Source organism: Lolium rigidum, chromosome 3, assembly GCF_022539505.1.
Source record: "Lolium rigidum isolate FL_2022 chromosome 3, APGP_CSIRO_Lrig_0.1, whole genome shotgun sequence".
NCBI classification, from domain to species: Eukaryota; Viridiplantae; Streptophyta; class Magnoliopsida; order Poales; family Poaceae; genus Lolium; species Lolium rigidum.
The window spans coordinates 394,493,818-394,564,138 of NC_061510.1; the positions used below are offsets into that span (position 1 = coordinate 394,493,818).

Here is a 70,321-nt window from a genome sequence, read left to right on the forward strand (position 1 = left end):
TAACATGAGTTTACTTGGTAATTACCTTAGTCATTCCAAAATAATTTGAAATTATAGAGTTACCTCTATAGTTTTTGGAATAAAAGGGAATATAGTAGTTTTCTGGGAAAAATTCTCCGGTTCAAAAGAGATGACTTGGAATAATAGAATCTCATTTTGAAATGTTTGAAAATAAGTTTTTGAACTTATTTGAGATTTTTCCTTGAATTTTAAATACAAGGAAATAATAATTGAAAATTCTAATTGATTATTTAAATTCTGAAAATTCATGATTTTGAATTTGTTTCATAAATTCCATTTCATATTTTATTCTGGTTAAGATTTATTTTTCATTCATAAATCCAATTTTTATTGGATTTTTAGAGTTGTTTATGATTTATTAAAATTTGGTAAAGTTTTGATCTTTTATTAATTAGAAAAAGACCAAAATATCCCTTGGACTCATATTGGGCCCAGCCCAATAGACTAAACCAGGGACGGCCCAAATAGGTCGGCCCCCTTTTGGGTTTGGTGGCGTCGAAGCGGCCCACCACTCTCACTCTCACTCGGCCCTCTTCTCACTCGTCTAACCCTAATCTCTGGCGACCCTGAGGCGATGGCGTCGCCGCCATGGCCGCCGCCCTGCTCCGGCCATCACCAGCCTCCTCGCCGTGGCCGGCCTACCGATCTAGAACCGCCTCGAGCGGATCTATCGATCTGTCCGAGCCGTTTCTCTCCTCTCGTCCTCTCCTGGCGAATCGCCTCGGTCTGGATCTCCTGGAGAATCGCCATGGGCGATCTGGTGATTCTCCGACGAGCTCTCGCCTTCGTCGTCGACGTGTGCGTCTCTGAGACCGACCTGGCGCGGTGCTGCTTGCAGCGCCTGTGCCGTCGTCTCCATGCTGTGTCTTCGTTGTGGTGGTGTTCGTCGGCGTAACGCCGGCGACTTCCACGGCTTTGCGAGTCTGCTATGGCCGCGCGGGCACTCGCCTCGCCATGCCATAGCTTCACGCCTCCGAGCGCGGGTAAGGTCCTCTCGCTCCTCCTCCTTCTCTTTGTGCGCCTCCCTTGCCACTGTTCTTCTTCCTCCTCATGATCTGTTGCTCCTTGGTGGTCTTGTGATCATCTAGAGTCATACTATTGCTGCGCAATCTTACTGTGCTTCGGTTTACTGCAAGCTCATGGTCAGATTACCAGTTGCTGGTACTGGCACATGTCGATTTGCTTGCTATCTATGCTGTGCTTACTTCTCTGTCGCTCCTAGCATGCCTGTACTTGCCATGCTCTACTGTGCTTGCTCAAAAGCTATCTATTCCATGCTATGCTTGGTTATGACTTGCTTATGCTTACTGGACTATCATGCTTGCTTGTCTAGGTGTACTTGTGATGCATCTGTGACACTTGTGTGGGTGCCAGAGTGCCTGTGATATGATTCAGTACTAATTCTGCAACCTAATGATCCATTGGATCATTTCTTGCTTGTTGGCAAAACTCTCTGTGTAGGTTGGCTTGCTATGATTGATCAATTTGATCAATTGTTTGTCAGTGATTGCTTACTGGCTAACACTGTGGTTATATGGTTCACTTATTTGGTGATGCTGATGCTCAAGCATCACTGTGCTGTTGCTTACTTGCTCTAGTGGCTATGAATTAAGTTGTATTGCTTAACAAGATGTCTTGTTGTCATGCTTAGCATGGATCCGTGATAAATTCATGCTTAGATTACTTAATTATGATGAACTGCTTATGCAGTGATGATTTAAATGTCTTGCTTGTATATGAGTTTGCTGTTCATGATTCTTTTACAAGCAATTAAACTCTGAATCCATTTCTGGATAGTGATGTGGTTTATTTGGCTTGCTCTTATTTGGTGCTAAGTGTGATGTGACCTCAGTAGCCTTGCTACTTGACCGGTTGCTCACCTAGTGGTTGGATCTTGTTGGCTACTCAACTTTGCTTGCATATTAGGGAATCATAGTAAGTATGAATGCCAATATGCTTGCTCGTGAAGAAATCTAGGGTTTCGATGGTTATGTGCCTAGGATTTTCCGTGTAGTCTATACTAGCTGCTATTTATTGCAATACATCTACTCGGTGCTATCACGTGCATCAGATCTTGCTTCTGTGCACAAGATCTGTATCTGGATGGTTTCTGTTTTAGTAGCTTTTGACTGGCAGTAATCCTTGGTGAAAACCAAGTGATGATCTACCCATATGAGCATTTGCTCATTCCATGCTTATGCATATGATGGATTAGATCCATTGGATCTCTTCCGAGGAACTAGGTATACCTTGTTCCAGCTCCTAGAAAGTAATGCTTTGTTGATGCGAGACTTGGGTTTGTTCACAGCCCTTCACCTCCAGAGCTTGGATGATCTTCTAGGTCACCATGATCTCTGGTGGCTTGAGGAGTTGTGTGTTGGTTCTGTTCTTGCTCAAGAACGGATGAACTCTGCTTGTTTTTGCTTCACCCTTACCCGGTGATCTTATCCGGTCGATCGGTCACTTGGTTCTAGGGTTTGTGCTCCTTTTATATGATCCCTACTTCTCTCTCTCGCATTGACACACAAGCCTGGCATGCTTGGTGACTATGCTCTTGCATGGCCTTGCTTGTTGCTGCCCAAGCACACTTGAGCCGTGTGCTCTCATATGCTGAAACTTGAGCCCCCTGCAGCTGCTCGGCTTTGGTCTCGCTGCTGATCCTATCTTGTGCTTGTCCCTGGTTTTGGACAAGCACAAGTGTACTCGTGACTTGGTTCTGTCCAAACCGAAGATTGTGTCACTTGCTAACCGTCTAAACTGAATCTTGAGCTAACACTTATATTCTGGCCAGTGTTTGTGATTTGTTTTGCAGAGTTTTGAAGTTGAATATGACCAGAATATGTTCTTCAAGCATTTAGTTTAGGTTTTAGTTATAGGAGCAAATTGTAATCTTCATTTTCATTTCCGTTTATTATTTATCAATTCTTGTATCAAGAATATTGTAAAGACTATGTATTATGTGTTGATGATCAATAAAGCTCAAGTTTTTGTTTATGAGCTTTTGGATTTATGTAATGTTTAAATTCTGAATTACATATTGTATTTATGATTTACTTTGAAATTCAAAGTTGTTTAAATTATGAATTCCATTTATATTGTTCAATGTTTATAGTTTAATGTATTTACACTTGTCAAATGCAAACATTCCCCAAAGTAACAAGTTACAAAAGAGATCATGTCGAAATTTCCCTAACTCACATTGCCTAACCCTAGATGCAAAATGAGAGAGAACCTCGATCCCTCTTAGGTTTAGTTGCAATAAGGCGCGAAAATTTCCCCCGTTTTGCAATGAAATGCACATCCCATTTCTAAATCTACCCTTCGTTGTTCCTATGTTCTGGGTTATTACACATTGGCACCAGCCTAAAACATAAGTGGGGAAATTACCAGGTCCGCCCATCTAAATTGTACTAGTAGGTGCAAGTGGACATTTGAAGTGACAACCATATGGTGCAGCCCACGCTAGTTAGCATTATAGGAATTGATCGTATAGGCTAAGACTAGTCATAATGGGCAATATCATACACTAGTATCATGTACATGATACTAGTTTGTGATACTACCTCTACAATGCATAGTATCATAATATGGTATCATACTTATGTTATATTTAATGTTTTGTAGAATCTCAATGCAAATGTGTGTACATGATGTATTTGTCATGAAGTTTTCTAGGTTTATGTGTCATGATACCGTATCATATTATGATACTACTCTCATCTCTTACCTCATTAATTGATGTGACACATCAGATTTTTGCCAATATGGCATGTATGATACTACTTATGATACTCCCATTGGGGCTAGTCTAAATGGTTAGGCTGAGGAATTGCCTCGAACTACATCTCCCATTCCAAGATCATGTCATTATATCGAGCTGCAATGCACCTATATATGTGGGTGTTTAGTGTGGAAGGGCCACCCTCCACCTTCCATGCCAGCATTAATTCTAAACGTACGTCCTTTGCTGGTCTTAATTTTGTACGAATGCATCAGCTTCCAGCTCATGCCAACATGAATGTGACGGTTCTACGTCTACCTGTCTCGATGGCGTTCGATTCATATACGAATGTGAGTATAGATCACAAGTATTCACAGCAAACGACATCAAAATTTGAAATTTGTTAAGGAGGTTCACTAATGTCGCCTACTTCTGACGCATGCATACGGGTGACTCTCCCACAAAAACATAGTACTCCGTACAACATGTTTCCATCAGGCCAATAGATGCTGCTGACCACATCTTCAGTAGGTGCCGAACTGTCCTCTACTGATCTTATGCCTAGTCTATAACTTTTTGTCTAATCTATTTTAGTCATTCGGTAGTGGCTTTATATATTAGAGGTGTGTTTACAAGTGTTCGACTCGAACACGTTAATATACTACGCAATATTAAGTCTAACTGTAGCATAAGTCGTACACATATTTAATACATATCTCAACAAACTTCACCTTGCCAATGTGTCCTTCACCATATGTCCATTCTGAAGCCGACATGCATGAACGTGAGTATACGTTGGACTTAAACGATTAGTCATGAGCTCTGATACTAATTTCTTGACTTCCTATGACTCGACATGCAACTATTGTTCCTTTCTTACTTCATCACAGTCAATGCTTGCACACAAAAATAATTTCTGCCAACCTCTCGTTTTGTGTTCTCAACTTCCCGTGGTATGCGTTCAATCGCAGCCCATATTGATCATAAAGTTACCATATCCGACAAATCAGACAAGACCACTATATCGTCAACCTGGTAGCCTTATACTTGATCTATGTGAAAGTGAACAACTGCCACATTAGGTATTACATATATAAATTACCTGAAACTCATCATTCTCGCTATCAGTGATTGTGTGTCCAAAGACATGAAGGAACTTCTTCATTTCTCTTGATCATCTCAAGTCAAATTTACGGTTGTCTAATAACAAATTCTCCATGGTCAACTATTGTTCATCTTTTAATCGTGATATACATTCACCAACATGAACCTGTTACTCACCAATATTGCTCAACCTTCACACTTAGTGTAACCAAATCTCTGAAGACCAGTGCCGATCTTGGGGTGCGGTTTCTCTGAGGGGTTACGTGTTGTAACATCTTAGAAAAATACAATAGTAGATTTTGTCTATTTTTTTTTGTTTTGGTGTCATCTTGTCTTTGTGCATTTTTATCCTAAACTATTTTCCCTACAACCCTACTTTATTGCTAATCGTCCTCCTTTTTTATTTCAAACTAAAACCATTTTTTCTAGCACTATTTTTTGAACATATAGTTAGAATAAGCTTTTAAAGATAAATAATAAATAATTGTTTGGAATGAGAGAGATAGATCGAGCCCATGGCCTTTTGGGCCAGCCCGCCACCCGATGAGGCATTTTTGCACTCAGATTTTTGAAGTGAGTTTTAAACATATTTAAAATGTCAAGAAATTCAGACAAATAATGACTCTTGTGCATCTCCATGTCCTATGTGCTCGTAAAGTTGTTTCACGAAAAATATTTTTTCTGTCGTGTGTAAAAAGACAAAAATCGGTGTTAAAAGGAACCCTTCTTGAGACATTTTCTTATCTTTTTTACGCAGGACACAAAAAATATCGGGTTTCCTCGAAATTTGGCGTGCCCACGTGTAGAATATCGAGATGTACTCGCGAAATTGTAGTTCGGAACTTTTTTTAACATTTTATAATATTTTCTCCGGTGACTGAAGCAATGCTCCTAAGATCAAAAGTGAATTTCCGCCCGCCACCACCTTAATTACTTGTCTACCTAGGCCACCCACTATCACCGCAGAAACCCCAAAGCCACCAACCACCGATTCACCATCCCCAGGACTTTTTCCTCTTGCACCGCCACCTCCCTTTGCCAAACGCGATCAATTCCCAAGCGACGCAGTGCATGAGCGTCTGCATCTACCCCCTCGTCATCGAGCAACCTCATGTGCCTCCTCTCTGATGTGGCCACCGCCCCAGGCGCCTGACGTTCCTCTCCTCGATTGTTGTGCATCCCTCGCCACCCTGGTCGCGGCCCTCTCCTCAAAGCATCACTGCTACCGGCATGAAATCCTATCCCATCGGCCCGTTTCGGCCACGGACAAGGCCACCAAAGCGCGTCGTTCCTCATGCGGTGTCGCCGAGCACTCGTGCCCTACTATGCCCCGCCCTGCTGCATGTGTCATCGTCGGCCTCTTTAGGCCTCCCGACGTACGGGTGCTTCTCTGGGCTCGTACGCCATGCTGATGCCCACAAGTATACGGATCTTTGAAATCTTCAATGGGAAGTATTACCCAAATTTATAGTTCGACTCAAGGGGAACACAAGACTACCAATAAGATTTTAGCAATTTAGACGTCACTCTCAACCACATGTATATCAATAAACTCACAAAGCAAGTGGTGATTTTATAGCAGTTGATTCAAAGTGGTAAAAGCAAACAATAAATAAAAGTAGCAAATTTCTAGTTTTCACCGGAAATAGTAGTATGTAACTTTCAATGGCTAAAAGCGTAAGCATGAGGCAACAATGGGGTAATGTATGGATGATATTGATCATATAATATAATCCAACGAAGATAGTATTCATCTCTAATTCAGTTGTGTGTAGGTGTGTGATCCAAATATAGTTATGCGTAGAATTTGCATAACATCTTTTGTCTTGCTTGCCCATTTTACCAGGACCAATTTGGAACTAAAAGCAATTAAGGTCTACCCTTTCGAACAGACCGGAACAAAGCATTAAGATTCATGAAAACACATAATCCTCAAACTATCACATATTCCTTTTATTTTTCCCTATCTGTCACCTTAGGGATTCACATGGTCAACATAATAACAAGTAATACACCTTGCAGATAAATACCAACCTCATATATATGATAAAGCAATATAGGTTTAGTACTCAAATCATGTCACTCGGGCCCTAGTAACAAGCATTAATCATAGCAATGGTGTACCAACACTTATACATGAATATCTTCAAGAAAAACACATCAAATCTCGATACATGTGGAGGATTGCATGACCAATCTCATCCAAAACACATCCACCTCTTAAGCCTATAGAGAACTACTCACTCATGGTGATGGAGAATGAGCCCATGATGGTTGGTGATGATGTCGGTGGCAGTGATGATGAAGAAACCCTCGAAATCCCTCTCTCCGGGGTGGAGAGCAGGATCAATCTGACCCCGAAACGAAGATCGTGGTCTCGGCAGCGCTTTGTTTCACGAAACATCCTATCCTTCCAGGGGTAGGTTTTTAGGGTGTATAAGGCACCACACGAAGGGGGGAGGCGAGACGGCGACCGAGGGCCAAACAGAGCTGGGTGGCGCGCCTTGACAAAAAAAAGACTTTGCTAAGAGCAACATCATATTTAGCAGTTTTCATGCAAGTATGGTGAGATTCCGGAGCAAATCATTGAGCAAAGTGCTTGAAAAAGTAGGTACATTTGAAATGTATCACATGTCGTCGACCGTCGACCACGCACGCATGTCTCAAACATCTACGAGGTAGCATTCCAAGTCATGCATCGGAATGGTGCACAATGGCATGTTAGGTCTGCTCCGGCGGTCTTCACGGGGTCTCCTCTAGGACCCCCGCCTCTCAAGGTGGCACAGAGCTGTGTTCATATGCAGTCCCGGATACATATCCTGGGTCGTGAACCCACACCACTTCATCCCCACTGTTAGTGGCGGAGCTAGGGAACTAGCAGTGGCCAAGTCCCCCCTTTGATATGCTGCATAGATTCGAAATGGATTATGTGGTCTGATGCAGGGAGATTAGCTTGTCCGCTCCTTACGGGAAAATTAGCTACACAGGTTCCCCTTGAGTCTGTATCCTTTCTCTGCCCCTTCCCACTTCAGAACTCCACTTTTCATATCCCAATCAATAAGTTCAAGTATCCCCGAAGCGCTGAGCTTTAATACGGACAACATATCGCTTCCTTCTCCGCTGGAATTAAGGCTTGACTCTCTGCCAGCTTACGTTGTAGCGTCTTCATTAGCTAACTGTAGTCTTTCATCAGAAACCACCTCCACCTTAAAATGATTCCATGTAGATAAGCTAACTCACGCCAATCAACTTCAAGCTCTCGAGGGCGCACCAACATGAGTCCACCCTGCGCCATCACATGCTGAAGCACACAAATCCATGCCCACATGTTTCTACGCTACATAATTCAAACACCATCACGCTCTTAGGTTGTTGTCGTTGATCTCACCATCCTCTTTTGTCTGACCGACCTTCTGTCGATCCGCCAGACTCTACAGACTACTTGCCTTATGCGTTTGACTGACCTAGTCGAACTTGTTTGACTGCAATAATACTTCACCTTACATCGTATCGGCTCAACACTATCGTCTATCACTCGGCGCATTAAAAATACATAATTCATGCATGTCGCATTACAGGCTCATCAAACCTTATGCACACGCGTTGCCGTCCTAAATGAATTATGATGGTGTCTTCGCTTATGTTCTTGGCTTGTTCCTTAGTAAACTCCTTGAGCTTCATCAAAAAATTGTCTCTGTTTCAACAGTCCAACAAGAACTTTTGATGAGCTGCATATCAGAACGTATACTGGCCTCCTATTTTTCTCTTCAACATATCTCACACAGACACAGCACGCTCCAGCTCGCCCGCAGCAACTCGGGCTTGCATAAGCGTGTCGCTGGGCATCGTAGGCGTCCTAGCTGCTGCTAGCCCATGTACTGCTAGTAGTGGGCCTTGTCCCAGCGTACCGAGCCAGCTCAGCCCCGCCTGGGCCTTCACTCTACGGCCCAGACGCCCGCCTGCTAGCGATTCGGCCTACTAGCGCGCACGGTGCTGCTGTTGCTGGACCGCCTGGCCGACGCTCGATCGAACGGATGATCCATGCGTCCTGGCCGGTGGTGGTCGGCACGGGTCCTCCTCCCTGGCGCCCGCGCGCCTCCTATCTCTCCTTTCGCACAGGATCATCACGATGGGCTTTCGATCGGCGGCCGGCCCATAATATTCCCCCGATCGTTTCTTTCGTGTATGGTTCGGTTTTGGGTTGCGCTGGTTCCGTGGTTCGGGTCAGCGTACGGCCGGCAAGCTACTTCTTGGATTCCATCGTTCGTTAGGATTTCTCGTACAGGAGTTCAGGAGAGACCGGTATATAAGCTGGTGGAATTCCCTGTCAGCTTCCGATGTGGGACTAAAAAAGGGCAGTGCTGAAAATCCGCCGGAGGCAAAAGCACCGACGTTGGCCTTGCCTCGCAGACACCGCCATAGGCGGTCGCGGCACCCATGGCCTCCTTCCCGGACAACGGCGGGCGCCGAGGGAGCCGGTGTTACGGGCCTCCGCCGCGGCCTCCATCTCCGGCGACAGCGGGGCGCCGAGGAAGCTGAGCTTACGGGCCTCCGCCGCGGTCTCCATCTCCGGCGACGGCGAGCGCCGGGGAACTAAGGCTTCGGTCTCCGCCATCGCCTTAATCCTCGCGCGGAGGTTAGCCATGGTGGGCGCGCGGGAGGCTGGGCATGGCAGCAGGAGGTTGACCATGGCTGCCGTTGTGTAGTCGAGGAGGAAGAAGAGAAATTGGGGGACGGGACCAGAGGAACGAGTGGCTGAGAACGACGGGGGTGAATAGGTAAGGTTTAGGTGGGGCCCTCCGTAGACGCGTGGGTACGATAGAGATGGACGCGTCAACAGATCGCACGACGCTCCACCCGGAGGCTCCGTCGCTCCCAGCCTCCGGAGGAAAAGAATCGTTTTCCTAAAAATAAGCTAGCGAACGGGCAACGCGTACATACTGACCCGGCCGGCCGTGCTGGCTAAGCAAGTTAATACTTCCTCATCACACTGCCGCTAATTAAGTCACTCCAGCTGCAGCTTGCTCGTTCATATCTGATAGAGATAAACGCATGTACACTTTGCCGAGACACGGAAATACTTGCTAACTAACGTGGATAGCTAGCTAGGCTCATCTGAATGAAATGGAAAAAATACAAAACCGAGTAGGACCGACATAAAACAGAAAAAAATGAAACCACAAGTCTCGATTAAATATTGTTCAACACAAGAATCTCATGGAACAAACATATTTTGTCTGAAAATAAAAAAAATCTAGTCTACTCAGAGGATAAAAATATTGCGTATGAGAAATAAAATATCATCTACTTCAGGGAACAAGAATATTGTTTTTGTGGAACACATCTTTTTTGGTAGGGAACAAAAATATTGCTCGAGGGAACACATCTCCTCTAGTCGGGAACAAAATATATTTGCTTCCATGGAACAAATCTTTTCTACTCGGGAACAATAATATTACGTTCAAGGAACACATCTCGTCTACCTGGGAAACAATAATATTGGGTCCGAAGAACACATCTCGTCTACCCAGGGAACAATAATATTGCGTCTTAGGAACACATCTCCTCTAGTCGGGAACACATCTCGTCTACCTTTTATAAGGAGGAACAAGTTGGGGGTATGTCAGGCACAACCCCATAGATTATGAGGAACAAGAATATTACGTCCGAGAAACACTTATCCTCTAGTCAAGAACAAGAGTATTGCGTTCGAGTAACACATCCCGTCTACCCAGAGAACAATAGCCTACACGGAGGGAAACAATAGCATAGATGAAGGGAACAACTGCCTGAACGGAGTGGAACAACAACCTGGACGGCGGGGAACAACAGGCTGGGCGGATGGGAACATGGGCCTAGACGGTGGGGAACAACAACGTAGACAACATCGAACAAGAGCTTAGATGGAGAGGAACAACAGGACAAAGGGGAGCACTTGGCTAGACGATGGTGAACAATAGCCGGGACAGAGGGGAACAACAACCTAGACGGCGAGGAACAATAACCTAAATGGAGTGGAACAACATCCTGAACAACGAGGAACAACAAGTTGGATGAAGGGGAACAACAACCTAGACGACGAGGAACAATAACCTAAATGGAGCGGAACAACATCCTGAACAACGAGGAACAACAAGTTGGACGAAGGGGAACAACAACCTAGACGGCGAGGAACAATAACCTAAATGGAGCGGAACAACGTCCTGAACAACGAGGAACAACAAGTTGGACGAAGGGGAACAACAACCTAGACGACGAGGAACAATAACCTAAATGGAGCGGAACAACATCCTGAACAACGAGGAACAACAAGTTGGATGAAGGGAAACAACAACCTAGACGACGAGGAACAATAACCTAAATGGAGCGGAACAACATCCTGAACAACGAGGAACAACAAGTTGGACGAAGGGGAACAACAACCTAGACGGCGAGGAACAATAACCTAAATGGAGCGGAACAACGTCCTGAACAACGAGGAACAACAAGTTGGACGAAGGGGAACAACAACCTAGACGGCGAGGAACAATAACCTAAATGGAGCGGAACAACATCCTGAACAACGAGGAACAACAAGTTGGACGAAGGGGAACAACAACCTAGACGGCGAGGAACAATAACCTAAATGGAGCGGAACAACGTCCTGAACAACGAGGAACAACAAGTTGGACGAAGGGGAACAACAACCTAGACGGCGAGGAACAATAACCTAAATGGAGCGGAACAACATCCTGAACAACGAGGAACAACAAGTTGGACGAAGGGGAACAACAACCTGGATCGAGGAGAACAATAACCTAGACGGTGGAAACAACAACCTAGATAGAGGGGAACAACAACGTAAATAGTGAGGAAACAAGAGCCTAGACTGAGGGGAACAACATGACAGAGGGGAACAACAACCTAGACAGTGGGGAACTACGGCTTAGACTGTGAGGAACAACAACCTAAACGGTAGGGAACAACAACCTAAACATAGGGGAACAACAAATGTGAGAAAGAAGCATATATGGAAAAAAATAGAATAGATGAAGGGGAACAACTGCCTAAATAGAGGGGAACTATAACCTTAACGGAGGGGAACAGCGATCTGGATGGACCGGAACAACATCCTATACAGTGGAAAACAAACAGCGTAGATGGTGGGGAACAACAACGCAGACTTTCGGGAACAACAACGTAAACGGTGAGAAAGAAGAGCCTAGGCAGTGGGGAACAACATCCTAAACGAAACGAAATAAAAGTGTAGATACAGAAAAATAACGACCCGAACAACAGGAAAGAAAAAAAAGTAAACCTAATAAAAATCCTACTAAAAAATTAGATATAATAAAAATAAATATGAAAATATGTAATGGAAAAATAAAAGAATGCAAGAAATAAGAAATAAGAAAGCCATACGTGTGAAAAGGAATGTATGAAAAAAGAAGGATACTAGAAAAAAGCATATATGAAAGGAAAAAAGTCCTATCAAAAGATAAATACAAACGGGAAAGAGATGCTCAGCTCACGAGAAAGAGTCAATGCTGAACAAAGAAACATCTAAACGTTAGTAACTACCCCCACCACATGTATGTTTTCCTGGAGGTTTTTACATCTTGCTTCAAATAAATAACACCAGTGCGATGTACTAAACATAACTCCGTAATAGCCCAGCGGTAGTGGCTGCTGTACCAAATTATCCGCCTGGGCTCGATTCCCCGTCTTCCTTTGTTTGCTCGGCTTTTTACCACTTACGCTCCACATATGAGCCGGCCCACGAAGACGCGCCCTTCAGCGAAACGAAGACTCCGCGGCGCGCGCGCGCTAGCGAGTCTTTTCCGGTCGGCACGGGAGGTGCTATACACCGACCGGGTCGGTGCGGATGGGGTGCCGCACACCCCCCGACCCGGCCGTTTTGTAGTGGGCCGCGGCCCATCAGGTAAGTTCTTTTTTGTTTTTCTTATTCTTCTTTTCTTTTCTGTTTATATATTTTCGTTATTTAAAAAGCGGAAATATTTTTGAATCCGTTTATTTTAAAATCCGAAAGGTTTAATTTTTATGACTTTTTTTGAAAAATATTTTTTCAAAAATTAAAAAATTAAAAAACAATTTTCAGAATTTAAACATTTTTCAAATTTGAATATTTTTTGAGATTGAACATTTTTTAAATTTTAATTTTCTTTAAAATTTAAACATTTTTCGAACATCAACATATTTTAAATTTGAACATATTTTGATATGAACATTTTTCAAATACGAAATTTTTTTTCACTTTGAACATTTTTAGATTTGAACATTTTTTAGTTTGAACATTTTTTAGTTTGAACAATTTTAAAGTTTGAACAGTTTTCAAAATTTAACATTTTTTAAAATTGCCCGTTTTATGAATTTGAGAAAAAAGAAAAAGGAAAAAATGAGACAAAAAACAGGAAAAAGAAACAAAAAAGAAAAGAGAAAGAATAAACAGAAAACGGAAAAAAGATGGGAAAAGGCCGAAATGGGCCGGGCCCTATACCCAACCAGGGGTGTGCGGCATGCCGTACACACCGACCTGGTCGGTGTATAGGATTTGCCGGTCGGCACCGCCGCCTACAACCGACTACTGTTTCCGTAGCTTCAACTATCTCATCGACATCATCGACGACATCAGCAGATAAAACTTCTCACAACCGATCAGCTTTAGCCTTCGATCAATTCCACACCCATCCTCTGGATCAATAACCTATCACGCTTGGTACCATTTGTTACTATTTGTTGTGCTTAGAGTTATAGTTGACGACACTACAGTTTGTTAGCAAGGTTTAACAATCTACTTTTTGAGGCATGTTTACCGGATTGAGAACCAACATGTGCTTAGATGGTTAGAAGGGCAATGACACCTCCAATTCATCAGAGTTCAAATCTTAAATTTAACACTTTTGTGCGTCATAAAGGTAGAATATTCTTTAGTGGGAGTAGATGTTTTCGTCGACAGTGACGTGGCTGAGGTTTCATATGGGTGGACGTCTTTGATTGTACTATGTTTTGGAAAAAAAAAGGCACGTTTACCGCACTCCACTCTGCTTAATAATCAACATAGCACTCGACAACAAACTCGTTGAGGCCAACGTACACATCATACCACCGCCACCACGGCCGGTCCAGCCACCTGCCATGGGCGTTCGATCTTTCCCTCGTGGTCTTATGTCTAGTGTACAATATTGTCTAGTCTAATTTATCTATCTCGCGACCGATAACTCCAGAGTCCGCCCGAGCTGGATTGCTCCCTTTATCGCTACCGCATCGAGCCACCAGTTCTCTGACCCTTTTTCGTATCTCCATGTTGTATATTTCTGGTAATGGACTGGCAAAATACAAACACTGGCCCAGCCAACCACCCCATCAGTATGCAAACTAGCCTGAACATACCACAAGGGAAACGGAAACTGATACTGTGGCAACTACCAACGGGTGCGTTAAATGGATGGACCCAGCTGGTACAGGATGGCAGCCACTGATCAGAGAAATTACTTCAGGGATTCAAAAGATCTTCCTCTTCTTGCTAGAGATTGCTCCTGTTCCACTTCACTGGCTGGCTCCTCTACCTTCATCCCCACCTCACCTCAGGGCTAGTGCCTCTGTTGCCTTGCTATCTCGATGAAGAGATGATTTGAAAATTTTAAAATAACCTGACACTCGATTTATTGCTATTTGGTTCACCTAGCACAACCATGTGCAGTACTTCCATTCAGTTCAGCATTTCCGAAAAAGAAGAGTTGAAGTCATATACAATTCCAATCTTCATCGGATTGTGTTAAGAAATAACCAAACAGTACATTAGCTTCTATAAAGTACCCTACAATGTTAGGCATCTAAGAAACAAATGTAACACATTACACATGTTTTTACAAGTCATCTCACGGCTAATTACATTTGTTTACATCACACTACATCACAACAGATTTAATAAAACTTCTGGTTACTCTACAAAGCTTAAAATAGCAATCTCCTAATGACACATGGAAATGCATCCGATTTGATCCACAAATGATCATGTAGAACAAACTCCCATGAACCAATGCGGTCCCTAATTAATCAAATTATTTTGGACACAAGTGTTCTTCCGGTGTCCTGCAAGGCCGCAGTTCGAACATCTAGCTTCTTTCCGCGGTTTCTGAGCACTCGGTGGCCTCAAAGGACACGTCGTGCTTTTGTGCCCTGGCTCTCTACAGATTGTGCAGAAACGAGTCCTCTTGGAAGTTGTCTCATACGGTGGTTTATCTCGGCTATGGGTCGGCCTCCCCCCGCTCCTGTTCTTCGATGGAGCTAACAGGGCTGCATCTAAACTGATAGTAGTGCAACCGTCACCTGTTTCAGTACTCTCAGCATTCTGTAATGCCGGTCCTACAACAGCAGTGCGTGCTTTCTTTGCGTTAATGGCTCGTTCCTAAACAAAATCGGTCCATGATTTGAACCCGTCGGTACAGGTCTGAACTTAATTCTGCTACCGCCAGCCAACGAACTTCATTAAATTTTGTACGATTCCTCTCATGTATTGCAATCTTTACACGATATAACCTGGTAGATGAATCAGGTTATTAATTGCACTAGGATTCATCGTAGCCACTCGAACAACTCCATGATTACGGGTGTGACTCATGGTTACAAGTGTTTGACTCCAACACCCTAACCTACCATATAATTTACGTACCTCTAATTTGGTTATAGCTTGATCTACCGCATGACTGTAAATTGGTTTACTCATTGATCTCTAGCTGGTCTTTGTAATTTAGAGCCGTGACAGTTGGATGAGGTTGAACTGATCTTTCATTTGTGTCTATGATTTCTCTTCTTCGTTATCTTCCCTTAACTCTATACCATTTCTAGTCCCTCTAGTGTACTTAATTTATTTCCTATATAGCTCTTTTCGTTAACTAAGGGCATCTCCAACGGGGCGACCCATCCCGCGCCCGCGCGTCCGGATGGGTCCAGCCGGACAAAAACCCGGCCCAACGCGGGGACGCACCGCAAAAGCGGACGGCCGCGGCGTCCGGAACGACGCAAACCCGGCCCAAATGCGGGCTAGGTTTGCGTGGCCGCGGATGGCACGCGCCGTCCGCTCGCGTCCGCGTGCTCGGTCGCCTCGTCTCCCTTGGGCCCACCTGTCGGTGACCGGGGAGTCTATTAAATGGGGATTGGAGGGGATCCGGCCCTCCACTCCGGTCCCAGCTCCACTCCCGAGCAAAAACCGCCGCCATGGCCCCGAAGCGACGGTTCGCTCCCGGAGCGAACGACGACGAGGCCGGCGGCGATCGGCGTCGGCCGCCGGCGGCTGCGACCATCGTGCGGAAACCGAGGCGGCCTCCACATCGGAGAGGCCGCCCGCCGCGCGCGGCATTGCCGCAACCGCCGCCGCCGCCGCTCGAGCCCAAGCCCGAGTCCTCGGAGGAGGACCCGGACCTCCGCGCCGCCCTCATCGTCTCGGCGGCGGAGGAGGAGGCGAAATGGCCGCAACTCCATGCGGCCATTCGCACCTCCGAAATGGAGGAGGCGGCGCGGCGGGAGGTGGAGGACGCGGAGGGCCGGGAGCTCTACGCCCGGGCCCTCCGGGCGCGACGGGAGGAGGAGGAGGAGACGGCGCGGCGGGAGGAGGCCGGGCGCCGCGCCGCCGAGCCGGCGAGCGCCGCCAGGAGGAGAGGTGCCGCCGCCGGAGGAGTCGGCGCCGGGGAGGCCGAGCGGCGCCGGCCGGCGGAGAGGCGGCGGCGCCTCCGGGCGGCGCGGGTGGCTGCGGACCCCCACTCGCCGTGGGAGGAGGCCCCGTGGTCTCCTCGGCCGGAGTCCCCGGCGCGGTCGAGCCACAACGGTGCCTCGCCGCCCGGGGACCTCGACGACGTCGCCGACGACGCCCACAGGGGCTAGACGGCGCACCGGCGGCCACCGCGCCGCCGACCAAACCCTAGAGGGTTTTTTATTTTCTGTTTATATTTTAGTTTAAATTTAAAAGCCCATATAGGGGCTTCTTTTGTTAGTTTTATTTGCCCAAAATAGGGCTATGTACTAAATTTGCCCAAAATAGGGCATATGTTTAATCAAATATCGTTTAAATTTGCCCTTTTAAATTTGTTTTCGTGTTTCTCCAATTTGCGATGCGTCCGCGCGTTGGGCGCAGCGCGCGACCCAAACGGACACGCGGACGCGGGCCGCTGTCCGCGTGTCCGGGCGGCGACCCAAACGGCCCAAAACGGACGGCCCAGCGCGTCCGTTTGGGTCGCGCGGTTGGAGATGCCCTAAGGCCTAAGATGCAAAATGATCCCACACTTGAAATGATACCATGATTCCGCTCTGCAAAATTCAAATTCACGAGTGTCTAAAAAAATAGGAAAATATTGTGGTGTGTAGAAGATGTGTCTTTAGAATTTCTAGAGCTTTCATAATCATATTCGAAATACATAGAGAGAAACAAAAAAAATTGATATGTAAATAGTGATTTCTACTTTTGTCTAAAAAATATGTTAGATATTTTTTTGTCAGGGTGTATTTCAAATTTAGTTGTGAGAATATTCAGGATTTGTAAACACGCATATTGTGAGCACTCACATATTTTTTGTTCATTTTTTAAACACCTGTAAATTTGAATTTTGAGAAGTAGTATCGTTTAGAGCATGACTTCCGGAGAAGTACCGAACTGGTACGTCTCCACGCAGGCGATCAAGAAGCGACTTGGGTTCCCGGCCGCCTCCTGTCGGCGCCCGTCGATCTGCCCCAATTTTGTAGCCTTCGGGACATGGAGGAGGGGTGGATCTCGGTCTCCGTCGGCGGGAGCACTCCGTTTTTTCGGTTTTAAGGTTAAGTTTTGGTGTGGCGACGCTCAGGTGGCGGTGGCATCATCTTCTCCAATAGATTCTCCCCGGCTTCAGCCCCTTCCCGGCGGCGGCATCAAGAAGCTTGTAGGAGTGGTGTGGTTCTCGATGACTTCTAGCTGGGGTATATGCTGATCTCCATGGAGATTCATCGGCGGTTAATCCTTGTTCTTCATTTCCGGGACGGATGTTGTGTTTTTGACCCGTTCACAATCAACAATGTTAGGCCAACTCAGGGAGGAGCGGCAACGGCGGCACGCAGTCAACACATTCTACAGGTTAAAGTCGAAGGGCATCTCAAAGATTTTATTGTAATTTTTATTTTTTATTAATGTGTTGTTCGATGTTTCTCTTAATGCAAGGATTTTATTCATAAAAAAAAAGAAAGGGTGATGTCTGAATGGGAAACTCTCATTTGCAACTAGTTGCGTCCGCACCCCATTTTTTGTTGTGACACTTATAAGTTTCCAAAAAATGCAAACTAAAATTGTAGACATACATTGGGTTGTGTCTTGGGCATCTGTGAAGTTTCATCCAAAAATATGTCAAAATGTGACCTGTGTAAAAAAGAGAAGACGTACGTAAATAGTGTCACGTACTATTTACATATTATTTGTTCTTTTTGTGTAGGCCACATTTGGACATATTTTTGGATGAAATTTCACAGATGAACAAGATACAATAGAATGTATGTCTAGAATTTTAGTTTGCATTTTTTGGAAACTTGGAAATGTCAGAACAAAAATGGGGTGCGGGCGCAACTCTGAATCTCTAGTGAGTACTTCCAGCCACTGCCGCGTGGGCCCGCCGGCTCGCCGTGCGCTCTCCTGTCTCCGTCGCCGCGAGCTCGGTCGGTCGGAGTCGTGGCTGGCTCGATCCCCACATCCCCGAAGCTGGCGAGAACCCAGTCCCGCTGACAGGTGGGGTCACGCGCGTTAAATAACAGGATTAACGACATTAACTCGCAGGATATAAACGGGCGGAAATCAAATGCCCGCTTAACTACGGAAGCGAGCGTGGTCCGAGTGCGTTGCGTCACCCCTCTCCCTCTCCCCCAAAATCTTCCCCCTCCCCCCCCCCCGCCCCGATTCAGCCAGCGACCTCGTCGTCGTCGTCTCCACCTCCCCGGATTCCTTCTCGCCGAAGCAACCCCTACGCCAATCTTCCACCTAGCCCCGGGATCAGATCCCGTGCGTTCGCTAGCTAGCTCCCACCTGCCGATTTCCGGATCCCCGTTCCCGCGCGGCGCCGTCCGGTGTCCGGGTGGTGCCCCGCCCCGCCGGCCATTGCCGCTCCTCCGCATTGGTCAGTGACGCTTGCGCGCGCGGTGGAGATCTGGGGCGGAACTGCCGCGCTGTGCCGGCAGAGAGGCAGGGCATCGATGGGGCGGCGATGGACCCCGGGGATCTGCGCGGTGGCGCTGATCTGTCTCGCCGCCGCCGCCGCCGCCGCCGCGGGAGACTCCGATCCCGACGAGCTGGAGCGCGCGTGAGTCCCCGGTCCTTGCTCTGCCTCCCCACCTCTGCTATGCTGGTGTCGATTGTGGCGCCTGAGCTGTTCAGGGGTCTCGAACTACGCATTATGACCACTCTTCTGTGCGCCTGCGTCCGCGCGCGTTGATTGGTGGAGCCGTGCATTGTCTGGGTGCTATCATACTGTCCTCACATAATAAGAATTCTACTATCAAGTGCTCAGTTGATTCTCATACCATGCTAATTCTAGCTGCCTTTCCATTTTTCAACCACACCTGTTTTCGTCATGTATTTGTCATGTCATCCATCCATTCAAGGGAGGTTAGTCTTATTAGATACAGAGAGTTAGGTGACCAGTGGAGGAATAATGGGTGGTTGGTACATTGTGACTTCTACGTGGACACGCTTTTCTATGGATGTTTTGTCATTTTAGTAGTGAATACTCGTTGATCGTCGCAGCTGTTGCTAGTTTGGAGCAGCGTCGAAATTTGAGCTTCGGTTGGGCGGTGGCTCGTTTGCTGAAATTGTACTTGATTTAGAGTCGATTGATGAATGTTGCTGCTTCTGTCGTTTACTTTCTGCTGTATTAATTTTGGCAAGTTGACGCGTTATGTCCTGGGATCCAGTAGATTGTCAATCTCTGTTGAATAATGCTGGATTGGCAAGAAGGTCATCCTTTTTTGCTTTTACGCGAATGGCGATTCTTCATAAATGATGACACGCTGGACACCCACGATGTGTGTGATATTGAGTGAGAAGCCACATTGTAGGGTTCAGTGAGATCACTGAAATGAGTGCTTCTTAGTAAATACAACCCTGACGTAGACAACTTCACTTGTCGTTATGCCTGTGAACATTCTGCCCTCATTTATATGCTCCTCAAAGAGTAGAATTTCGTTGAGTTGGCTACCAATTTACTATTAACCGTGTATGCCTATACAGGTATCCAATCGTGGAGCCGGATTATGGCCACACTAAACTCCGTCTGTCACAACAAGGTCTAGAGGCCATTCGAAGGATTGAAAATCCTATAGCTGTTGTTGGTGTAAGTTTGGAAGAGCTGTCACTCTTTGCCAATTTTTTATGCTTTAAATGACACCAAAGCACCATCTTAGTACCTGCCTTTTATTTGACCAACACAGGTCATTGGTCCATATAGATCTGGAAAGTCTTTTCTCCTCAACCAACTTCTCTCCTTATCATGTGATAAAGGTAGATACTGCTTCGCTCCTCTTAGTATTATAAGCCGTTGATTGTATGAAATTCATACCAGGACTAATGAAAAAATGATGAACTTAACCATGCAGGTTTTGGAGTTGGTCATATGCGGGATACTAAAACTAAAGGTGGTGTTTTTTTGTCCAGATCTGTCTCTTTTAGCGGTATTATCAATCTGCTCATCGAAGCTTATAAGTTATGACAATCATGTTCTTCTGTTGCAGGTATTTGGATTTGGGGTACACCTGTTGAGATGGATGTTGATGGCACCAAAGTATCTGTCCTTTATCTTGACACTGAAGGATTTGAGAGTGTTGGGAAATCCAATGTATATGACGATAGGTTTGTGCTTAGATGTGAGCTGTGTGCCTTTTTCGTGTTCACTCTTCTAGTACCGTTAGTCACTATTTTGTTTTTTTTCTTTGGGCAGGATATTTGCTTTGGCGACAGTCTTAAGTTCTGTCCTCATCTATAACCTTCCTGAGACGGTGATCTCTCTCTCTCTCTCTCTCTCTCTCTCTCTCTCTCTCTCTCTCTCTCTCTCTCTCTCTCTCTCTCTCTCTCTCTCTCTCTCGTGTTAATTTTATTTATTGTGGTTTTGAACATTGCAGGTGCGTGAGGCTGATATATCGAGGCTCTCATTTGCTGTTGATATCGCCGAGGAATTCTATGGAAGGTTTGTTTATCTCTTATTTGCAATTTATAATCTTTTCTAACACTGACAGTTCCCCTCAAAACGTTGTTTGCTGCTTGTGGTGAGCAGAGTGAAGGTAATACTCAATTTTCATAATTTGATGCCAGCATACTAGGAATATGTGTAACTATTAACAGAGCTGCTTATTTCTAAATTGCGTCAGGGGGGAGATATTGCTTTTGAGCCAGCAAAGCTTCTTTGGCTTATCCAGAGGGATTTCTTGCGTAAGTTACTTCTCAAATAGTTGTTACTGTTAGCATTATTTATAACATTCATGCTAGTGGCTGAACCTAACTAGTATATGACTTTTGGCTATTGGTCTGCACTGCATTTAATAAACCATGCAAATGTTCTCTGAGTGTACTTTCAATTTTTGAGCAGAAGGAAAATCAGTTCAGCAAATGGTCAATGAAGCCCTCCAGCGGGTGCCTAATGATAGTGGTTAGTTCAAGCAGCCTTGCCAACTATTTATTAGCTTAATGATATTTTACAAAAGAAAGTTCATGCGCACAGTTCAACTCATATGTGTTTTTCGTATCTATTTCTTCAGGGGACAAATATATTGATGAGGTACGGTTATTTATGAGGTATGCACGTTCTTACAAAAAAAGAGATTCAGACTATGATACAGCGTTTTTTCTGATGTGTTTCTAGGTCAATCAAATCAGAGATTCGTTAGCAATTATGGGCAACAACAGCACTGCTTTTAGCTTACCGCAGGTGCATTCATGCTAAGTTCCTTGTTGCACACCCTTCCTTCCACTGATTTTAGCAACTGTTTCTGAAAGGTAGCTTTCGATACCCTACTTTTAACACCTCGCCGACATTGTTATTTGTAGCCTCATTTACAAAGAACAAAATTATGCGAAATGGATGACAAAGAGCTTGACCCGTTATATGTGAAAAGACGAGAGGAATTGAAGCAGGTTGTTGGATCCATCATAAAACCTAAATTTGTACAGGGGAAAACTCTAAATGGAAAGGAATTTGTCTCCTTTCTGGAGCAGGTAAATTACTAGTTAATGCTGATATTGATATAAATCTCACCAATTAGGTTTCAGAGTAATTCCTCTTTTTATGCTTCAGATACTCGAGGCTTTGAACAAAGGAGAGATTCCATCAACGGGGTCTCTTGTTGAAATATTCAACAAGGCCATTCTAGAACGCTGTTTGAATGTATATAAGGAAAAAATGGATGGCTTAGGTCTACCTGTACCAGTAGACAAACTGCAGAAAATTCATGAGGTGGCGAATGATCAAGCCAGAATGCTCTTTAATAAGCAGCACTTTGGTAAGCATCATGCTGGTCAGTCATTCGTCAAGCTTGACGAAGAGATTACAAAGGTTCGTTAGTGGTACTCATGCTGTTCTTGTGTAACGAATATTTAAATGCACGTAGTTCTGAATAGTATACTTGTTTTGATACATTTTAGACCAAAGCACCTTGATATGGACTTTCTGGTATGAACATATTATGAATATGGTCATGGATCTTCACGTGATAAAGTCTCAATTTGAATTTGAACATGTTGTAATGTGAAACCCAGTGGTTTAGTTGAACCTTTACTAGGCATTTTGTATGAAGGTTTTTCATCAGTTCCTGTACCATTTCTTACATCCCTTGTACTAAACTGTCACTCAAGATAATATATTTACATACTTACAGGGTGTACCTTGTAGGTGTACAGAAACTTCCTTCTAGCCAATGAGTATCAATCCTCAAAACTTTGTGAAGCACGTTTCTCAGAATGTGAAGATAAAATGGATCACCTTCAAGTCTTGAAACTTCCTTCCATGGCTAAGTTCAATGCAGGCTTTTTTCACTGCAATCGGACATTTGTAACGGAATGTGTGGGGCCTTCGAAAGAAAGATATGAACTTAGAATGTCAAAGGTCTGTCTCTTATTCAGCACATACTTTCATGAGAAGTCAAAAACTTAGCTAGCTTATATAATGATAGGAGAGGGAATTTCGATTAACATGCTATCCATTTTTTGCATTTGCTCAATAATGGAGGCAACAGCACTATTGCATATTTGTTCATTATTTGTACTAGCTCAAATGTGCACAGAAAAACAGATTTCTTTTCTGCCACACATTCATTGTGAGTATCATATTTCATCTCAACTTGCTACGGTGCTAGAGACTCAGGCATTTCTATATTGTCAGCATTTCCCCTTGTGGAAGGCTAATCTTTGCAACCTTATAGCACCTAATGGTTCCTTCAATGGCCAAAGAATCATGCAAACTAATGAACTAGATGCATAAACAATGAGAGAGGGAGAGGGTGGCTAACAAAGTTAGTCCTGTATAGTTTTGTTTTTCCTTTGTTTTTTCCCCTTTTTCTTGTAGCTCTGCTACACCCTGTTTGCTCCCGTCTTCTCGACGGTTTTCCTCTAATATATTATGACGCATGCTTTGGCATGTGTTCGAGAAAAAAAACAATAAGACATGAGAAACGTCCCAAAATGACGCATGCTTCAGCTTTTTCATCTGTCATATAAACGCTCATACATGTTGAATTATAGTTTTAACATGCCATGCTTCAAAATTTGGGAGCAGTGAGCCCTTCCTGTATATGCAAATTATTCTGTACAGCCATTCCTTATCAATCTGTAGGCTGCTTCCGTCGTTTGAAACTTGTTATGATATTTATCTAACTAAACTCCAATTTAATACTGATCCAGATGCTCCTCAAGTCTCGTGCTCTTTTCATCAAGGAGTACAATAACAAGCTCTTCAATTGGTTGGTGACCTTCTCTCTGGTCATGGTCGTGCTTGGCCGCTTTGTCATCAAATTCCTTCTACTTGAAATTGCTGCTTGGGTGATGTTCATCTTCCTGGAAACATACACAAGAATGTTCTGGTCAGCAGAATCGCTGTACTATAATCCAGCCTGGCACATCATTGTTTCTTCTTGGGAAACCATTGTGTACAGCCCTATTCTCGATTTGGACAGGTAGTCTTTCATCTTCATGTAACTATGTAATAGTGTATGCTACCTCGCCAGTCTGCTTTCTTTTCTGACATGCTACCTTTTGTTTGGGCAGATGGGCAATCCCAATTGCCTTATTGCTATTGTTTTGGCTTTTTTACTGGCGTTGCTTCGGTAGAAGGAAACGGGGCAGTCGCTCTTTGCTCCCACTATACAAGAATTCTCACAAGAACTCCACTCGTGCAAGATCAGACTGATCACTCGTCATTATTTCTGTAAGGGAGGTACAGAATATCACCAAAAAAGATAGAACAGGAGGATAGTTTGAATCTTTTCATCCATGATGTTGGATGGGCTTTCTTTTGCTGACGGTTGCCATGACCCCTGAGCCTGTCTCAAATTCGTTTTGCCTGATGAAGAGATGGGAATTCTGGCGTCGGGTGCGTCACAAGCGTTTGTTGTGTGTTCCACAAGCGTTTGTTGTAACACATGGATACATGAATATATTTATGCACTTTTGTAGGTAGGATGTTCTTACGAGGTACACCTCATTCATTGATTATTGTTCACTTGTGAACAAAGTTCATACATGAATTGTTTTGAGGATAAGCACTCCAGCCAACCTTGCACCTTAGTCCACTAGACTCGAGTTGGCATATCACTGAACATATTGTAATGGACCTTCAATGTTTCAGCCGTTTTGAGCAATGTAATTTCTTGGTTTTGGGCATTTCTCCAAAGTGTATCGTTAATCGTATACTGTCATTTTTCTAAGTTTGAGGTGGTACAAGTGGATCATTACAACTAAGGCCACCCTGCACCTTAGTCTGCTAGACTTTTAACTGCTTATTGAAAAGACACCGAATGTGCATCAACTGGAGCTGTGAAATATGGTGAATGAAACCAGCAATCCAAATTTACTAAATCTGCTGTGTTTTCAGAACATAAGAGACAAGGACGCTAGAGGTAACAGCCAATAAACAAATATAACACAGGACTATCAATGTCCACCAAGATATGTCTGCCCAATAATCATTTCTTGGGGCTTTCTGACCCAATGGAGAAGTCTGCTCCTAAGAGGTCGATCCAGATGAGGCTGGACCGCCACACATCCTCTTCTGGAGGTGTTCCAGACTTGCCACCCGATGCAGCGAGTCAGGCCTGCCCATCTTGCCGGTAGCCAGGGCCCCATTGATGAAATTGTCGTCCTCCTGTGTCGAGGAAGCCATCTCAGGCATGTATCCGTTGTGACCTCCAACTTCACTGTTTGTTGCGAAGTAATTGTTTAGGTCATCTGGGACGGCAGCATCAGAGGTGGCCTCAGACGGCGAGCCGGTGAAGGGCATGCTGAGGGATGACATGTCAGAGGCGGCAGGGAACAAAGCGCTCATGCCTGTCACCCGCTTCACCGAGTCCTCTGCCATCTTCACCTGCGAATTTTTTAATGCATCACCATGGTCAGGTTGACAAGATTAATAACCATGCTCAGAACACAGAGACTGGTGTATTTTGCGGTTTGAGGTGGACATGTCATTTGAAACAAAGCCTAAATGGCCAACCTTGAACTGATGTATAGTTCAAAAGCATATAATATAGGGTTACCTTTGCTCTTAAAGTTTCCACATCTGCCTTCAATACCCTATTGTCAACAGCAGCACCATTGTACTTCTGATTAACATCAGCAAGTCGTCTTATCAGTGAGGAGTTTTCAACTCTTAACTGTGATACCTGTAATAAGCCATCCACAACAAAAACTCATTAGCCAAATATTTCAGAACCCTCTATCAGCCCAGAAACAACAATGCAAATTATCAGACCTGTGCTTCTAGCTCATTCAAGTGAGCTGCCTTTCTGCTTCTCGAACGCCTGGCCGATTCCCGATTGGATTGCTTCCTGGAACCAGTCAAGAAAGCTAGCATAATATCAAAAAAGTGGAGACTCAATAACATCACAACAAAGACCCCAGGCACCAGCAGAACATCAGGAGTTACTATTAAGGATACGTAAAATACTATTACAACAAACCAGGATGCCATGATATATACTTCAATATTTTGATGTTGGTAAAGAGTGAAGAGGCACATGAGGGTGTGCACAAGATCCATATAAATACAATATAACTTGCACGATCATACATATATATCTAACTCTGACATCATTTCCACACAGTGAGGTTATGGTGCACACGCTGTTCATAGGTAGCTCCTATGCACCTTGTCTGCTGTGTATCTGACTGTGATATCATTTTTAGTCAGGTTGTAAGCAGGCCATTTCGAAAGACCAATTCTACTCGAGAACATCAGTACCAGATAGGTTATGTTCAACGAATATGGTAAGCACATAAGCAATGACATATGGCCAAAGATTACTCTGCTGTAGTAATAAGTTAAAAACATGATGATACTGTAGGAAACTGATGGAGCTAATTGCTGGGAAAAAAATCTAATGGCTAGCTTGTGGGGAGAAGGTGTTCATGCATGATGAAACAAATTAATGATGTACATACTCAAAACAAAAATGAGACCAACCCAGGCACTTGCACCTGTTGGCTTTTTTTTATAGAAGAAACTCCGTGAGTGCACAGCGGGAGTACCAGTACTCAAACGCTGGCCGGCAGCTTGCGCTCCCGCAGAGCTAACCAACGGACCGACGGCCCGTTCTCAATGATGATGTGGTAAAAAGGATTACCTCCTCCGTAGTCTTTGATCAGTAGGGGTCGCATTCCCAGTAATCTCATCTTCTTCCATATCATCATCATCCGACTGCTCCCGCGATGAAGAGCTTGCGGCTTGCTTTACAGGAGCATCAACATTTTGTACCAAATGTGGACCCGACCCCCCACTTGCACCACCAACTAGCTTGTTTTGAACTGGAACCACATTACCTGATATGTGCCCAAAAGCCAGACATGTCATGTCAGGAATCATAGCATATACTCTTGGTGTATGTTTCACCACACAACATAGCATGATTCCAAGGAACCAATATTTTCACCACACAACAAGTAATTAAATTGTGAAGTGCGCTCGACAAAAAAAAAACAGGATGATTTCTTTTGAGCACTAAAAACATGATATAAACTGTTCCCTCAATCATACACTCGCTAGCAGGAGACGCAATAAATAGATGTGTTTAATAAGATTCCAAGAAAAAATGTTGTATCTCAATTCTCAAGAGAATATTCCGATGTTTATGAGAGTCAGGGGAAAAAGTGTAATATATCAAAGATCTAAGCATCATCAAGCAAATATTGAATTCGCAGTTGTTGTTCTTAACAAAGTTTCCGAACTAGTTCGAAGATGTGAGCAGAAGATAAGTACCTGGTATGGGATTAATAGCTCCTATATGTGGAACATCTGCATTTGGCAACGAGGTACTAGCCGCAAAACGTTCTGGAGGCATTGCAGCAGAGGCCTGCGGATGAAATCAACATGAGCTAGTATTACAATTGAATACAATTACATTAATACATTAGACAAAAAGTGGAAAAGAAAAATGCAGGTGAAGTTATTATTTTAAAATAAAAAGCGGAATTGCAATGTGATAAAGGCAACAAGAAATAGGGACAAGAATCATCAAATTACTAATAAGCTAATTTCATTGGTTTTAAAAGTGGAAACACACAGACGAGGGGCGACAACTTAAGTTGGCATCACGCAACTAAAGCACACACAGCTATGCTATACGACTGCGTGTTTGCGTTGAACACCCAAACACTTACTCACAGATTCATCGAACTGTGGCAGCATTGAGGCCCCAAATAGTTGCAGCTATTCAGAGACTCAACAAATTCACAAGGCAATCTGTGATCTATACGTACACATTTTCGGGTGCCCCATGGATGGCAGATTTTGTAAGCATGCATCCACACCGATTACCCTACCATCTCACCGCACCGTCGTCGTTCAATGAAGGGCCGTTGCATTGCACAGTCTACAGATCCCTAAAACTGAGCAGGCAATGCAGAGAAGCGCGCGCTGTGCAGATAGATCACAGACGCCATACCCCCCACAAGAGCCCATTCTGAGCTAATCGCCCATGACCGATCTAAAATGCTCAAGCATTCCAAGCAAGCAAGCGGTAGGGTAGCAATGCAATCCACTGAGGTGGGGGACAGCAGCCGGGCCCTAAGAGCTAAGGGTCGTACCCTCCACATGGCGACGGCGGCGAGGTCCTTCTCGAGCTTCTGCTTGAGCATGGCGTTGTACTCGACCGGGTCCACCACCGCGCTGGTCGCGGCCGCCGGCACGGCGGGCTGCTGCTTGACCTCCGCGGGGTCCCCTCCAATCGCGGCCCCGCTGGTGCCCGTCATCGGGCTAGGGTTGTTGTCCCCGGCGGGGCTGTCGAGCACGGCCTCCTCGAGGAACTTCTGGAAGTACCACTCGGAGGGGCAGCGGTTCATGGCGCCCTCTCCGCCGGGATGCGCGCCGGCCGGGCCCCGCGGCGACGGCTGGGCCCAGTACGGGTCGGGGATCTCCTCGACGGAGAAGACGCGCTCCATGCGATGCGAGCGAGGGGAATCCGCCGGCTGCCGCGCCGATCCGGACGCCGGGAGGGGAGGGTCCCGGTGGGTTGGGGATTTGGCGCGGCGGTCGGAGGATCCGAGGGGTTGGTGATCGGGAATGTTTCGGCTGGAGGAGGGCGGAGAGGAGAAGGGAAGTGGCAGGAAGAAGAGAGAGAGAGAGAGAAGAGAATGGGATTGGTGGAAGGTAGAAAATGGTGAGTCAGGCTTTGAGCCAGCCGGCAGCGATGACGAGTCCACGGTTCCGAGCCGGCGCACGCGGCGGAATTACGGCAACGCGGGTTTCGTCTTGATTTTCTTTCCGAACTAGAAGCATGGCTGGCATTAAAATTCCGATATTGCACCCAAGTTCATGGGCTATGGACCTTATTGATGGCTGTGGATTGTCGGAGGAACATACCAGCCTTGTGTTGTGTGGCTGTTGGGCTTCCTGGAAGGAGAGGAATGCTCGGAAACATGGAGAGGGCGGCAGGTCAGTGACTGATTCAGTTCGTTGGGTGATGCAGACCACTATCGATTTGTCTCAGGTTGGGAAAGAGAAGGTGAAGAGAATTCCAAAGAAAAAAGAATGTTGGAAGGCATCCGAGGAAGGGGTTATTAAAATCAATACAGATGCTAGTTTCTTTGATACCACAATGTCTGGGGGCACCGGGTTGGTTGTTCGTGACCACCGGGGCAGCTTAATTAGAGGACAAGCTATCTGGTATGAGCATGGTGCTAATGCTCTTATGATGGAGGCAAGGGCTATCCTTGATGGTGCAAGATTGTCCATGGAGAGAAATTACAGCCGGGTGATCATTGAGAGTGATTCGCAGATAGCTGTCAATTTCTGTAATGGGAATGATATAAATAGATCAGAGTTAATGCCTATTTGTCAAGAGATTAGGGAGATTAGGAGAGCTTTTTCTAGTTTTAGCATTGTTTCAGTTGGGAGGGATGCAAACATGGCTGCCCACTTATGTGCTAAGCAAGCTAGTGTTGATAGGAAGAGATGTCTGTGGATCAACTATAACCCAGGCTTTCTCGTAGATACTCTTACGAGTGACTGTAATCCTATCAGTTAATCAATAAAGCTCTCTGAATTCGCAAAAAAAAAAAAAAAAAAAAGAATATTGCCCCAGTTTCAAAATAAGGCGGTGAGAAAAATAAGGGACTTAACCTATTTTTCTGATATAAATGCATCCATACATTGAATTGCGTCTGGGTACATCTCCTTCTAGATAAAAACCGAGTCACTAATTTAGAAATAAGGTACTTCCTTTGTTCTATAGTTTTTACCACAAATTCAGATATATATATTTAAAAATATATCTGAAGGCGTCTAAATTTGCAACAAAAATTATGGATTAGAAGGGTAGTCATTAATACTACTCCCACTACTTCTATCTGAAAAGATTCGCATATTTATCAAAATGGAAATACAATTTGCACCTACCCGCATGGGTCTGAGTGTTTCCGTCGGTTCCGAAACACACCAACACCCATGTGTGTGTACAAAATCCATTCTCTGGATGTAAAAATATGTTTCTATATACATCCATATTTTAATAAATCTATGACAATTAATTTTGATAGTTTAAGTAATGTATACTTTCTCCGTTAAAATAAGTAGCTCGATTTTATCTATATCTATCTAGACTACATTTTAGTGTTTAGATAAATCCATATCTAGAAAAAGTAGAGTCACATATTTTACGACATAGAGAATATCTTTTTCCTAAGTATTTCTTCAAGTTTTTATTTATGAGTGACTGTCGGAGTATTTAGGAACGAGCACCGATACCCGTCGCAACTTGCACCGTCATTTTCATTTCCAACAATCAATAATTGAATAAGTATACTGAACCATGCGCCACAGCCACAGGAATTTTAGATTAGGATGCATTTTCAGGCGATCTGGGCCAGAAAAAACGGAAACGAAACCTGCGCCTCTAGTTTCGGTCCCGGCGCGCGTACGTATGTCTGCTCCTGTAGGTGAACCGCGACTACAAATCATCAATCATGGCTTCGTGACATGACACGCCCGATCGCAACGTCATCCATGCTTATCAGCCCTTTTTTTTCTACACCATCCATCGACGTGACAAAATGTTCCCTCGCTCTGCTGCTTATTACTAAAGGATAACATATCCTTGTCTTGTCTTGATCTCATCCAAAAAGAGAAAGGCAAACGCCGTTAGGTTCTTTTCGTCGATAAAGACTCTCTGTTTTTTTTTTCCAAAGAGGCCGGATTTGGAAAAGAATCGAGCATGGTCCCATCTCCAATGGTGGACACATGTTCTCTGGATAAATATGTAAGGACATGTAATGTCTTAGACATGGATGAAGGTCTCCAGCGTTCAAGTTACTAATTATAACGAAATATTTGGATGAAAATTTAGTGATTACTATTTCATCCATTGCAAATTAGGTGACACAACTTTCGATATATCTAGACATATTTTAATGTGTCGCATCGCATCTAACAAAATTATGTCACTTAATTTGGAATTGGGGTATACGTACTACTATTTTCACATTCCAATTGTGAATGTCTCAATCTAAGCTCAAACTGAAAATGGATTCACCGGAAGAACTGTTTTTTTCTGCCTAACCATATAGAAGCCGTTTAGTATTGCAATATCTTCTTGTTTGAATATCCAACGAAATAGATCATTCCTATTGCATTTTTTCAACACGTGTTGATAAAATTCACAAACAAAAGTTGCACTTTTGTGCTGATCCAGCTAAACAATTGACTCAAACTCAGGTGTTAAAGCCAATGTTTTCTTCCTCCTCCGGTCTCTTGAACGCCAGAAGGTAGCTTCACATAGCGGGAACGATGCGTATTTGCTTGACTTTTCTAGCCCCAATATACAGGAGGACCATGGTTCTTTTTTTAGGTCGTGTGCATCTCTTTGATGAAGAGATAATCTCCCCTTTCGGAAAAAAATGAGCATCTTTTACCCACGTTTTCTACAGCTCTCGCATGTTTCAAAAGAGAGTATGGAACAAATACGAGTGTACACCTAGAACGTTATCGGTATCTGGTAAAATAGGAAATACTCCCTTCATTAGATATTATATAAGGACTATACGTATCTCTAGGTCGTAAATTTAACTAACCTAATAAAAAAAAATTATAAAATATATATCAGTAGAGAGTTTAGATGTTCTACTTTCTAGTGACATAGTTTTGTATTATAATCATGTTATGTTGATCAAATTAGTAACCTAGAAATTTGCGCCAGCCTTACAATCTCTAGCAGAGGGATACTGCTCTAGCCCAGCCTGACAGCCCTTTTGTCCCTCCTCCAACGGGCAAGAAGAATAATCTGAAGGCAGTGTCATTTTCAGCGCATCCATTGTCCCGCCTCATCCATATAGAAAACGAGATGAATGTTGACTCGGATGACAAAATTCAAGCCAGCCATATAAAGCAACCACGGCCTTATCCTGTTATTCCTTAAAGGATAAGTCCTCACAATAACCCAACATTTTACAATCATTTTCCCTCTAAAAAGGAGAACGAAAAGTGGTCGTGTGCACAGGGACATAGCTAGGAATGAAGTATAGGGGGGGAGGGGGGATCATGAGCATAGGGGGGGGGGGTATCCCCCTTGTCTCCGTCCCTGCGTGTGCAGTTAAGCTCTGAACCATTTCTGAATTTCCTTGTTAATCATTTTGTGATTCCAACACATAAAGATATATATTATTTCAAGCACTAGAATGAAATATGCTAGATGAACTACAGACTCCAAGCCCTTCGACCAGACTACCGCAAGATAAATGATCTGCTTACAATCTAATTGGCTTGTTAATGATGGAACTGCTAGTCTCATGGAATGGCAGCCTTGATGCTCTTGGCGTACTCTTCTATTCTTTTTAGGCCTTCTTCAGGAGAACCGGCTTCACCCAACTGTCTAACAATTGCACTGCCAATGATCACACCATCTGCTCCCCAGCCCGCGATCTGTGTTACAAATAGCAATCACTCTCAAAACTATAAAAAAGACAAACCTAATAACACATGATATGAAAGTTGTGCTGGCCTAATTCACCTGCTTCGCTTGCTCTGGAGTTGATATGCCAAAGCCGACAGCCACGGGTTTGTCTGTAACCTGTAAGCTCAGGAAGAGAAGCTATATTAGCTTCAAGCATTCTTCAAAACAATTTTCTACAGACTGAATTGTAATGCTTCCTCATGTTTACTGTCTACCCACGAGAAGAGGGTTATAGTTTGCAAAACCTGCTTGATCTCCTGAAGAAGATGCTCAACACGCAAGTTTACATTTGAGCGTGCACCTGTAACTCCCACGGCGCTCACCTGCATAACATATGAGCTAGTAACCATACATACAGGTACATTCCAGTGATTTTAAACAAATTTTGGGTACATGTACATCATGGTGGTGAGTATAACAGATGAAATGACCTTTCATTTGTTTAATGTGCCATGATTTAATTGCTTGCAGCTCGCAAACTTCAGTTGTTTCCATTTTAATGCTTTTCTGCTAACACATGCTAGAATTCCTGGGTATCTATAGGAAGCATGAGCTGAAAAATTATACGGTGTCTCATTAAAGTGCAAACACAACATATAGTCAACAACTATTCCATATTACTCAAGATGAATTATTAACTAGGGAATAAAAGTAAAAAATAATGTTCATATATGATGACAAACTTCAAGCAAATAGTAGGTGTCTTCTTGATACTCACAAGGTAAATAAATCCTTCCGAAACTTTTGTGATTTCCTTCATCCTCTCGGTTGGTGTGGTTGGTGTTGTAAGTAGCACCTGTACCCGACAGTGAGAAATATAAATCGATAAGTGACTGAACTCAAGATAACTTTCTTAGTTATAAGTCCACCTTATATCCTCATAACGTTCTGCTGTGACACCATTCTAACTAGGTAGTGCAGGTAAACAAATATTCATGTTTAGCATTGTAATTATAAGGATCTAAAACCAGACTGCCCTGAATTTCTTTTGCTTATCCGTTACTTTGTGCTTTGCTTTTTTTTTCCGAACTGGCTGTAAAACTTAGCGCCATCTCGGTGCTTCCTCCTAGTACAAATGGTGTGCACTTAGATGTGTGTTCGAGGAAAAAAAAACTGCACTGAGTTTCTGAACGTGGCTTGGATTGGTCAAATTCGCCTGACCCAGTGGGGTCATTTGACCTGCTCATATTTCTAATTCAATGGACCAATCTTGTCCAGGCTGTAGATAATTTGATGTAACATAAATTTTAAATGAACATTATTACACGACAAGATGAGAGTGAGGAAAAACCAGCTCTATGTTGTGCATAGTGGCCTCACTCCTTAGTAATGTTGTCTCCTCCAAAGGAAGATCAGGTACGACAAGACCTGTAGATATAACAAGTGCAAATCAACAACCACACAACTACTGAACTACACGTACATTTTTTTTTGTAAATTGAAAGAACATCATCAGTTCATGGAAGAGCATCTGATCAGGTTCAAAATCTATAATCTATGTTTGAAAATAATCAGCTATTTTCACCAATTTTCAATAAATGAGGATTGCAGAGACCATGGGAAAAGGTTGTGTATAGTCATGCAATTTTAAGGAACTGAATTAGAATAGTAAATTCCAACTAGCTAGTCCATCTCTATATCTTATTCATGCACAAGAGAAAGATATCAACGAAGTGGAATGCTCCCCTGACGTTTCTTGTACAGAAAGGAGTTCTGATGTAAATAAAGGATTAAATGAAAAGAGAGATTTCCAGTTCAATGTAGACAGGCTGACTGCAGAAAAACTATTATGCAATAATCGGTCAAGAAATTGTTGCACTTGATGACAAACTGAAGGGAAGTGTCTTGAAATACTTCAAATGGGTCCTCTCTTTTAAAGGGTAAAAAAAACATTTGTTCTTAGTCCGTAAAGATGTCATCCCTATCTAACTTTCTCTTGCCTGTATATTTGCCTTTCTGCTCTGAGTTCCTTCTTCTTTGATTACTAATCAATACTAGTAATTAGAGAACAGAAGCTAAGCTCACATCATGTTCAAGACAAACAGAAATCACAAAATCAAGAAATATCATACATGAATTACTACAAAACATCGTAAGTTCGTATTATTGACTACCATGTAAGAAAATATACCATTTACACCAGCTTGTTTAATATTATTCATGAAGTTCCGCACTCCAAGCTTGAGAATTGGGTTGCAGTATGTGAAGAGAACAATGGGGCAAGACAGTTCCAGTATAACCTCCTTGAGCATCGCTAAGACAGAACTGAGTGTAGTGCCTCCCTTCAGCGCACGGTATGCTGCGGCCTGAAATGTTTGCGAAGCAAAAACACTTGTAACCCATGTCAAATACAAAAGATGAAAAGTATAAATATAGTGGAAATTGTACCTGAATAACCGGACCATCAGCCAATGGATCAGAGTAAGGTACACCAAGTTCAATCACATCTGAGCCGCAGGCATCTAGGATCTTCAACGCTTTCGCTGTGGTTGCCAAATCAGGGTCACCGGCGGTGATGAATGGGATGAACGCGGTCTGGAAAAGTTTATGGTTAGCCAAAACGGGTAAAAATAAACCGTACCACAAAATTATGTGCAATCACACCCTGTTGTTGTGCTACAATTTTCACAACTGAGAGTACATGTAATACCGATATTCCCCAATTCATCAGGGCATTACTTGGAGAACGACTTGGAGTACCATACTCTGGCAAATTAGACAGCTAGACGAACGGATTCTGAACAGTCGCAAGCTTATACAATACACCTCAAGCAGCAATTCTTCCAAAAAAAGGTAAAAACAATACACCTCAAGCAGCATTGCTCCGCCGTCCACCCTCACCCAACACACACAACACGTCAGCAGCCGCACGCATAGCGCACAATAAGGAACCACGGCTTAGCGCCCTCTAAATCATAGCGCGAAGCAAAGGTTAAGGCGTAAGGAGCACGTGCCTTGCCCTGCTCCCGGAGCCTGTAGAAGGTCTCCGCCACGCTGCGCTTGCCATCGGCCATCGGCGCGGCGGCGGAACAACTCCCTGGCGTCGCGCGCCGAGGTCTCCGCCGGTGCAACGAAGAAGCCGACGAGATCGCGGCGGCGCCGGCGGCCGCAACCGAGAGGGAAATGTTGGCAGGGAAAGGCTCAAATGGAATGCCACGTCGGCGTGACACTGCGCCTTGGGCCGTGTCGGAACGCAAATGCGAAGAAAAAGCATTGGGCCTCGTTAGCTTCTGCGAGCCGGGCCGACCCACCACACGATGAGCCCACTCCGTCCGTCCCGGGCAGTTTTAGGCACGGGCTACTAGCGCAACACATAGCAAACCGCGGTGGGCCAGCCCGTTAACGCCGTCTTGGTTTTCCTTTTTAGTTTTCAGTTTATTTTTCTGTGCCGCATTGCGCATTTCTTTTATATTTATATTTATATTTATAATTTAATTTATTCTTTTATTTTTCCATAAAATTGAAAATTTTACTTTTAGTTTAAAGATGTAACATGAATGTTCTTCGCTGAGTATTTTGATCCACAAACATAAATGTATTTCTTTAAACCATGAGTATTTTTCCAAATACATGCCCTTTTTTTAGTTCGTGAACATAATTTTAGAACTCATGAATAATTTCAAAACCTAGTGGATATTTTTCAAACAACATGGACAAACATTTTTAATATGAATAAACATTTTATTTAATATGTGAACATATTTTTTTGATACCTAAGAACATTTATTCAAGGTCGTTAACATTTTTCAAAATCAATGACACATTTATTAAAACTCGGAACATTTTAGTGAAAACTGTTAACCTATTTGTAGAATCCGTGAACACTTTTTTTAACCTCGTACATGATTTTTCTCAATGAGTCACCAATTTAACTATGAAAAGAAACATATTTTCAACCCTGTAAACATAATTTCAACCCTGTAAACATATTTTTCTAAACCCATGAATGGTTTTCCCACAATAATGGACATTTATGTATATATATAAGAAAAAATGGAAGATAAATAAAACAAAAAAAAGAAAAGAAAAAATGAAATAGAATAGAAAACGTAAACGTAAAAGGTAAATCTAAAATAAAACAAAAAACTATAATAAAACTCATAGAAAAAGAACCGGTAGAAAGGTGGAACAAGAAAAGAGTAAACCAAACAAAACCTTGCAAGAAACATAACCCGAGGAAAAATGACAGAATCAAAAAAAAGGAAAAGGGAAGTCATGAAATGGGCCTAGGACACCACGGGGGTGGACCTCACCGGCCATCCTTGCCGCATTGGGCGGCTTATAGGATTTCAAGTTACACACTGCGTCGTCTCATAACAAAATAGAAATAGTTAGAAAGTGGAGGCTAACTTTTGCAAAGTGTACTTGTTTCATCTATACTGTTGACATATGGCCGGTTGAATGCTTATAAGAGAGTTTTGGTGAGATTTCACTTCCAGGGTGGTTGAAATATTGTATGTGTATTTTTGTTGGATTGTAAATGAATAGGATCATTTCCACACCAATTCGTCCTAAATCCGTTTTATGGATCCATATAAGGTTTGAATAAATCTGACACATAAAAGTATCTTATTTTGAACTTGACACCAGGATACGGTATAAGATATGTCATGCTAGATAGCACCCAGATAATGGCATCCAAAAATTATTTAGGATTATTTGACGGTTTTGATCCGAATAATGCGATAACCAAAATATAAAGGTTAATATAGCATAGTTAATGAATTTCTTAGTTTTCTACTATTAAAGAAAGCTCACTTACATAGACATAATGTGTTATGCGGAATCCAAATTTATTAGGATATGGGGCTGCAGAAACATTTATTGATGCTATCTTATCCCTTGTGTTTGCCTGTTACATACAAATGGACTATTTTTTCACGTGGTCATGTTTTATTTGTTCATTCTCTCGTGTTATAACTATTTATTATATGAGTATTTTGGTTGTACGGTGTGACCTTTTACACATGCGCATACCTATCCGATTAGTTTTATTTCTGTCTCGAGTCTGCTCCATTTCGTTCCAAATCCACGGTCTCACATATTCACATTCGAATCAGCAACCTATCATTATCCGATCTGCTCTAAATCCGTCAAAAAATGTGGTATTGGATACGACAACGGAAAAAATGTGATCATATCTGATCCGATTACATTCCTATTTTTTGAGATTCAAAGTTCAAAACAATGTATCTTTAGAACCATTTGTCCTAATTACTGACAGTTTTCGGCCGGTGCATTCTTTATGTCTAAATTTTTGAAAATATATCCTATGTTGATAGGTTTCAAAAAATATTTTTTCAGTACTTCACAAACTATTATACTTGTACTTTCTGTACTGCTTCGGGTTTTTAATATATTTATACTTCGTGTTGTTAGGTTTCGATGCACTTTTCTTCTACTTTAGTAACTACTCTACTTATATTAAATTCCATATGATTAGGTTTCAAAACGCCTTTTTAAAAACTTCAGAAACTACGTACTGTATACTTTCATTTTGTGGAGTACCTCAGTTTTTAGTATATTTGTACTTCGTGTTGTTAGGATAACGAACTAGGTGCGCGCTGCACCTGAAAGTACATTATGTGTACTTGAAAGTACATACATGCTTACTTGGAAGTGCGTGGGCTCTGAACTTAAAAGTACAAGACGTGAACTTGAATGTACGCTAGCGCTACAAGACGTGAAATTGGTGGACCCATGCTTCTTGTACAATGTACATGGTATGTAAAACTTATATATTTGATAGGCTGATGAAGTGTTACATCTGTAACACACAACACATGTGATGTCACGGAGAAGTCTCTTAAGGGAATCATAAAAATGAGAGGCATTGCAAGCAAAGCTTCTGCATCTACTTGATAGACCCATTTCAGGGTGTCATGTCCGTTTAGTGAGGTCTTCTTTGCCGTTCAATGATTCAAGTGTCATGAGTTCGCATTTGAAGTAAGTTGAGAGAGTTTATTGGTTTTTCTAGTGGGAAACTTGTTTGCGTTGGGTGTTCTTCTCTTGTGTTTTTTAGTGTAACAGTTTTCGCTCATTTTTCTAGTTAATTAATTAGGCATTCTCTTCTAATTAATAGAGCTTTTGTCCTTTTTTTTTTTAAAGGTAGCTCATTAATCCTATTGATTAATTTTGACATTATATGTATGAAAATATGGCAAACCAGTTAATTAACTTGTGTTTCCTATATTTATAAACTATGGCAGCGCATCCTTTAGGCTTCTGGCATATTCTTCTAGTCTCTTTAACCCTTGGATCGGAGAAGTTGCTTCACCCAACTGTTTCACCATTGTACTGCCAATGATCACTGCATCTGCGCCCCACTCTGCAATCTGTTGCCATTCGTAAAAGTTCATTTAGCATGTTGAACTTCTCAACAAAATTACTATAACTTCTAGTGAATATTTTATCAATCATTAAAAGATTTCACCTGTCTAACATGTTCTGGTGTTGATATGCCAAAGCCTACTGCCACTGCTTTGTGGGTGACCTGCAGATAGTAACAAAACCATATAAGCGAATGGGTAGTACAATAACTTGAACAACAATTGAAATAATTATGCAGACCTGTTTAATTTTCTTGAGACGATCTTTGACACGCGGGTCCACACTTGCTCGTGGACCTGTAACTCCAGTGACGCTTACAACATAAACAAACCCTTGCGAAGCTTGTGCGATCTCCTTGGTCCTCTCTGCTGGTGTCGTCGGTGTTATAAGTAGGACCTGCAGCCATTTTTTCAAACAAAACGAAAACTGTCAATGGCTGCAGCTAAATCCTGCTCTGTTATAGATACATTATTGAAGAGGGATAAGGACGTACAAGCTCTAGGTTGTTGTTTCTGGCTGCATGCCTGAATGCACATGTCTCGGCATAAGGAAGATCAGGCACTACAAGGCCCTTCACCCCGGCTTCTTTGACTGCGGCGGTGAAGTTCGCCGCACCCTGCCGCACGATAGGCCCGAGATAGGACAAGAGCACGACCGGGCAGGAGAGCTCCGGAGTCACCTCCTTCAGCATGGACAACACGGCGTCGACTGTCGCCCCGCCAGCCAGCGCCCTCGCCGCGGAAGCCTGGATGACTGGCCCGTCGACGTAAGGGTCCGAGGAAGGCATGCCGAGCTCAATGACGTCGGCGCCACAAGCGTCTAGGAGCCTGAGCGCATGTGCCGTGGTCGCCAGATCGGGGTCGCCGGCGGTGATGTATGGGATGAACGCCGTCTGCTTGTGTACGAGTCGCGATTAAGAGAAAAGATCTTTTATTAGCTCTCATGCAGGAGCATCCATGCGAGAACTTTCTCTTGTTTGTTTGTCCTAAATAACAAAATGTAAAACCTGAAACTTTGCAGGTGAACTAACATATTAGATCTAACTTGTCTAAAAATAACTTTGAATGTTTGTATGCACCAAAATATCTAAAATGAGAATTTTACAGATTAATTCTATTAGTTTAAGTTTCATGATATCCAAAATTGCCGAATATATTTTTCGTACATTGTTGTTCTAATACAATATATTAACCTGGTATTCTCAAGCTCTAATTTTTTTTTTGTCCGGAAAAAAAGAAAGGAAAAAGATTGTGCACATATCTCCAAACAAAAAAAGGATGGTATGGATAGGGATTGTGCACCTCATATGCCCCAAAAAAACCCAATCTTATGTATAAAATGACAGAGTCTAAAATAAGTTTTATGTGCGTGTGATGACCGACCCCTCTCTCTCAATTCGAACTTTTGAAAAACTTGGCTAGTGCATCAATCCTATATGCTGCTCACATAGTATAAAAAACAAAAAAGAAGAGATTGTGCGGCCTATTTTGAACCCACATTAAGGACTAAAATAGTCTAAACGTGAGAGAGTGTTGACTATAAATATATTGCCTAGCTCCTTTCTATCAGTTCGGACTGATGCGTGCATTGGTTAGGTGCATTCAAATTATAACTGGGGGTTGAAGGTTAAATACCCAAAAATCCAATTAAAAAATATTGCGGCATGCCCCCACTGCACACCTCAAGACTCGAATAAAAGAGCATACAAAGTTCTAGATTGTTTTCTAGGAGGAAAAAATATATTATTTTTAGGGTGTGACTAGTTCTCGGTCAAGTGATGTCTTATTTTAGTTGCAATCTCACTTGCAACTTACAAAGTAACACGAATCAGAAGCAAGTGTAATGGAGCCAGGTGGGTGTAAGGGTGCCTCATCCTAAGATTTTGCCCAACCCATTATCAGCTATTGTAAAGAAAAAAATGCAATCTAGTGATCCGAGGCAGTTGCAAACCGTGTTGCAAACATATAACTAGCACGAATCACGAGTCAATCTAACTATCTAGACATTTCTTCCTAGTTGTAAACCCTATTTACAATTAGAAAAAATCTCAGTTGCAACTCATAGTGCAACTCATTTTAGCATAAATCACAATATAATCATATGGTTTAGAAGTCGTCTGAGAACTAGCGAAACCGTTCTATGCATGATCTCAAGGTAAAACTAGACAGCCTAATTCTGGAGACGTAAAACAATAATACTGCCCCGTGTATAAAAAGATGTTTTAGACTTGTCAAAATTTAGATGTGTCATCTAAGACATCTTTTCAACGCTGAATGGGGTAGTAATTGGTTGATCCTTGCTGGTGGATGGCACGGTGTCGTTTACACGTACCTTCCTCTGCTCCCTGACCCTAGACAGGGTCTGTGCCACCGATAGGCTCCGCCCGTTGGCAACGGGGACGAACGGCACGGCGGCACGCGGCGTTCTGAGCACCGTCCGCCTCCCCGGCTGCGGTGGGGGCATGGACATCGCCACCGCGGTGACCGTCGTCGTCATCACAAGCCTCTTCGGCACGGTCACCACTGCTGCACCGCCCCGCGCCGGACGGCTCAGCGGCGGCGCAGACGATGCCTCAAGCGCGAAAGACATGTATAGCTATATGGATGCTACGGTAGAGTATGCTACGCACCTGAGTCAGGGCCAGATAGCTCGGAGCGAATGTGTGAGCGAAGTGTAGCTAGCTGGACTATATGTGAATGTGTGAGCGAGTGTAGAAGAAACACATGGGCTCCGTGCGCGTTTATATAGCAGCCGAGGCAGGGCCAGATAGCTCGGAGCGAGCCACGCTCAAGAGTCCACGACTGTGAACATAAGATCTCGGGGAAGCATGTGGTTCTGATGGTTTTTGTTGGGCATCTTGTTCTTTTTACTCTGTGAACATTGGCTTCGCAAACTCTCATTTTCAAAAGAAATTTCGTCGACGAGGCACGAAAGAAACTTGCAGCTGGTTCATTCGTCCCCACCGTCCAACCACATGGCGCCGCGTACTTGTTTGTTTGCGTAATCAACACATTTTATGGCGATCTACACAAAAATAATCCTTTATGGGAAAAAAATGCACAAAATAATCCTCCGGCCAAACTATTTCACCTATCTATGTGGTGCCCGTGGGAGTGACGCCACACATTGTTGGTCGACAGGCTCGAGTCATCACGTATGACAGAATGTGTGAAAGACGCTGCACATAAGGATGTGGCGTCCTTGCGAAGGACGCCACATAAAAGGTTAAAAACGTGAAATAGTTTGGCCGGATGATCATTTCGTGCAATTCTTATCCAAAAGAATTGTTTTTTTGTAAATCGCCACATTTTATCACATTAAATATATTGATTCATATAGAAAACCATTTGAAACAATGTGATTCTCTATTGTGTCTCGCATAATAGTCAAGTTGATCGTGACAAGATTCAAGATGGGCACAGCTAAAGGTTGGAATAGTACTATGCAGTGGTCGGTTTCAGATCCTAGAAAGTACTGAAAATGAGTTCTACGTATGTATTTGCCCTTGATGGCAAAGGACGGGGCCCCCGGTACCATGCATGATGAAGATATTTTTGCGTTAAGCCACACCAATCAAACATATGTGCATACGCCTGTTTCACGTGTCTTGCCACGGCGTGTAAGGAAACAAATGGTTACGGATGAATCACCGTACCTTTGGATTATATGGGCTAGGCATAAGTAGGCAGCCTAAATAGCGGAAAACCAGAACTGATCATGGGTGTGTATACATCAAGTATATATAAATACAAGTTTTACTATGATTGGGGAATTTAGGAGCCGTCCAACCCACCTAATCCAACGGTGTAAAAATAGGTAGTACTGGAAAGTACTGCAAAGAAAGTACTAAAAAGCACCAAAAATATTGATTTATTTTATTTACTAAAAGGGTAGACAAGTAATTTTGACTTACATGGCCCCACCTGTTAGTGTGAACTCTCTCTTACGCCCCTCTCCTCTGCGTTTCCAATCTAAAAGAAAAGAAAATCCCCTTTCATCTAAGTTTCCGGCCGCCGACGCGTGCTGACGCTTCGTCCCGTTTGAGCACGTGTCTTTGCACGTGTCGTGGGGCCCGTCTCCCTGTGGCGGATTCCATAGGAAACTCACCTTGCTCAACATATGGAACTCGCACTAGACGGCCTAGGCCGACGTGCAAGAAAATGTTGCCCGCCGGCTTCTTCTCGACCAGGAACTCGCGCTCGACGGCGTGGGCATACTGGAAGATGTCGTCCGCCAGCTTATTCTCGACCTAGAACTCACGTTCGACTGCGTGGGCATACTGGAAGATGTCGTCTGCCAGCTTGTTCTCGACCTAGAACTCGCGCACGACGGCATGCGCGGCGGTGGAGTGCAGGGAAGACGTTGGCGCGGGGATCCGAGTGGTATATCCTGGGCGGTGCATGTGCTACCGGCGAACGGCGGCGATGATGGCTGCGCTCCGATCTTCTGAAACCGACGCGTGCCTCCGACTGCGCCGGCACCGTCCCGCTGAGCCGCCCTGACAGCACCTACACCTACATCAACACTGACGTCCACGGGAAAAGGGAAAAGGGAAAAGGGAAAAGTTCCGGCCGGCGCCGTCGCCGGAGGGGTTCGGAGACGGCCAGTAATTATCACCGTCGTGAGGCAGCAGGTAGAGGATTTGGGGAGCTGCCGGGAATCAGATCGAACTCGTGAGGTCGTGCGAGGTGTGGGGCGGTTGCCTACGAATTTTACAATAATAACCTTAGTAAGTTACTTTAAAATGCACAATTAACTTGGCAGATCGGACGGACACAATTAATCGCAACAGTAGTACTCTGTAGTACTAGGTAGTACTACCCAATCACCGTAACACAGCTCATAAAATATATTTTAAAAAGTAAAAAATTTAGGGATTTTTTTAGCATGTAGAGGGACATTTTCTATGTGTATACGTAAAGTTTCACGTAAAATCAATAATTTTTATACCCTTTGTGAAATAGACAAATAATACCTCGAGAAATAGACTAATTTAACACCAAAAAATTGTCTTTTTTAGTACAGGGCGCAAAACATATCGGTTTTTGCTGAAACAATTTTGCAAACATGTAACATATCAAGGTATACATATTTGTATTTTTTGACATTTGGAAATATGTTTAATATGCATTTCAAATAAAGGGTGCATATGCACCCGGGTGCAGAAACACCCTGTCTCCTAAATAGGCTACAAATTCTAAAATCTTAAGACCATATGTAGTGTCACCTTGGAAGATGTGGGAGACAAAATTTAATTTCACCTTACTGGTTGGGAGAAAGTTAGTGTAGCTTATGAAAGCAGCACTTCCAACTTCACTAAGTAAGAAAAGAAGTTCACGCTCACTCCTCCTCCGCCGGCACCCACCTTACCATGCATCAGACACATGGCATGTCTTGTCTCGTGAATGGAAGATTAACCTTTTGCTTGGTTTGAAATGCATTAAGACGGTCCTGGCCGACACAAAGCTCAACACGGAAGTTGTTCGTATCGTCATGATGTACAATTTTTATGTTGATTCCATCTGGCATATCTTGCAAGCCGTAGAGTCTTGGCAAGATCCGAGTGACATGTTGGTGCCGGATCCGATTTGAAGCTAAAAATGGACCTGAAAACACATCAAAACGATGTAAGCAAGACGAGAGTTTTTCGACACTTTGAGACGTATTTTTTTTACGAATCTCCATCTGAGTGATGAAGCAATTTCCAAAGCCAAGACAAGAAGCAGGACATAGGCATAGTTGTATCTGGATTCTATCTAACTTAGGGTAGATCTAGGGTATTTGGGCAGAAATTAGAAGTCATTTTTTGTACAAAATATGTAAAGAGATGTCCATAACTTGCATGGAAAGTTCAGCCGCCTCATATACATATGTGATATGTGACGACCGATTGAAATTAAGCAAACAATCGACAAACATCAGTTCATCTAGTTTTTTCCTCATACCTTTGTTCATGTTGGCGACTTTGCATAGATTCTGCCAGAGATCGATAACCGAGCTTGGAGCGGCCAAATCCCGCCAAGTTCAGCCCATAGTCATCGGAACCTCTGACGGGGTCCCTCCCAACGAATTGGGTTTTGGGTCTCAAAAGTGTTAGCCAGATTGTCTTGTGTATCGTGCTTCCGGCCAGCCTCTTTTGACATGTTGAATGTGTTGCTCCTCTGCTGAAACTTTGTGTGACCATAAAATGGCGGCGCCGCCGTGCTGATGCTACCGCCGGTGACCATATACTGACGGCGTGGATTGTTGGATAATTAGGCACAATTTCCATGATTAATTCCAGAATATTAAGCATGACGACAGCAACTACTAACATGTGAAACTCGAACATACTAGATGCATTAATCAACATGAGCAGCAGCAGCGCAAACAGTAAAGCATCCATCGCTAAACAGATCGAGATATGTCGCACGTACCGATCTGGTGGAGGTGGCGATGGAGGTGTAGCAGACGATGTCGCAGCCGGTAACGTTGTTGATGACAACGTTGTTGACGACGGGGACGACGGGTCGAAGTAGACGGCGTTGAAGACGACGGTAGGCAGCACCGCCCGACTTGGACGGAAGGCGACCCGTGATGAAGAGCTTGAGCAGTCGCGCAGAGCGCTTCCCAAAAACCTAGTTCGCCCTCTCCCGTACAGGATCGCAAGGACGAGCGGTTCCGGAGACCTGCTCTCCCGTTCGCCGATGCACGTCGGCGCGCGGGATGGAGTAGGCTACGATGGCGGCGCAAGCAGAGAGAGGTGGAAACCCTAACTCGTGTATTAGATGTATTTCTGCGGTAGCCGGGCAGGAGATTATATAGGCTCGGGAAACCCTAGGCAACGTGGGCCACGCCCACGTCGCACGAACGTTTCGAGTCGGTTACGAGATAGCCCACGATCCGGGAGCGACCCGAACCGACTAACTGCGACGCGTCCGTCTAGGACTCCGTTCGTTTTCCTGAGCTGCAAAAAGTAAGGAAAGTCTCGGCTCGAGGCTCAATCCACTCACCACGAGCGCGGCGCGCGGTCGTGACGTGTCGTGTCGAGTCGAGTCGAGACGAGACGAGCGAGGAGGAGGAGGAGCGCGCGTGTAGCACTCCTATTCTCACTCACTTACTAGTGGTGGAACAACCCACCTTATAAGGTGGTCTAACTTCCTCCCAACTTTCCATGTGGGACTAAACTTCCCACCTCTTGCCACTCCCTAGTGAGCTGCCACCAACTTGGGCTCAAACTCACAAGGCTGCCACTATGTGGGCTTTGAGATTTATAGGAAAAACTGAAATCTAATTTGGGCCACTAAAAGTGGGCCCAATATTTCAACAATCCCCCACCGGATCTCAAATCCCCATTTAGAGATTTACCAATACTCGCTGCTTGTTTATATACCGAGTGTTTCAGTCGGAGACTGTTAAGTTGAACTTCCGCCTAGAACCTTAAGCTACATCCATTCACACTTGAACAATGGACTAAGCCTTGAATTGCAAGTTTTGCGTGAACAGGGTTTCACTCAAAGTCATGACCAGTACATGGCTGCCGGTAGCCTACCCCGCGGGTGAAGCATATGCGTCATACTTCATGGTCTCTTCATGAGTTTACTAGAGATCACCCAAATCTCATAGATTGCGACGTTTAACAATCGGACTCATATAGGTGTGTTATTTCAAGAATGCTCGTAGGACAGCATCTTTGCTAAAATAGCCAACATAAACACATTAAGGCTTGTTGCCAACCTGCCTTACAGCAATTGAGAGTTGTGCATCTTCACATAGAGAGGGTTACATAATACTCTCCTCAATTAAACCACTAGTTTGTTCTTCCCAGGTCCTAATTCACGGGATCTCCGATCACAAAGGTTGGGTTACCACTATGGTGTAACATCAACGGGTCTCAAACCCATCTCCCTCGATGCACTTTCTATCACATTACGTGATAGTCCCTTTGTAAAGGGATCTGCCGAGTTTTTGTACTGTTTGAATATATGTAACTGCTTATTACTCCGGAGTTTCGCAATTTCCCGACGGACTTCAAACGTCTCTTGACGTGTCTTGATGACTTCGCGTTATCCTTAGAATTGTTCACTTTGACAATTACGAGTTTGATTGTCACAATTCAAAAGGATTGCCGGAACAGGTTTTTCAACCACGGGCAAGTCCATCAAGAGCTCACGCAACCATTCTGATTCAACGGTGGTTGTGTCTAAAGCAGTAAGTTCTGCTTCCATAGTTGACCTCGTCAATATGGTTTGCTTGCAAGATCTCCATGACACTGCGCCACCTCCAAAGGTAAATACATACCCACTTGTGGCGTACGAGATCAGCTACATCCGAGATCCAATTCGAATCACTATATCCTTCAAGCACGACTGGGTGCCCCGAATAGTGAATCCCATAACTCATTGTACCACATAGGTAGCGCATGACCCTATCAAGTGCATGCCAATGATCAGTACCCGGGTTTGACATGAACCTACTCAACTTGCTAACAGCAAAAGAGATGTCGGGTCTAGTCGCGCTCGCTAAGTACATGAGTGAGCCAACGATCCGAGAATATCTCAATTGATCTATGGCAATCCTCCGGTTCTTGCGTAGTGTCACACCGGGATCATAAGGTGTTGAAGAAGGCTTGCTATCAATATAGCCGAACCGGCTCAAGATCTTCTCAACATAATGGGATTGCGTTAGAGTAATCCCACTCTCGTTCTTAATCAGCTTGATGTTCGAATCACATCGGCTTCTCCCGGATCTTTCATATCAAAGCTCTTTGACAAGAAAGACTTGACCTCGTGTATTACTTTCATGTTTGTACCAAAGATCAGAATATCATCCACATACAAACATAGTATAACACCTTCGCCCCCACCATGGCGATAGTAAACGCACTTGTCGGCCTCATTGACAACAAAGCCTACAGAAGTTAAAGTTCTGTCAAACTTCTCATGCCATTGCTTAGGTGCTTGTTTCAGGCCATATAAAGATTTCAGCAACTTGCACACCTTTCTTTCTTCACCTTTTACTACAAACCCATCAGGCTGATCCATATAGATTTCCTCTTCCAACTCTCCATTAAGGAAAGCTGTCTTTACGTCCATTTGATGAACGATAAGACCATAGGAGGCAGCCATGGATAGTAGTACTCGAATGGTGGTAAGTCTAGCGACGGTGAATAGGTGTCGAAGTAATCTTCGCCTTCTCTCTCGTGTGTAGCCTTTCGCTACAAGCCGCGCCTTGTACTTTCCAATAGTACCATCAGGTCTTAGCTTCTTCTTGAACACCCATTTGCAGCCTACAGGCTTGCATCCATGGGGTCATTCTGAAAACTCCCAAGTTCCATTAGAAAGAATCGAGTCCATCTCATTATGGACAGCTTCTTTCCAGTCACTATCCGCATCCGGAGATGCATATGCCTCTGCAATGGACGTGGGAGTATCATCCACAAGGTACACAATGAAATCATCACCAAAGGATTTTTCAATCCTTCGTCTCTTGCTCCGTTTAGGAGCTTCATTGTCATCCTTCTCGATAACATTCTCATGTGATTGTTCAAAATACTCATTAGATGTACTAGATTCGGGAACTATCTCGAGAAATTCTAGCAATGCTATGCATATCTTTCATAGGAAACATATTCTCAAAAAATGTTGCATCACGAGATTCCATAATAGTATCAACATGCATATCGTGTACTTCGGATTGAACTACTAAAAATCTATATCCTACACTCCGCGGAGCATAACCTAGAAAGATACAATCCACCGTCTTTGGTCCAAGTTTGCGCTTCTTAGTAATTGGAATATTGACTTTCGCCAAACATCCCCATGTGCGCAAATACGAAAGTGATGGTTTTCTCCCAGTCCACTCCTCGTAAGGGGTTTTATCTTTATTCTTGTTAGGAACTCTATTCAGGACATGACATGTAGTCAACAAAGCCTCCCCCCACCATGCCTTTGATAAACCAGCGAGTGGCTAACATGGAATTCACCAAGTCAGTCAGCGTGCGGGTTTTCCTCTCGGCAACCCCGTTTGATTGGGGTGAATAGGGAGGCGTCCTCTCATGAATAATGCCATGTTCCTCACAGAATTCATCAAAGATTTTAGGAAAATATTCGCCACCACGATCCGACCTAAGACGCTTGATCTTTCTCTCTAGTTGATTTTCAACTTCGGCCTTATAAATTTTAAAGTAGTCTAAAGCTTCATCTTTAGTTCGCAACAAATAAACATAGCAAAATCTAGTCGCATCATCAATCAATGTCATGAAATATCTCTTTCCACCTTTTGTCAACACACCATTCATCTCGCATAGATCGGAATGTATGAGTTCTAGAGGTGCCAAGTTTCTCTCCTCGGCCGCCTTGTGAGGCTTCCGAGGTTGCTTTGATTGCACACAACTATGGCACTTAGAACCTTTGGCAATGGTGAAATTCGGAATTAAACTTAAACTGGATAGCCGAGACATTAAACCAAAATTAATGTGACATAAACGAGAATGCCAAACACCGGTATCATCACTAACATTGCCACAAATATGGTTCACGGACTTATTACTGAAATCGAAAGCGAAAAGCGTGAACAAGCCTCCGCACTCATAGCCTTTACCAATAAATTGTCCAAACTTGGAAACAACTACTTTATTCGACTCTAAAACAACCTTAAACCCATCTCTCGCATAGAAGGGAGCCGCTAACGAGATTCTTGTTCATAGTAGGGACATGCTGCACGTTCCTCAGCTGCACGATCTTCCCCGAAGTGAACTTCGGATCTACCGTGCCAACACCACGAACGAAGCATGTGACCCATTCCCCATCAAGACGGAAGAATCCCGGCGACCCGGTAAGAAGTGAACATGGATATGTCAGCACACACATGAACATTAGCACCCGTATCAATCCACCAACATGGAGATTGAAATACCGAAAGAACAAGAAAGAGATTACCGTACCCATCAAGCATTGCTAGCGGTCACCGTGTTGACTTGCCTCGCCTTTTTCTTGCGGTCCGCCCTCTCTCGGACGAGTCCTTAGAAAAGTGGCCAGCCTCTCCACAGGTAAAGCAGCTCGGATCTGCTTTGTTTATCATCTTCTTCTTCTTGAAGGTTGTAGTCTTCATAGGCTTATTGAAGGAGGGCTTGTTATTCCCTTTGTTCTTGCCGTAGGGTTTCTTCGCACCATGTTGGCGCTAGACCGACCCTCTCCTTTCTCGGTATTATCCTTAGCCCGAGCTTTCTCCTCAACATCAAGAGACGCTATCAGATTTTCAACCGATATCTCCTCGTCTCTTGTGTTTGAGAGTTGTGGCAAAGTTCCTCCATGAAGGGGGCAACTTAGCGATGATGCATCCAGCCACAAACTTGTCAGGTAAGGCACACTTAAGGAGTTCAAGCTCTTTCGCAATGCACTGTATCTCATGAGCTTGTTCGACTACAGAACGGTTGTTAACCATCCTGATGTCATGGAAGCTCTCCATGATGTACAGTTCATCGCTCGCATCGGTTGCACCGAACTTAGCATTCAGTGCATCCCAGAGCTCTTTACCATCTGTTAAGTGCATGTACACATCACACGGACGATCGGCAAGAATACTTAGAACGCATCCGACGAAGAGAGTATTGTTTTCCTTGAACTTGTTCCGATCTTGGTCGGATATAGTTCCTTCGGGTAAACCATCGCTAACGTCGAACACTTTCAGATGAGTAAGCCAGAGCATGGCCTTATACTGCCACCTCTTAAAGTGCACACCGGTAAACTTATCCGGCCTCAGTGCATCGGAAAAACCAGCCATTGTTAACTCAGGAAATTGCCTACAATTAGGTTTTTGGATTGTTGGATAATTAGGCACAATTTCCATGATTAATTCCAGAATATAAAACATGATGACAGCAACTACTAACATGTGAAACTCGAACATACTAGATGCATTAATCAACATGAGCAGCAGCAGCAGCAAACGAGTAAAGCATCCATCGCTAAACAGATCGAGATATGTCGCACGTACCGATCCGGTGGAGGTGGCGGTGGAGGTGTAGCGGATGATGTCGCAGCAGTAACGTTGTTGATGACAACGTTGTTGACGACGGGGACGACGGGTCGAAGTAGACGGCGTTGAAGACGACGGTAGGCAGCACCGCCCGACTTGGACGGAAGGCGACCCGTGATGAAGAGCTTGAGCGGTCGCGCGAGCGCTTCCCAAAACCCTAGTCCGCCCTCTCCCGTACAGGATCGCAAGGACGAGCGGTTCCGGAGACCTGCTCTCCCGTTCGCCGATGCACGTCGGCGCGCGGGATGGAGTAGGCTACGATGGCGGCGCAAGCAGCAGAGAGGTGGAAACCCTAACTCGTGTATTGGATGTATTTCTGCGGTAGCCGGGCAGAGATTATATAGGCTCGGGAAACCCTAGGCAACGTGGGCCACGCCCACGTCGCACGAACGTTTCGAGTCGGTTACGGATAGCCCACGATCCGGGAGCGACCCGAACCGACTAACTGCGACGCGTCCGTCTAGGACTCTGTTCGTTTTCCTGAGCTGCAAAAAGTAAGGAAAGTCTCGGCTCGAGGCTCAATCCACTCACCACGAGCGCGGCGCGCGTCGCGTCGTGACGTGTCGTGTCGAGTCGAGACGAGACGAGCGAGCGAGGAGGAGGAGGAGCGCGCGTGTAGCACTCCTATTCTCACTCACTTACTAGTGGTGGAACAACCCACCTTATAAGGTGGTCTAACTTCCTCCCAACTTTCCATGTGGGACTAAACTTCCCACCTCTTGCCACTCCCTAGTGAGCTGCCACCAACTTGGGCTCAAACTCACAAGGCTGCCACTATGTGGGCTTTGAGATTTATAGGAAAAACTGAAATCTAATTTGGGCCACTAAAAGTGGGCCCAATATTTCAACAATCCCCCACCAGATCTCAAATCCCCATTTAGAGATTTACCAATACTCGCTGCTTGTTTATATACCAGTGTTTCAGCGGAGACTGTTAAGTTGAACTTCCGCCTAGAACCTTAAGCTACATCCATTCACACTTGAACAATGGACTAAGCCTTGAATTGCAAGTTTTGCGTGAACAGGGTTTCACTCAAAGTCATGACCAAGTACATGGCTGCCGCAGAGCCTACCCCGCGGGTGAAGCATATGCGTCATACTTCGTGGTCTCTTCATGAGTTTACTAGAGATCACCCAAATCTCATAGATTGCGACGTTTAACAATCGGACTCATATAGGTGTGTTATTTCAAGAATGCTCTGTAGGACAGCATCTTTGCTAAAATAGCCAACATAAACACATTAAGGCTTGTTGCCAACCTGCCTTACAGAAATTGAGAGTTGTGCATCTTCACATAGAGAGGGTTACATAATACTCTCCTCAATTAAACCACTAGTTTGTTCTTCCCGAGGTCCTAATTCACGGGATCTCCGATCACAAAGGTTGGGTTACCACTATGGTGTAACATCAACGGGTCTCAAACCCATCTCCTCGATGCACTTTCTATCACATTACGTGATAGTCCCTTTGTAAAGGGATCTGCCAGGTTTTTGTCTGTTTGAATATATGTAACAGTTATTACTCCGGAGTTTCGCAATTTCCTGACGGACTTCAAACGTCTCTTGACGTGTCTTGATGACTTCGCGTTATCCTTAGAATTGTTCACTTTGACAATTACGGCTTGATTGTCACAATTCAAAAGGATTGCCGGAACAGGTTTTTCAACCACGAGCAAGTCCATCAAGAGCTCACGCAACCATTCCGATTCAACAGTGGTTGTGTCTAAAGCAGTAAGTTCCGCTTCCATAGTTGACCTCGTCAATATGGTTTGCTTACAAGATCTCCATGACACTGCGCCACCTCCAAAGGTAAATACATACCCACTTGTGGCGTACAGATCAGCTACATCTGAGATCCAATTCGAATCACTATATCCTTCAAGCACAGCTGGGTGCCCTGAATAGTGAATCCCATAACTCATTGTACCACATAGGTAGCGCATGACCCTATCAAGTGCATGCCAATGATCGAGTACTCGGGTTTGACATGAACCTACTCAACTTGCTAACAAGCAAAAGAGATGTCGGGTCTAGTCGCGCTCGCTAAGTACATGAGTGAGCCAACGATCCGAGAATATCTCAATTGATCTATGGCAATCCTCCGGTTCTTGCGTAGTGTCACACTCGGGATCATAAGGTGTTGAAGAAGGCTTGCTATCAATATAGCCGAACCGGCTCAAGATCTTCTCAACATAATGGGATTGCGTTAGAGTAATCCCACTCTCGTTCTTAATCAGCTTGATGTTCGTAATCACATCGGCTTCTCCCGGATCTTTCATATCAAAGCTCTTTGACAAGAAAGACTTGACCTCGTGTATTACTTTCATGTTTGTACCAAAGATCAGAATATCATCCACATACAAACATAGTATAACACCTTCGCCCCCACCATGGCGATAGTAAACGCACTTGTCGACCTCATTGACAACAAAGCCTACGAAGTTAAAGTTCTGTCAAACTTCTCATGCCATTGCTTAGGTGCTTGTTTTAGGCCATATAAAGATTTCAGCAACTTGCACACCTTTCTTTCTTCACCTTTTACTACAAACCCATCGAGGCTGATCCATATAGATTTCCTCTTCCAACTCTCCATTAAGGAAAGTCTGTCTTTACGTCCATTTGATGAACGATAAGACCATAGGAGGCAGCCATGGATAGTAGTACTCGAATGGTGGTAAGTCTAGCGACAGGTGAATAGGTGTCGAAGTAATCTTCGCCTCTCTCTCGTGTGTAGCCTTTCGCTACAAGCCGCGCCTTGTACTTTTCAATAGTACCATCAGGTCTTAGCTTCTTCTTGAACACCCATTTGCAGCCTACGTGCTTGCATCCATGGGGTCGTTCGACAACTCCCAAGTTCCATTAGAAAGAATCGAGTCCATCTCATTATGGACAGCTTCTTTCCAGATCATCCGCATCCGGAGATGCATATGCCTCTGCAATGGACGTGGGAGTATCATCCACAAGGTACACAATGAAATCATCACCAAAGGATTTTTCAATCCTTCGTCTCTTGCTCCGTTTAGGAGCTTCATTGTCATCCTTCTCAGTAACATTCTCATGTGATTGTTCAAAATACTCATTAGATGTACTAGACTCGGAACTATCTCGTAGAAATTCTAGCAATGCTATGCATATCTTTCATAGGAAACATATTCTCAAAGAATGTTGCATCACGAGATTCCATAATAGTATCAACATGCATATCGTGTACTTCGGATTGAACTACTAAAAATCTATATCCTACACTCCGCGGAGCATAACCTAGAAAGATACAATCCATCTGTCTTTGGTCCAAGTTTGCGCTTCTTAGTAATTGGAATATTGACTTTCGCCAAACATCCCCATGTGCGCAAATACGAAAGTGATGGTTTTCTCCCAGCCCACTCCTCGTAAGGGGTTTTATCTTTATTCTTGTTAGGAACTCTATTCAGGACATGACATGTAGTCAACAAAGCCTCCCCCACCATGCCTTTGATAAACCAGCGGTGGCTAACATGGAATTCACCAAGTCGCTCGCCGTGCGGTTTTTCCTCTCGCAACCCCGTTTGATTGGGGTGAATAGGGAGGCGTCCTCTCATGAATAATGCCATGTTCCTCACGGAATTCATCAAAGATTTTAGGAAAATATTCGCCACCACGATCCGACCTAAGACGCTTGATCTTTCTCTCTAGTTGATTTTCAACTTCGGCCTTATAAATTTTAAAGTAGTCTAAAGCTTCATCTTTAGTTCGCAACAAATAAACATAGCAAAATCTAGTCGCATCATCAATCAATGTCATGAAATATCTCTTTCCACCTTTTGTCAACACACCATTCATCTCGCATAGATCAGAATGTATGAGTTCTAGAGGTGCCAAGTTTCTCTCCTCGGCCGCCTTGTGAGGCTTCCGAGGTTGCTTTGATTGCACACAACTATGGCACTTAGAACCTTTGGCAATGGTGAAATTCGGAATTAAACTTAAACTGGATAGCCGAGACATTAAACCAAAATTAATGTGACATAAACGAGAATGCCAAACACTCGGTATCATCACTAACATTGCCACAAATATGGTTCACGTGACTTATTACCGAAATCGAAAGCGAAAAGCGGAACAAGCCTCCGCACTCATAGCCTTTACCAATAAATTGTCCAAACTTGGAAACAACTACTTTATTCGACTCTAAAACAACCTTAAACCCATCTCTCGCATAGAAGGGAGCCGCTAACGAGATTCTTGTTCATAGTAGGGACATGCTGCACGTTCCTCGCTGCACGATCTTCCCGAAGTGAACTTCAGATCTACCGTGCCAACACCACGAACGAAGCATGTGACCCATTCCCCATCAAGACGGAAGAATCCCGGCGACTCGGTAAGAAGTGAACATGGATATGTCAGCACACACATGAACATTAGCACCCGTATCAATCCACCAACATGGAGATTGAAATACCGAAAGAACAAGAAAGAGATTACCGTACCCATCAGCATTGCTAGCGGTCACCGTGTTGACTTGCCTCGCCTTTTTCTTGCGGTCTGCCCTCTCCGGACGAGTCCTTAGAAAAGTGGCCAGCCTCTCCACAGGTAAAGCAGTCTCGGATCTGCTTTGTTTATCATCTTCTTCTTCTTGAAGGTTGTAGTCTTCATAGGCTTATTGAAGGAGGGCTTGTTATTCCCTTTGTTCTTGCTGTAGGGTTTCTTCTGCACCATGTTGGCGCTAGACTGACCCTCTCCTTTCTCAGCATTATCCTTAGCCCGAGCTTTCTCCTCAACATCAAGAGACGCTATCAGATTTTCAACTCGTATCTCCTGTCTCTTGTGTTTGAGAGTTGTGGCAAAGTTCCTCCATGAAGGGGGCAACTTAGCGATGATACGTCAGCCACAAACTTGTCAGGTAAGGCACACTTAAGGAGTCCAAGCTCTTTCGCAATGCACTCGTATCTCATGAGCTTGTTCGACTACGTAACGGTTGTTAACCATCCCGATGTCATGGAAGCTCTCCATGATGTACAGTTCATCGCTCGCATCGGTTGCACCGAACTTAGCATTCAGTGCATCCCGTAGCTCTTTACCATCTGTTAAGTGCATGTACACATCACACAGACGATCAGCAAGAATACTTAGAACGCATCCGACGAAGAGAGTATTGTTTTCCTTGAACTTGTTCTGATCTTGGTCAGATATAGTTCCTTCAGGTAAACCATCGCAACGTCGAACACTTTCAGATGAGTAAGCCGCAGCATGGCCTTATACTGCCACCTCTTAAAGTGCACACCGGTAAACTTATCCGGCCTCAGTGCATCGGAAAAACCAGCCATTGTTAACTCAGGAAATTGCCTACAATTAGGTTTTTGGATTGTTGGATAATTAGGCACAATTTCCATGATTAATTCCAGAATATTAAGCATGACGACAGCAACTACTAACATGTGAAACTCGAACATACTAGATGCATTAATCAACATGAGCAGCGAGCAGCAGCAAACGAGTAAAGCATCCATCGCTAAACAGATCGAGATATGTCGCACGTACCGATCTGGTGGAGGTGGCGATGGAGGTGTAGCAGATGATGTCGCAGCAGTAACGTTGTTGATGACAACGTTGTTGACGACAGGGACGACGGGTCGAAGTAGATGGCGTTGAAGACGACGGTAGGCAGCACCGCCCGACTTGGACGGAAGGCGACCCGTGATGAAGAGCTTGAGCAGTTCGCGCGCAGCGCTTCCCAAAAACCTAATTCGCCCTCTCCCGTACAGGATCGCAAGGACGAGCGGTTCCGGAGACCTGCTCTCCCGTTCGCCGATGCACGTCGGCGCGCGGGATGGAGTAGGCTACGATGGCGGCGCAAGCAGAGAGAGGTGGAAACCCTAACTCGTGTATTGGATGTATTTCTGCGGTAGCCGGGCAGGAGATTATATAGGCTCGGGAAACCCTAGGCAACGTGGGCCACGCCCACGTCGCACGAACGTTTCGAGTCGGTTACAGATAGCCCACGATCCGGGAGCGACCCGAACCGACTAACCGCGACGCGTCCGTCTAGGACTCTGTTCGTTTTCCTGAGCTGCAAAAAGTAAGGAAAGTCTCGGCTCGAGGCTCAATCCACTCACCACGAGCGCGGCGCGTGTCGCGTCGTGACGTGTCGTGTCGAGTCGAGACGAGACGAGCGAGCGAGGAGGAGGAGGAGCGCGCGTGTAGCACTCCTATTCTCACTCACTTACTAGTGGTGGAACAACCCACCTTATAAGGTGGTCTAACTTCCTCCCAACTTTCCATGTGGGACTAAACTTCCCACCTCTTGCCACTCCCTAGTGAGCTGCCACCAACTTGGGCTCAAACTCACAAGGCTGCCACTATGTGGGCTTTGAGATTTATAGGAAAAACTGAAATCTAATTTGGGCCACCAAAAGTGGGCCCAATATTTCAACAATCCCCCACCGGATCTCAAATCCCCATTTAGAGATTTACCAATACTCACTGCTTGTTTATATACCGAGTGTTTCGAGCGGAGACTGTTAAGTTGAACTTCCGCCTAGAACCTTAAGCTACATCCATTCACACTTGAACAATGGACTAAGCCTTGAATTGCAAGTTTTGCGTGAACAGGGTTTCACTCAAAGTCATGACCGAGTACATGGCTGCCAGTAGCCTACCCCGCGGGTGAAGCATATGCGTCATACTTCATGGTCTCTTCATGAGTTTACTAGAGATCACCCAAATCTCATAGATTGCGACGTTTAACAATCGGACTCATATAGGTGTGTTATTTCAAGAATGCTCTGTAGGACAGCATCTTTGCTAAAATAGCCAACATAAACACATTAAGGCTTGTTGCCAACCTGCCTTACAGACAATTGAGAGTTGTGCATCTTCACATAGAGAGGGTTACATAATACTCTCCTCAATTAAACCACTAGTTTGTTCTTCCCAGGTCCTAATTCACGGGATCTCCGATCACAAAGGTTGGGTTACCACTATGGCGTAACATCAACGGGTCTCAAACCCATCTCCCTCGATGCACTTTCTATCACATTACGTGATAGTCCCTTTGTAAAGGGATCTGCCGAGGTTTTTGTCCGTTTGAATATATGTAACGGCTTATTACTCCGGAGTTTCGCAATTTCCCGACGGACTTCAAACGTCTCTTGACGTGTCTTGATGACTTCGCGTTATCCTTAGAATTGTTCACTTTGACAATTACAGCTTGATTGTCACAATTCAAAAGGATTGCCGAACAGGTTTTTCAACCACAGGCAAGTCCATCAAGAGCTCACGCAACCATTCCGATTCAACGATGGTTGTGTCTAAAGCGAGTAAGTTCTGCTTCCATAGTTGACCTCGTCAATATGGTTTGCTTACAAGATCTCCATGACACTCGCGCCACCTCCAAAGGTAAATACATACCCACTTGTGGCGTACGGATCAGCTACATCCGAGATCCAATTCGAATCACTATATCCTTCAAGCACAGTCTGGGTGCCCCGAATAGTGAATCCCATAACTCATTGTACCACATAGGTAGCGCATGACCCTATCAAGTGCATGCCAATGATCAGTACCCGGGTTTGACATGAACCTACTCAACTTGCTAACGAGCAAAAGAGATGTCGGGTCTAGTCGCGCTCGCTAAGTACATGAGTGAGCCAACGATCCGAGAATATCTCAATTGATCTATGGCAATCCTCCGGTTCTTGCGTAGTGTCACACTCGGGATCATAAGGTGTTGAAGAAGGCTTGCTATCAATATAGCCGAACCGGCTCAAGATCTTCTCAACATAATGGGATTGCGTTAGAGTAATCCCACTCTCGTTCTTAATCAGCTTGATGTTCGAATCACATCGGCTTCTCCCAGCATCTTTCATATCAAAGCTCTTTGACAAGAAAGACTTGACCTCGTGTATTACTTTCATGTTTGTACCAAAGATCAGAATATCATCCACATACAAACATAGTATAACACCTTCGCCCCCACCATGGCGATAGTAAACGCACTTGTCAGCCTCATTGACAACAAAGCCTACGTAAGTTAAAGTTCCGTCAAACTTCTCATGCCATTGCTTAGGTGCTTGTTTTAGGCCATATAAAGATTTCAGCAACTTGCACACCTTTCTTTCTTCACCTTTTACTACAAACCCATCAGAGCTGATCCATATAGATTTCCTCTTCCAACTCTCCATTAAGGAAAGCTGTCTTTACGTCCATTTGATGAACGATAAGACCATAGGAGGCAGCCATGGATAGTAGTACTCGAATGGTGGTAAGTCTAGCGACGAGTGAATAGGTGTCGAAGTAATCTTCGCCTTCTCTCCGTGTGTAGCCTTTCGCTACAAGCCGTGCCTTGTACTTTTCAATAGTACCATCAGGTCTTAGCTTCTTCTTGAACACCCATTTGCAGCCTACGGCTTGCATCCATGGGGTCGTTCCGACAACTCCCAAGTTCCATTAGAAAGAATCGAGTCCATCTCATTATGGACGGCTTCTTTCCGAGTCATCCGCATCCGGAGATGCATATGCCTCTCGCAATGGACGTGGGAGTATCATCCACAAGGTACACAATGAAATCATCACCAAAGGATTTTTCAATCCTTCGTCTCTTGCTCCGTTTAGGAGCTTCATTGTCATCCTTCTCAATAACATTCCCATGTGATTGTTCAAAATACTCATTAGATGTACTAGATCGGAACTATCTCGTAGAAATTCTAGCAATGCTATGCATATCTTTCATAGGAAACATATTCTCAAAAAATGTTGCATCACGAGATTCCATAATAGTATCAACATGCATATCGAGTACCTCGGATTGAACTACTAAAAATCTATATCCTACACTCCGCGGAGCATAACCTAGAAAGATACAATCCATCTGTCTTTGGTCCAAGTTTGCGCTTCTTAGTAATTGGAATATTAACTTTCGCCAAACATCCCCATGTGCGCAAATACGAAAGTGATGGTTTTCTCCCAGTCCACTCCTCGTAAGGGGTTTTATCTTTATTCTTGTTAGGAACTCTATTCAGGACATGACATGTAGTCAGCAAAGCCTCCCCCACCATGCCTTTGATAAACCAGCAGTGGCTAACATGGAATTCACCAAGTCGGTCGGCGTGCGGTTTTTCCTCTCGGCAACCCCGTTTGATTGGGGTGAATAGGGAGGCGTCCTCTCATGAATAATGCCATGTTCCTCACGGAATTCATCAAAGATTTTAGGAAAATATTCGCCACCACGATCCGACCTAAGACGCTTGATCTTTCTCTCTAGTTGATTTTCAACTTCGGCTTTATAAATTTTAAAGTAGTCTAAAGCTTCATCTTTAGTTCGCAACAAGTAAACATAGCAAAATCTAGTCGCATCATCAATCAATGTCATGAAATATCTCTTTCCACCTTTTGTCAACACACCATTCATCTCGCATAGATCGGAATGTATGAGTTCTAGAGGTGCCAAGTTTCTCTCCTCGGCCGCCTTGTGAGGCTTCCGAGGTTGCTTTGATTGCACACAACTATGGCACTTAGAACCTTTGGCAATGGTAAAATTCGGAATTAAACTTAAACTGGATAGCCGAGACATTAAACCAAAATTAATGTGACATAAACGAGAATGCCAAACACTCGGTATCATCACTAACATTGCCACAAATATGGTTCACAGACTTATTACTGAAATCAGAAGCGAAAAGCGGAACAAGCCTCCGCACTCATAGCCTTTACCAATAAATTGTCCAAACTTGGAAACAACTACTTTATTCGACTCTAAAACAACCTTAAACCCATCTCCGCATAGAAGGGAGCCGCTAACGAGATTCTTGTTCATAGTAGGGACATGCTGCACGTTCCTCAGCTGCACGATCTTCCCGAAGTGAACTTCGGATCTACCGTGCCAACACCACGAACGAAGCATGTGACCCATTCCCCATCAAGACGGAAGAATCCCGGGCGACTCGGTAAGAAGTGAACATGGATATGTCAGCACACACATGAACATTAGCACCCGTATCAATCCACCAACATGGAGATTGAAATACCGAAAGAACAGTAAAGAGATTACCGTACCCATCAGCATTGCTAGCGGTCACCGTGTTGACTTGCCTCCCCTTTTTCTTGCGGTCTGCCCTCTCTGGACAGTCCTTAGAAAAGTGGCCAGCCTTCTCCACGGTAAAGCAGCTCGGATCTGCTTTGTTTATCATCTTCTTCTTCTTGAAGGTTGTAGTCTTCATAGGCTTATTGAAGGAGGGCTTGTTATTCCCTTTGTTCTTGCTGTAGGGTTTCTTCCGCACCATGTTGGCGCTAGACCGACCCTCTCCTTTCTCGGCATTATCCTTAGCCCGAGCTTTCTCCTCAACATCAAGAGACGCTATCAGATTTTCAACCGATATCTCTCGTCTCTTGTGTTTGAGAGTTGTGGCAAAGTTCCTCCATGAAGGGGGCAACTTAGCGATGATGCATCCAGCCACAAACTTGTCGTGTAAGGCACACTTAAGGAGTTCAAGCTCTTTCGCAATGCACTCGTATCTCATGAGCTTGTTCGACTACGTAACGGTTGTTAACCATCCCGATGTCATGGAAGCTCTCCATGATGTACGCGTTCATCGTCTGCATCGGTTGCACCGAACTTAGCATTCGGTGCATCCCGGAGCTCTTTACCATCTGTTAAGTGCATGTACACATCACACGGACGATCGGCAAGAATACTTAGAACGCATCCGACGAAGAGAGTATTGTTTTCCTTGAACTTGTTCGATCTTGGTCGGATATAGTTCCTTCGGGTAAACCATCAGTAACTTCGAACACTTTCGGATGAGTAAGCCGGAGCATGGCCTTATACTCGCCACCTCTTAAAGTGCACACCGGTAAACTTATCCGGCCTCGGTGCATCGGAAAAACCAGCCATTGTTAACTCGGAAATTGCCTACCATTAGGTTTTTGGATTGTTGGATAATTAGGCACAATTTCCATGATTAATTCCAGAATATTAAGCATGACGACAGCAACTACTAACATGTGAAACTCGAACATACTAGATGCATTAATCAACATGAGCAGCGAGCAGCGCAAACGAGTAAAGCATCCATCGCTAAACAGATCGAGATATGTCGCACGTACCGATCCGGTGGAGGTGGCGATGGAGGTGTAGCGATACGATGTCGCAGCAGTAACGTTGTTGATGACAACGTTGTTGACGACGGGGACGACGGGTCGAAGTATATGGCGTTGAAGACGACGGTAGGCAGCACCGCCCGACTTGGACGGAAGGCGACCCATGATCAAGAGCTTGAGCGAGCCGCGCGAGCGCTTCCCAAAAACCTAATTCGCCCTCTCCCGTACAGGATCGCAAGGACGAGCGGTTCCGGAGACCTGCTCTCCCGTTCGCCGATGCACGTCGGCGCGCGGGATGGAGTAGGCTACGATGGCGGCGCAAGCAGAGAGAGGTGGAAACCCTAACTCGTGTATTGGATGTATTTCTGCGGTAGCCGGGCAGGAGATTATATAGGCTCGGGAAACCCTAGGCAACGTGGGCCACGCCCCACGTCGCACGAACGTTTTGAGTCGGTTACAGATAGCCCACGATCCGGGAGCGACCCGAACCGACTAACTGCGACGCGTCCGTCTAGGACTCTGTTCGTTTTCCTGAGCTGCAAAAAGTAAGGAAAGCCTCGGCTCGAGGCTCAATCCACTCACCACGAGCGCGGCGCGCGTCGTGACGTGACGTGACGTGTCGAGTCGAGTCGAGTCGAGTCGAGACGAGACGAGCGAGGAGGAGGAGGAGCGCGCGTGTAGCACTCCTATTCTCACTCACTTACTAGTGGTGGAACAACCCACCTTATAAGGTGGTCTAACTTCCTCCCAACTTTCCATGTGGGACTAAACTTCCCACCTCTTGCCACTCCCTAGTGAGCTGCCACCAACTTGGGCTCAAACTCACAAGGCTGCCACTATGTGGGCTTTGAGATTTATAGGAAAAACTGAAATCTAATTTGGGCCACTGAAAGTGGGCCCAATATTTCAACACCGCCGTGCTGACAACACACATCAATTGTTGTTATACACACACAACAATTCCTGTCATACACAACCCACAGCATTTGATGTCATACACAACACACAACATTTGCTGTTACACACACAACATATCACTCGGCGTTGAGGGTGCATGAGAACGTGCCAATGTAAGCCAGAAATTTTCCACCCTAGCATCGAGGCAACAGATTATTAGCCTTAGCCGGAAAATCTTGAAATCTTGCATCTAGCTAGAAACTTTCAGGCCCAACACATTCAAACAAAACAAAACCGTCTACAAATCCTGCTCTGTTTCAAATGTTGAAGAAGGCTGAGCATTGTTCTTGCTAGCTTCATGCCTGAATGGCTTACACGTGTGTGACTGGGTGCAAGACCGAAACACGATGTGTGCTTTTCCTCTACATCATTTAACACGTTTGTTGCGTCTTTTTAACCTGCTCCAACAATTCAGCTTATACACGTGTATTTTCGGTACACATTGATGAGATTATCGAGCATCTATTTCTTTCACGTTCTCTTGCCCGCATTGTATGCCATCGTGTACTATATAACTTTGCTATATGTCTCCACCTACTAGTATCATAAACATATTTATTAGTTGGCTAAATGGGATATATAAGAAAACTAAGACTAGGATATGAAGAGGAGTTTCAGCCTTATGTTCGTCTATATGGAGGTGCAGGAATAACATTGTCTTTAATAATGTGGGCATGTTTACATTTATGCAACTTGTTTATCTGGCGTCCCACTGACACAACTAAAGTATTTTTTCTTGTCCAACTGAATCAACGAGAATTTATGGTTACTGGATGCAACCATCTGCTCCAACTATACAAGTACAGATCAAAAGTGCAGATGAGACTCCTTGTGCTCAATGACTCTAGTAGTACTCACCATTTTTGCATATCAAGTATAGTAATGTGTTGCCTGGGGTCACCTCTTCCAAACCTGGCTATGACACCAATTGTAAGATCCCAACGGTAAAATTGGCTAGGATAGGAACTCAAATCGATTGGAACGGAAGTAGATCACACAATTGTCTTAGTAGCTTACATTAACCTTCCAACCTCCTCACATTTTGTAGCTTACAAGGATCCGCAAATTGCGGTATAAGAAAGATTCAATCTTAGCCATTCCAAGTCAAACACCACATTACAACCAACCAGATACTATACCTACTTCTACCCCTAACGTGTTATGCCATTGCTTGCCAGCTACTCGTGTAGGTGCGGTACGTTCTCACCCTCTTGAGCATCTCCTCTACAATATTTTGGGTCTTGCTGGTGCTTCGTGGGCCTTGGCTGCTAACATAAGATGGAAGCTTTTGGTTTTTGATTTACATTGTTGGTGTGGTAATTGTAGTTTCATGTGCAATAAATTGTTTGGCTTTGAGATCGACTCGTCACGGATCTCGTGATTGATCCAGACTTAATTTATTGTTCCAAAATGGGAACACTGGCCTATAATTTCCTAAAAGGTTATATATATTTGGTCCATCTGCTCCAATTATATTCACAACACATAAAAGACATGACATGTTATGCATGGTTGTGAGGCCACCTGATAAATCATACAACAAAAATACACGTGATATTGTATTAACATGAAGGAAATACATATATAAGTTGTGCCTCTAAAAGCTAATCGAGGTGTACCGAATATCATATAATCTGTTCAAATATATTTCTCACATTTCTCCAAGAATAGTTCCGTACTTCTAAATTAGACTGAATCGGTTGATACCTCAAAAACTATGCCAACCCTCATATGTTTGATCACCAAGCTAGCTTGTTGATCCAACTAACTTGTTTTGCCTTTAGAAATATATGTATATATGCAAACCAGTTAAGTAACTTGCATTTTCTATATTCATATACTATGGCAATAATGCATCCTTTAAGCTTTTGGCGTATTCTTCTAGCCTTTTTAACCCTTCTCTTGGAGAAGCTGCTTCACCCAACTGTTTCACCATTGCACTGCCGATGATCACTGCATCTGCACCCCAATCTGCAATCTGAGTCCAATTGTACAAGTTTAGTTGTTATGCAAACTTCCCAGTAGAATTTCTGGTAAACATATTTATACATCAATAAGGATTTTACCTGTCTAACATGTTCAGGCGTCGATATGCCAAAGCCTACGGCGATAGCTTTGTCAGTGACCTGCAGACAATCGAAAGCCTATGAGCACGTGGGTAGGATAATAAAAATTATATGAAAATTTAGATGAACTTTAAAAATATTTATGCAGACCTGCTTCATCTCCTTGAGACGATCTTTGACACGCGGATCCACAGTTGCTCGTGGACCTGTGACTCCATTGGCACTTACAAGGTAAATGAACCCTTGTGAAGCTTCTGCGATCTCCTTCGTTCTCTCTGCAGGTGTGGTTGGTGTTGTAAGCAGCACCTGCAACCAAGAAAGCACCGTTAGCAATTATTGCACCGTGTGAGTAGTGAGTACTAGGATCCTACTTTGTTCGTTCAAATTAATATATTGTTGGAAGGATCATGCAAATTACCAGTTCCAGGCCGTTATTTATGGCTTCGTTCCTGAACTCACACGTCTGAGCATAAGGAAGATCGGGTACTATGAGACCCTGCACACCGGCTTCTTTGACTGCGGCGGTGAATTTTGCCGCACCCCGCCGCACGATGGGTCCGAGATACGAGAAGAGCACGACCGGGCAGGACAGCTCCGGCGTCACCTCCTTCAGCATGGACAGCACGGCGTCGATCGTCGTGCCACCGGCCAGCGCTCTCGCCGCGGAGGCCTGGATGATGGGCCCGTCGACGTAGGGGTCGGAGAAGGGCATGCCGAGCTCGATGACGTCGGCACCGCAGGCGTCGAGCAGCCTCAGCGCCTCCGCCGTCGTCTCAAGGTCGGGGTCACCGGCGGTGATGTACGGGATGAATGCTGTCTGCATGCACACGGGCAATGCTTAATACTTCAACTTAAGCATCTACTGATCTATTCTTTCTTGTGTGCTTACGCACATGATGCAATACTTAGGGAAATACCGACATGGACTCACGGACGGACGTACCTTGCCCTGCTCTTTGATCTTGGACAGCGTCTGCGCCACCGATAGAGCACGCCTGCCAGCGACTGGCACGGGTGCTGGCGACGGAACGCGCGGCGCCCTGACAACAAACCTCCCTGGCTTTGACATGGCCACCGCCGGGTCGATCGAGGCCCCCGACGTGGCGGCGGCGACGGCCCTGACCGTAAACCTCCTCGGCACGGTCACCATGGCAGCCGCCACTGCACCGCGACGCCCCGGATGGCTCAGCGCGGCCGAGGACGACGGTGACGCGGACGCCTCCAGTGCGAAAGCCATGTAGCTAGTTGTTGCTTGGAGAAGTAGCTTGAGCCTGCGTAGCTTAACTGCTTAAGTAGCTAGACTATATATACATGCGCGTCGGAGCGAATGTAGCTAGAAGAAACACTTGAGTGGGTCTCGTTGTGTGTAGGGTGGTGGTCTGTGTGCGCTTATATAGCAGTCAGTCAGCAGAGCATGGAGCTGAATCGCAGCTGAGCTAGCCATGGACACGACGGCGACATGAGTAGAGTTCAGTCCAGATTCAGGGCACTCCAGGAGGAAGCCAAGATCCATTCACTCCAATAGGAACGTGCACGAGACCAGTGTTGCCACGGCACGGCGCTCGTGCGTGCACTTCGACGGAGCACACGTGTGACACGGGTCTACGTACGGCTGCTACAGCCCTGGAGTAGTACCAGGTTAACGAGGAAGTCCAGAGCTGTCTTCGTCGTCGAACGTGTTCGAGCCTTCGAGGAACGAATATATGGACTGTGGAGCGCCCTTCCTCCAGGGCTGAAATGTCAAATAAGCAAGCAACGTTAGCGACCCAAGTGACGGACTAGTTACGGTTCCAAGCCCACGAAGAAGGAGTAGCCGGGCACCAACTCCCGGCCTGTCTACGTTCTATCATGTACTTCCTCCGTCTCAGGAAGATTGTTTAAAATTTGTTAAAATTTAAATATTTTTATAAATATCTCTATGATTATCTACAGGCGTATCTAACTTCTCGTAAGTGGAAACATCTCTATGATTGGTCCAAGTAAATTGCTTTCCGAAATTTAAATCCATTCCTATAAAATGGAAAGAGGTCTCTGTTCATCTAAAAAAATCAAATATATTCCTCTAAAATATAGACTTCCAATAATACCGTTAAACATAAACATCCATATCCATAGTGTATTAAAGTTATCATCGTATGATATTGAAATTTCCTCGAAGCAACATAGAGATGGATTCCCCTTTTCAAGAACGAACTCGGCCAGAAACTCATGCTTCTGTCCATCCTGGGTGGCCCCATGTAGCTTAGAACTTACAGTTACATGTAATTAAACACAATACTTGTCTCCCCTGTACTTATAGAATCTATGTATCGAAAGAAAGAATAAAACTTGAATATACACAAGTATATAACATGTTTAGTAATTATTTCTTTTGGTTTGTTCAAAAGAAACCATGTCTGTCTCATAGTGGAAATCATGGTGCTCTTTTGACACACTTTTAATTATTTCTCTAATAATTTGTCTTTCCAAAATTATTGATTTATTTATTTTGAGACATCATAACTTATAAAAACTGTCATTTTTTCATATGCACCATATTTTATGTTGATACTAGCATGTAAAAAATAAATTCCATTTTTTTACATCTATAGTTTTGTTTAGAATTTACTTCAACCAAATGTTCCATATAATTTTTTTTATGTTCGCCAAGGTAGCTATTTTATATTATTCAATCATAAATATGATAAGAACAACTTGGGAGGTGTCACTCACATGAAGGATTCAAATATTTTTCATGAGAGCATACAATGATACAAGTGAAAACATAGGTTGATACTCATGTATGGTTTTATAAGGACTGCACACATTTGAAGAAGCCCATAAGTTTCCTCAACCATATATACGTTCTACCATGAACATATATCATTGGGTTAATATTTAAAAGAAGTCTCTAGAATTATAATTTTTTCTCGCATTTGACTTACATTTGGTAGATGAAATTGATGGTCGAAGTTTTCTTAAATTACAAACGAGCTCATATATATAGATTGATTATCTTACTTTTTTGGGTGAACTTTGTTAGTGAGTTGTTGTTTTCTTAACAAGATTTTCTAACCTAACATCGATCAATCAACAATCAATGGTTCACATTTAAATTTTCTCTTGCCTCGCTAAAGAGGAAAGTTAATTGGAGCAAACTTAAAGAGGCTTCATTATTAAAGTCGCACGACATGGTTGGTAAACCATTGATGATTAGGTTATCAAACTAGTAAGAAAGGAATGGATACATTAGCTCTCCCAAATTAAACAATAAAGGGAAAAAAATGAAACACCAATTACACAGTAGTGTCTTGATGCCATGCAAAAACTACAAGTAGCTTCTCTGCTTGTACCAATTGAAAATTTGACCATCATGATGGCTCGCCATCAACTAATTAACCATTATCGTCACTTATCATGGAAGCGCATCCTTCAAACTCCTAGCATATACTTCTAGTCTCTTCAACCCTTCTCTTGTGGATGCTGCTTCACCCAACTGTTTCACCATTGCACTGCCAATGATCACTCCATCTGCACCCCACTCTGCAATCTGGGTTGAGGATTGCAAGTCAGCAACTCGATTATGTTGTTAGAGATTTTACAATCATGATTAAAAATGCATGATGAACCTTGTAGTATATGCTATTTACCTTGTTAACATGTTCCGGGGTCGATATGCCGAAGCCAACCGCTACTGCTTTGTCAGTGACCTGCACAAAATAAAAATAAAATGAGACGTGAAACAATACTTTGAACATGACGAGTTGAAATTTGGCTCCTAGTAAAAAGGTAAAAACTAGATGATTTTAAATTTCTCATCGACGAACCTGCCTAATCTCCTTAAGAAGATCCTCAACACGCGGATTCACGGTTGCTCGGGCTCCTGTAACCCCAACAACACTTACCTTCATAATGCGATTAATTAGACCCAAATATATTGAACATGAGACCATGGTCCAAAAGCCAAAATTGAAACCAATTTCCTCTAAAATGTTTTGGAACAAGTTCTGTACTCCATGCACTTACAAGGTAAACAAACCCTTCAGAAGCCTTAGCGATTTCTTTCATCCGGTCTGCTGGTGTAGCTGGTGTTGTCAGGAGGATCTACAACCATTGATTAAAAATAACATACATTGTTAACTCCATCCCAAGTCTTAAGGTTTATATTTTTTTGGAAAAGTCAAAGCAAGTAAAGTTTGATCAAAATTTTAGAATAATCTATCAATAAATATGATATTTTGTAGATAGCACATGAAAATATATTTCATTATCTATCTAATAATATTAATTTTGTATTTGACATGTTAATGATTTCTTAAAAACTTACTCAAACTTAACATTTGACTTTCTGAAAAAAATATAGGCCTTAAGCCTTGTGATGAAGGTAGTAAATATTATATACAGTTATTCCTGAGTTCTCTTGTCATTTCATTGATGTTGAAGGGGCCGGCTTGCACATACCAGCTCTAGACTGTTCTTGATGGCTTCTTTCCTGAAAGCACGTATCTCGTCGTATGGAAGATCAGGTATGATAAGACCTGGAACACATGTAACAAGTTGTCAATCAGGATTTGTACAAACAACATATGTGTGAAAGAAAATAATCACAGCTTAAGTTTAGCATTTTCAGAACTACTAACTAGTTAGCAAGTGTTGCTTCAACAATGATCCGAGCCAAATTAATTCAATTAAGTATGGTAAATTCCACTGATGTGGCTCTAGAGATAAACTATACTCCAAAACGTTCAAATTGATCGATCGTGAGATTTGTCAAATAGTTCACCTTTGACACCGGCTTCTTTGGCTGCGGTGGCAAAGCTAGCCGTCCCTCGCCGGACGATGGGGTTGAAATAGGAAAAGATGACCACGGGGCATGACAGCTCCGGTGTCACCTCCTTGAGCATCGCCATCACGGCGTTCGTGGAAGCGCCGGCCGCCAGCGCCCTCTTGGCCGAGGCCTGGATGACGGCCCCGTCAGCGGAGGGGTCCGAGAACGGCATGCCGAGCTCGATGACGTCGGCGCCGAGGCCGTCAAGGAGCCTGAGCGCGTCTGCGGTGGTCGCCAGGTCCGGATCGCCGGCGGTGATGTACGGAATGAACGCCGTCTGGGCGCGCGTGATAGTAAAACCTTCGTTAGGCTAGCCACTATCGGCACATGAAGCCACGTAAACATACTGCAAATTAAGCTCTTCGCCTGCATGTACCTTGCCCTTGGCCCTGACCCTGGACATGGCATCTGCCACCGACTTGGGCGTGGGCGGCAGGGCGAGCGGCCGGTGCCTCCCCGGCGTGGGCGTTGCCACCGCCGCCGCTGCGGCGAGCGCCCTGAACACAGGCTTCAGCGGCGTTCGAGAATATACCGCCCCGCGTCGCCTCCGCTGGGTCAACGACGGAGCCGAGGAAGACGTGGA

At 44.2% G+C, this 70,321-nt stretch overlaps 6 protein-coding genes across 6 annotated transcripts in view; 1 reads left to right on the forward strand and 5 right to left on the reverse strand.

Annotated features, from left to right (window-relative positions):
• Nucleotides 1-19,048: 19,048 nt before the first annotated feature.
• LOC124704549 (guanylate-binding protein 4-like) lies at nt 19,049-24,718 on the forward strand. The gene is made up of 17 exons (XM_047236819.1): nt 19,049-19,155; nt 20,082-20,184; nt 20,282-20,351; nt 20,447-20,485; nt 20,582-20,699; nt 20,788-20,845; nt 20,969-21,033; nt 21,121-21,127; nt 21,215-21,275; nt 21,433-21,492; nt 21,602-21,621; nt 21,706-21,771; nt 21,891-22,058; nt 22,138-22,395; nt 22,732-22,944; nt 23,739-24,010; nt 24,102-24,718. The coding sequence occupies exons 1-17, from the start codon at nt 19,049-19,051 to the stop codon at nt 24,241-24,243; spliced, it is 1,827 nt and encodes a 608-aa protein (XP_047092775.1). The 3' UTR covers nt 24,244-24,718.
• Nucleotides 24,719-24,877: 159 nt separating this feature from the next.
• LOC124704550 (bZIP transcription factor RISBZ2-like) lies at nt 24,878-28,520 on the reverse strand. The gene is made up of 7 exons (XM_047236820.1): nt 28,134-28,520; nt 27,307-27,400; nt 26,675-26,870; nt 25,804-25,879; nt 25,589-25,714; nt 25,076-25,416; nt 24,878-25,043 (listed from the first exon to the last, which is right to left on the reverse strand). Exons 1-7 carry the CDS (start codon nt 28,485-28,487, stop codon nt 25,019-25,021), a joined length of 1,212 nt encoding a protein of 403 aa, XP_047092776.1. The 5' UTR covers nt 28,488-28,520; the 3' UTR covers nt 24,878-25,018.
• A 3,610-nt stretch (nt 28,521-32,130) lies between these two features.
• Nucleotides 32,131-35,520, reverse strand: LOC124704551 (tryptophan synthase alpha chain-like). The gene is made up of 8 exons (XM_047236821.1): nt 35,446-35,520; nt 34,880-35,026; nt 34,623-34,797; nt 33,783-33,859; nt 33,210-33,287; nt 32,737-32,814; nt 32,549-32,608; nt 32,131-32,460 (listed from the first exon to the last, which is right to left on the reverse strand). Exons 1-8 carry the CDS (start codon nt 35,503-35,505, stop codon nt 32,326-32,328), a joined length of 810 nt encoding a protein of 269 aa, XP_047092777.1. The 5' UTR covers nt 35,506-35,520; the 3' UTR covers nt 32,131-32,325.
• A 3,171-nt stretch (nt 35,521-38,691) lies between these two features.
• LOC124697689 (indole-3-glycerol phosphate lyase, chloroplastic-like) lies at nt 38,692-41,284 on the reverse strand. The gene is made up of 5 exons (XM_047230238.1): nt 41,153-41,284; nt 39,315-39,713; nt 39,062-39,217; nt 38,925-38,984; nt 38,692-38,826 (listed from the first exon to the last, which is right to left on the reverse strand). The coding sequence occupies exons 1-5, from the start codon at nt 41,282-41,284 to the stop codon at nt 38,692-38,694; spliced, it is 882 nt and encodes a 293-aa protein (XP_047086194.1).
• Nucleotides 41,285-64,393: 23,109 nt separating this feature from the next.
• LOC124700830 (indole-3-glycerol phosphate lyase, chloroplastic-like) lies at nt 64,394-65,754 on the reverse strand. The gene is made up of 4 exons (XM_047232899.1): nt 65,350-65,754; nt 65,082-65,237; nt 64,932-64,991; nt 64,394-64,843 (listed from the first exon to the last, which is right to left on the reverse strand). Exons 1-4 carry the CDS (start codon nt 65,752-65,754, stop codon nt 64,706-64,708), a joined length of 759 nt encoding a protein of 252 aa, XP_047088855.1. The 3' UTR covers nt 64,394-64,705.
• A 2,511-nt stretch (nt 65,755-68,265) lies between these two features.
• LOC124697690 (tryptophan synthase alpha chain-like) overlaps nt 68,266-70,321 on the reverse strand; it is a 2,083-nt gene continuing 27 nt past the window's right edge. The window contains exons 1-7 of the mRNA XM_047230239.1: nt 70,115-70,321; nt 69,694-70,015; nt 69,372-69,448; nt 68,937-69,014; nt 68,738-68,815; nt 68,561-68,620; nt 68,266-68,460 (exon numbers count right to left, since the gene is read on the reverse strand). The exon at nt 70,115-70,321 is cut by the window's right edge and continues 27 nt beyond it. Coding sequence (XP_047086195.1) covers nt 68,326-68,460; nt 68,561-68,620; nt 68,738-68,815; nt 68,937-69,014; nt 69,372-69,448; nt 69,694-70,015; nt 70,115-70,321 — 957 coding nt within the window. The 3' untranslated portion in view covers nt 68,266-68,325. The remainder of the gene's footprint in view (nt 68,461-68,560; nt 68,621-68,737; nt 68,816-68,936; nt 69,015-69,371; nt 69,449-69,693; nt 70,016-70,114) is intronic.

What these genes read in the sequence shown, in the direction of transcription:
- LOC124704549 (XM_047236819.1), top strand. Translation starts at nt 19,049, where the DNA reads ATGGGGCGGCGATGGACCCCGGGGATCTGCGCGGTGGCGCTGATCTGT. An exon ending in CTCCTTATCATGTGATAAAG is followed by an intron (nt 20,352 to 20,446) that starts GTAGATACTGCT and finishes TTAACCATGCAG; the next exon opens with GTTTTGGAGTTGGTCATATG. An exon ending in TCTATAACCTTCCTGAGACG is followed by an intron (nt 20,846 to 20,968) that starts GTGATCTCTCTC and finishes TGAACATTGCAG; the next exon opens with GTGCGTGAGGCTGATATATC.
- LOC124704550 (XM_047236820.1), bottom strand. Translation starts at nt 28,487, where the DNA reads ATGGAGCGCGTCTTCTCCGTCGAGGAGATCCCCGACCCGTACTGGGCC. An exon ending in CCGCCGTCGCCATGTGGAGG is followed by an intron (nt 27,401 to 28,133) that starts GTACGACCCTTA and finishes TTTCATCCGCAG; the next exon opens with GCCTCTGCTGCAATGCCTCC. An exon ending in AGCTATTAATCCCATACCAG is followed by an intron (nt 26,871 to 27,306) that starts GTACTTATCTTC and finishes GGCACATATCAG; the next exon opens with GTAATGTGGTTCCAGTTCAA.
- LOC124704551 (XM_047236821.1), bottom strand. Translation starts at nt 35,505, where the DNA reads ATGGCCGATGGCAAGCGCAGCGTGGCGGAGACCTTCTACAGGCTCCGG. An exon ending in TAAACAAGCTGGTGTAAATG is followed by an intron (nt 33,860 to 34,622) that starts GTATATTTTCTT and finishes TTATATCTACAG; the next exon opens with GTCTTGTCGTACCTGATCTT. An exon ending in CTCCAGAGCAAGCGAAGCAG is followed by an intron (nt 32,461 to 32,548) that starts GTGAATTAGGCC and finishes TTTGTAACACAG; the next exon opens with ATCGCGGGCTGGGGAGCAGA.
- LOC124697689 (XM_047230238.1), bottom strand. Translation starts at nt 41,284, where the DNA reads ATGCCCCCACCGCAGCCGGGGAGGCGGACGGTGCTCAGAACGCCGCGT. An exon ending in GAAACAACAACCTAGAGCTT is followed by an intron (nt 39,218 to 39,314) that starts GTACGTCCTTAT and finishes AAATGGCTGCAG; the next exon opens with GTCCTACTTATAACACCGAC. An exon ending in GTCTCAAGAAAATTAAACAG is followed by an intron (nt 38,985 to 39,061) that starts GTCTGCATAATT and finishes TACTATCTGCAG; the next exon opens with GTCACCCACAAAGCAGTGGC.
- LOC124700830 (XM_047232899.1), bottom strand. Translation starts at nt 65,754, where the DNA reads ATGCAGACAGCATTCATCCCGTACATCACCGCCGGTGACCCCGACCTT. An exon ending in TAAATAACGGCCTGGAACTG is followed by an intron (nt 65,238 to 65,349) that starts GTAATTTGCATG and finishes TCTTGGTTGCAG; the next exon opens with GTGCTGCTTACAACACCAAC. An exon ending in CGCCTGAACATGTTAGACAG is followed by an intron (nt 64,844 to 64,931) that starts GTAAAATCCTTA and finishes AATTGGACTCAG; the next exon opens with ATTGCAGATTGGGGTGCAGA.